Here is a 72,089-nt window from a genome sequence, read left to right as displayed (position 1 = left end):
AACTAGTGATTGTTTAGATGGGGAATCCAATGTTTGTTTAGTTACAAACTGGTGAAATTGAAAACAGACTATCATAAAACTAACAACATGGCGTTATATTACATGGCCCCAACTATACAAAATTTAGAATAAATATTAGCACATCAAGTAATTCTATCCAACAATAGGTCCAGGGAAAGCAAATGTTTCAGTAAGTTATCTTTCTCCTAGAATACTTACACAGTCACATTACTTTAGAACTGAAAGCTGCTATATCAGCAATCCATCTCTACTAAAAGTTGATAATCGTCCTTACCTGACTTTCTCGTACAGAGGGGCAGAATATCGTGCCCATTACCCGTCCCTATTGTCACCGCCCGGTGTCACTAGTTTTTAGCTCAGCGATGTACTAACGAGAATACTCGCAAGGCCGTGTGGTTTGTTGGAGTTAGATAATGTGATTGGGTAATTATTCTCGGAGAAAACTAATTTACCATAAACTTTACATTCTCGTTCAATTGCATTCCCCCAATCACATTACATTAGGAGACTAGGTAATAAGGAGCGAATGCTGAGCATTCTACCTGTACCTCGTGTATTTTTGTAGGGAATGATGGATGGATTGTATTCACTTAAATGTTACACATAATAAGGGACCAGAACATATGGCCTCTTAAGGTTTTGTTATATTCCAGTTGCAGATTCACATGCGAACCTTATTATTCTAGTAATTTAATACAATAGTCAGGATAAAATAATTTACTATAAAATATTCAACCCTACGTACGCACAATGGTAACTTACATCACTATATTTTATGCATGACCATATACCATGTATTACATGGCTTTAGATGTTATAGATTTATCTGGGTGTATTGGGGCAGCCGTTTGATTATTTCAGAGATGTGTGACTGCGTTTGGAGACGATGTCAATTTCTCAGCTGTGGAGCAGTTTGAATCTGCGTGAGCAAATATCATGGGTAATTGTATCCGTTGCCATACCTGACTCACCCTTAATAATCAAATTTTTGTATACATTCAAAATTTATTTACCTTACGTGGTGATAGATCTACGCTAAATCATATTTGTTTAATTTCTATTTATTTTTGTTGATTATTAGTTGTAAGTTACATGCTGTGATTCGTTCCAGTTAGAAACAAATATATTTACCATATATCAGTTGTTTAACTTGGCGCGCATCGTGTTAAATCCATTGTTGAAATTTATGCGCACGAGTTTTGTATCAGTTTATTAATTTCTATTACAATATAAATAAACATCTTGCTCGTGTAATCGGTCTTATTGTCTTTGCTAAATATATCCCAACTCGGATGATCCTGCTTGAAACAAATCAAACAAAAATTCACATTTTGGTCTCCCGCTCGTCGTATGCCTGCTTCTAAGCTAGCGACGTGGTTTCCTCTTGTAATCGTTAGCTTAATATTTTCTTCTTTGTGTTGAATAAATATGTTCCAATGCGGCAGAAAATTCATAATCAGATTTCGCACTGGTTAGTTTGTATAAGCAACATCTCTTTGGAAGGCTATTTTCAATTCCTCGTGGACATTTGTCACATAGCCCCATATATTCATCTACAATTATTTGTTCTAGTTTGTAATCAAAGTATTACTGATCTCCATTACTTCCTCCATTTTTATTTTGCCAGGTGCGGATTACGTTTGAGTACGCGATCTTTTTGCTCAAGTTTATTTTGAAGATACTGCAATAAGTCGCTGTCTGTGATTTGTGTTTGTGTGTTTCTTTTTCCTCCAGTTTAAAAATTAGACTTGTTTAGTCATCCTAAAACTCTCAGTTGATACATATATGTGCACACATATACTTCTAATATTTGAACGATATTTGAAAATCTACAATATTTATATGTACTTTTGATATTTCGCTTGAAACAGTTTCAAAAAATTGTTTTAGATTGTTAAAGTCTCTGAGAATCTTTCACTTATGTGAGTGTGGATTATTGGCAAACACTTTACCACATCAATAGAACCATGATTTTGATCTCTCATTCCTAATGCGAAGATGAATTGAAGTTGGATGCTTAGAAAGTCTGATAATTTCAATTACCTTTGAGAATATCGCACACAATCGTTTTTATAAAAATACAATTTTTATCAAAATGTTTGAACACAATCGAATCTTATCAGACACATTTGTTTTGTATCGCCCTTCTAAGTCAGTTGTATAAGTATTTGTTTTCGCAAAGACTTGCAGATATGAATAAGTATATTTTTACACAAAAATATTTGCAAAGATTGCATAAATAATTATCAAGGGCTTGGATTGATACCTGTACTATTACGACTCAAGTTCTTAATATTTTTGGAGAAGGAACTAAAACCAAATATGCAAGTAAAATCAATATGTTATGTATTTGTATACAATGCAAATTAAAACTAAATAAATGTACAGTAATGTGAATCAAATCTAAAGTAATCATAATTGTGTCATCACAAGTCTAAAAGCATAGCATGTTCCGAATTATTTCCAATAGTATCATAATGATAATATCCAGAATGTATTTGAATGTATTCACACAATTTCCAATGTGATAATTTTACTTCAAAGTCGATAAATACTTTGTACTTCCAATGAACAATTTAGATAAACAATTCCTCTGGAATCACAACACATCTGGAAGGATTCCTGCAGGTTGGTCCTAAAGCAAGAAACAATCGTTTACCAAGTCCCTACTAATGAATATTTACATCCGTCCTAAATGTATGTTGTTTCAGTGGAAAATTCCAGTTCAGTTGTAAAAAGGTCAAAGGAACACTCTAAGCTAAATATTTATGTCAACATAGTATTTACAACTTATAATCATGGACAAATCTTAGCTACGTAAACATGTAGTTTACAAATGATCACTATCATCAAGTACAATATACACGCATGTACACAAGATAAGCACACAAAATATATATATATATATATACATAACAGTAATAAGTAATGTTAGTATATCAGTCATCAGTGAGACGGTTAGAGAATTAGTATTACAGGATGCTATGAACCAAAAAATGAATTTGCTATAAAAAAAGAAGAACCGGGTTTAAGAAAGAATAGTAATAAATGATAAATTAAATATATAATTCACACACATTTCACAGAAATATACTGGAAAAAGCATTAGCAGATAGTAATGTACATTCGTCAACTTTAAGACGAATTGTGACAGACTGTATCAAGAAGGACTTACTGGTACAATCCGTTTCCCTTCTCGTGTAAATTATTGTTACACTGTGTCATCAATATTTGTGTATTTACGAGTTTATTCTCTTAAAAAAAGTACCGGAAAAGATTAGAAAACAACAAGCTTTGTATAAGTCAACAACTGATTTTCTTTCCCTAGAATACAAAGTGAAAATCAGAAATAATTACGTTATTGCGAATGAAATCCCTCAAAAATCCAAGAATTGCAAAAACAAGTAGTAATTACTTAAAGTCCTGAAGACAATTTAGTAGAAGTTCATACTACCACCAAGCTGAAGGCGATATCGTGTTTGTGGTAACTTGTAGAGTGTTGATGTGTCAACAGTCTTTTGTTGAATCACAGCAATATAATTTTCCAGGTTTGAATTCTCTATAGATTCATGTGAATGTCTCTATCCAAGAATTTTATCAGAATACTTTTGTATTTCCGGAGAAGTAATCACTTGAAGAAATGTATTTCCAGCTCAAGATTGAAATATTGGTCACAAAATATAATAGAACTTTAAATTGTTAGATCTTAAAGCACAACTGAAATAATCCTCTCAGTTACAATAGTATATAGTTATCTACTTGACCTCATGTCACAATTGGCCTTTTCTATAAAAAAAATATTACCACAGGGATAAACTTCTAGGATGATTCTGATATTTGCGAAATAAAACTATTAGTTAATTTTAGAAACCAGAATCTCGACTATTTAAGATAAAATAAGAAAATTCCAAAACCTGGACCTAGACCCAAATAAACATAATTGCTTCTGTTACTAATAATTCTGATTCTAAACCCATCCACACAGAGAATAATTTAACTCTGCATCAGTTGTTTACACAGAGTAAAATAAGAAGTAAATTCAGGTCAATCAGAAGTACTCAACTTTGGACATGGTCAAGTCCAACATACAATGTTACATTACAATAGTATGTAATTAAATGCATATCATATTAATAAAAACTACCAAACAATGTAAGTTAACAAAACAAAATACAGTAGATATTGACAGATTGTTAAAATGTATTGTTTGAAGAAAACAAGTATTCACTGTTGCGAACGTTCTAAAATAGAACGGTAATCTGAAGGATCCAGAGTCCCTCTTGTGTTACCTCCTCCCAGAATACGTGAAGACTTCGGTGAAAAACGAAGAAAACGTACCAAGATAGATAATTTTCTCCCTTGAACAAGACACCTACAATACTATCGTACATGAACATATTCACTTGTGAGATAATGTATCCATCGGATCGAATGGTAATGTAAACACAGACATAGGTCAAAATTAACCACAATTTACAACACATTTTAGATTTGGAAAATTAAATTCTTCTCGCAATCAAAATTATCTAAACTATCAAAGAGGAACAATACAAGAAATATTGATGTCCCTAGCGTATTTAAAAAAAAATTATCTCTCACATATATTTCACAAAATTCAAGTCCAAATACAAACCAAACCTTTCACAATCACACAGATCAGACTTTCAAAACCACTGAGGGCATACTTATAGCTGTCATCAGAAAACGCACTGTGAGTTACTTTTAATGACATAGTTGGCTATTTTACTGTAGTTATTATTTATGCCAATTTCAGAGAGCAATTGACAATAATACGAATCGCACTATACAAAGTAAATTCAGCATTGTATATGCGCGTGTAAATGTAACATCGCAACATGCACTAGATGAAGAATCAAATTCATCGTTAATATTAATCTAACCAAAGTCACACAGCGGAAACAACTGCAATACAATTTAAGTGAAAGCCTCATTCATTTGTGATCAGCAAGATTATCCAAAAGTTACAACCATAATTTTTTTTATTCCTTTACATGCATATAAATATGGTACTAAACCTAACAATTTTGAATATGACAGACATTCTGTAATCAATCATTTACGTCAGGAATGCATTACACCTTCAGGTCTGTTATATAGTAGTCATAAATGAACACAGGCCTCGCCACTACAATGCAACATGTATGGATTCCATAAACAACAAATACAATAGTTTTAATTGCTGCGCATATATTCCTGATCTCCTTCCCAAAATTGAGATTCAATATGCAGGTGTATATCTGATGTATCAAACGGTACATGGAAACATAATTCAGCCAATGAAATATATTAAAGAACTGAGCCGATGGAATATACCACTGACTAATAGGAGCGAAACTTGCAGCTAACTTTCACACCCTCGTGAACTTATTTTGTATATAAGTGCTTTCAAAAAATGATGTCAGAAATTATATGAATTCTTGATCATTTGTAGGAACATTATTCGAAAGAAGAGCATGGACTAATTGCAGCTGATAAGAATGCCAGCATAATAGATAGCTCTAAAGTAACAGTAGGAAGATGTGTTTTGGACCGTCGTTGAATTCTTATGGCTGATACAGAACACATCCTTCAATCCTGCAAAACTTAGGTTTATACTACAATAAATCACGTGTATGTGCACACCCTAGGATTGGAATCAATGACAATGAAACACATGAGAAAGAACAGTTTGCAGTCATGGAGTACTAGACGAGGGTGATCTCTATTAATCATGTCACTAACAAATAAACATACATTCTCACACTATTGAGGTAATCGTCTTTGTTATTGTGCCGTGACTAATTATTTTTTTATATTCATATGCTATTTTGTTTAGTTTTAAGGATATTTATCGACTGATACTGTCTGTAAATCCATTGCCCCTCGGTTCCTTATTCATGCTTGGAGTTGTCGGTGATTTTAATGTTCTGCTAACACATAATCTAACTCGGCTATGCTAATCATTCCACAAATTGCACTGACGACAACACATGCACATTTGCATTTTATAAACAGAGCAGATCTTCTGGTAATCTCATATTGCAGTTGCATTTCCGCATTAATTATACTTTCGCGTCTCTAACATTGAGGGCCCATCCTAATTCAAATAATACAGTAATGGCGTCTGACAATTGCTCAACAAGCTGACCCTATCATCATTCATCACGCTCAAATGCAAAAAGCACACGTGCATCTAACCAATTACATTTTGTTACTGATACAACCGCCATACATTCATATAAACTATTTGCTTCAGGAATATTTAAATCTTCAGAGATTGTGCGCCCTTGTGGCCTAATACAAAACCCACTGAGATCTATATTGATTACTCTATTGAATGGTGGCACAAAACGATCATTTTCAACCAAGAAATATTACACGGACAAATGCGTCCTTGGTGGATAACGGTTGAGCTCTCTTTTGTTGCAAATGAGTACTTGTTAGTGAGACCTAAACTGGAAATATAACCGGGCAGGTTTATCGGTGAATTCGTCTTCGTCTTTTTGGACGATTCACTGAGCATTTTTGTTAATTTGGTGGTGCAGTCAAAGACATGTGTTTTGTATGTGAAACAACAAGATCTTGTATTACATGTAATCCTCGGACTGAGATTATATTAAATATCATAGCTATCTATAAAGTAAAGTTGCAACGTCAATGTTTGAACATGACGATCTACAATTGGCCCGTCTTAAACCACAATATATGTCAACCAATTAGTAAGACGTGAGAGATACGTTAGCGACGCGGGATTAATTGATATTAAATCGACTAGACACTGATATTTCAAGCGGCATATAACCCTCAAGAGCAATACCCGAGGTTTTTAGAAACTACTAAATGCATCAAAGGTTAAACTGATGAGAACCATTGAGGTAGTCTTGATAATGTCAAGAGCTATACTACATCCCATGAGTTAAAATCGATCGTCATCTGAAATGTCGTCTGGCCAACGTATAATTGTTCTTATTGACGACGATTTGATGTCAACCGTATTTGATGCAAATTCAGTTGAAATGGCATAACTGAGGGTGGGTTCATTTCCACGTAATTAGGTTTAATTCGTTTAGAAAGAGGCACTTCATAAGCTGGCTTCGTTAATGATGATTGAGCTAACATTATGAGTTGTATTTACAACAGCATGTATAATAACAAAATGAAATATATGTCAGACGAAGATCGTTTGAAGGCCATGTTTATCAGCAAGCAGTGCTCAGAAGAAGAATATATATATATATATATATATATATATATATATATATATATATATATATATATATATATATACATATATATATATATATATATATATATATATATATATATATATATATATATATATATATATATATATATATATATATATATATATATATATATATATATATATATATATATATATATATATCCAACGTCTTTATTGAGTTCATAAATCAGTGCGCGAAAAGTTTTACTGTAGCTGATACCACTGGTGTTCAATCACTGACAAATTTATGTGTTCTCATTTACCACTTCTGGTGCAATAGTACCAGCGCGAACTGATCGCACACGTTTTACTAATCGATCAACATTTCATTAGGGTTAACACAGAAGAACAAGACCTTTTATTTCTTTGGTTGTTCTTGAAAAGTTTCGAGAAATCTTCCCGTGGGGATGTAAGCGATACTGGTCTTTGTCGCATTTGTTGTTATCTTAGAAATTCTTATTGCTGTTGTTGTTCTTGTTGTCTTAGAAGTTCTCGTAGTTATTGTTGCCTTGTTGTCTTTGAAATTCTTCTTGTGGTTATCGTCTTGGAAATTCTAATTTATGTTGCCTGGATCTTACTGGTTGAGGTTTGAATATTGTTGTAATTTTCAAGCCACAAATGTTCAATTATTTGAGTCCTTCCCATTCTAATTGCATTAAACGTTCTTATAAACTGATTCCTCCACTCACTGACGCATTTTGTTTTCCAGTAACTCTCTCAATTCTATTCGAGGCTAATGCGTGTCCATGTGTTTATATGACTTTGGTGATAATTTTTCCATATACATATTTCCGTTTATCGCGCTTGTTAAAAGCAATATTCCTATAGTTGCGAAGATCGGCTGGCGATCTGTTTCATTAAAGTTTTGAATCGCTGTTTACATATGTGACTGGTAATCGGGTGGCATGTTTGATATCATTTGAATTGCTTCTGCCGTCTTTATCAAGTACATGAGTGCCTTTTGCGGTCATACCGACGCTTTTTCCAATTTATTAGACGTCTTTCTTTACTTCAGCATTTACCGTTGACGAATATTAAATAGTCTCTGTAGGTGCTCTTGTTGGTGTGATGTCTAAAGTAGATATTGTCAGCTGATACAAAGAAGCTGAGAAATTAACATGAAAATTTGCAGCAAGTGCAGCTGATGTTCATGAACGTGGATATGTATGAGGAACTTTAACATGGGCACGATTATCCGCAGTCGAACAAGTAAAGAATCCGTTGGATCTCTTGCTGCTCTGTTAATAAAACGGCTATACGGATATCACTATGCACCATAATTGTGAACGCAATCTCGTAGTGAAGCAATCTAGAAGGGCGATCTCCCGAATAATTAATACGACTTCCAGCTGTCACTTAGGCACTAAATAACGAAATCAAACGTACAATTGGATGAAAAGCAGCTAATGCGATTCGACTAAAGACTTTAATCGTGCATATAAAATGATTTCGCAATCATCGAAGTTAGAACCACTCTGTGTTATATGCACCAAGGGAATTAAAAGGCTGACAATGTCGCGGTACTGACATAACATGGTCCTTTGCTATATTTAGAATTTTAGGTAGGATTGGCTTTCCAAGTCAAACAAGACATTACCTTTGGCATCTTTGATTCAAAGAGCAATCCATCCAAAGGAGTAAAAGCATCTTAGCAATGCTTTTGTGCGAAATTAATTGTAAATCTTTCCAGCGAATACAGGAGTAGCAACAAGGTCTTTTGTATCAATCGTAGGGCGATTTGTTGAAGACGTCCTCAGTGCGCAAAGCATATTATCGTCAATGACATCATATCCAAGAGCGCGTAAGTGGTAATTCTATCGGGAAATCTCCATCGTTTGGCATCAAACGGTGACAACGTTACTTTGGTGCATCAGTAGACACCCATGAGATGTTTCTTTGGCCTAGTCATAGTTGCTGTATTTGCAACTTTAAATTGCTCTGGAAAACATTCCACATGCATGACATGCGTGAAATTGTTTTGCACAAACAACACGTGGAACTCCTTACGTCTTTTATTTTGCTCCAACCACAATTAAGTAAATTTTATATCGAAGTCCCACATATTTTTCGATTGGTTTAGTCGAACATTAGTCATTGAATTTTCCAGTAGCCTTTTTATTGGCGTTGCTAAGCGACGGCGGTTCTTTTGGATAATCGTTGTTGTTAAGTTCGTTCTAAAAGTGCTTAATGCGAAATATATGCATTGATAAAGTATAGGTATCGGCATAAGGCATGCTAACACGATTGTGGTGAAACGATTTTATTTTATCGTTATAAATTTAGTGTTTGAGTGGCTTTGACAAGTCAAGTATTGGCAAACCTACGTAGATAAATATTATCAAATTGAGATTTACTTATTCATTGTGTATGACAAAAAATCCATCCACCATCAAATAGCTTTCTTGGTTCAAATGCCTGGTCCGACATAAGCCGTCGAAGCTAATCTTGTTCACTATCATGAATAACGTCGATTATTATTCACTAAATTTAATCAAATGCGGAATTATTCATGGTCTTCAAGGAACCATTTTCCAATGTCTTTGGTGGCTTTGTTTTCAGATCCTTGTTCATTTGAATGTATGGGACCATAAAAAGTGATTTAGCAAATAAATGATGACTTGATAATTTCCACAAAATAGATCACCTTCGTATATTTTGCGCAATCTAGATACAGAACATCATACCACATAGTTAACAAAAGCACAAAATCTAACGGCATGGCACAAGTTTGACGAGGACTCAACCCATGACTATCGAAACGCACTGATTTGTAACTTACACTAATACCTTGTCTGTTTATTTGCAAAAGTCAAGTCTTTAGATTTCGAACATTTTTTGATTCATTATCAGCAGCCGATTTGTATGTAGATTACTTCACCCACGCTTACATATGAAAGATCATGCTTCTCTCGACAAAACTTTCATATTAATATAGATCAAGCAGATTCTTATCTTAAACAATATTTGTGGCAATGTTAGATGATGAGTTCTCCAATAGGATCTGTCAAATGCAATTCAGATCTTAGAAAAGTCAAAAGTGCATGCTTATAAATTACTGTTGCCATGTGGATATTTATATCCATATTGCTGCAGAGCAATATGTTTCTTATCTTGAACAATATTCAAATAAATAATTACGGAACCAAGAACTTCTAGATATTGAAATCAGTATTCCAATGCTATTCAAGTCTTTAAAAGGTCAAAAATTCTTAGATATGATTTGCTGCGAAGTGAGCACTTCATAAGCGGTTACGGTGTCTACTATGGTGGTCCATCACTCAAAGCGGCTATACAAACCTTTATTTAATTCCGTACTGAAATATGAATGTTTACCAGACACGAGGAGAAAACGTGTCTCAGTGCCGATTTATATAGGTAACAGGAAAAGTAAAGTTGGTTGTAATCCCTATTACCAGTAACGTGCAAGTTATTTGCAAGATGTTATGTGTTTTTTTTTTTTTTTAAAATTATTTTCTTAAAGGAAATAAATTTCAATTAAACTTTTCCCAACAGCAAGGTTTTCAAGGAACGGTTAATATATCTCACAGCTGCTTTATATTTTCAACACATTATCCACTGCAGGTCCGACAATAGTAAATATCCGTATTTGGTCAGATCGATACCTACACGGCCGTTGATACTGTTTGGCATGATGTAATTCTCTTCAAGTTCTTCATTATTCGAATCAAAGTAACTATCTGAAAGTTAATATATCGTGCAAACTCTTCGGAAAATCGAACTGTGTTGTTTGCAATAATTGCAAAATGCTCACAAAAAACACTAAAAAGTTATTGTATTGTTATAAAGGAGAAATAACTTTGGAAATACAAACAATCAGAATATCGATTTGGCTACCTACTTGACTATATGTCACGTCGTTCAATTAGCCGTACCCTCAAAACCTTTAGCAAAACATGCATAAATATTGTTCAGGCCTTGCAAATCAAAACCGAATACCCTATGTCAGTCTGTATAAGATATTTGTAAACACAACATTGATGAATAGCTTCGAAATTTACCATCAACTTCAAAATACCCTATGAACTCAACAAACTGTTGCATGTTATTCCAAAGCAAATTTAGTGATCCAAGAAACCAACTCTCTCGGATATGTGCGAGTTTATGTCGGGATTGACACGAATCTCCGCCGAGATTGATTGGCGTAAACTCCATTTTCTCGGAAAGCTGTATAGCCTCCCGAAAAATCGTTATATTTCCAAGCCGATATTTTGTATGCGTCTTTATTTATTTGACGGTACATATTCATTACAAACTAGCAGAGGTTGATTAGCGAAAATGTATAGTGGTTATGATTTCTCATGATTTCGACTTCTTTGTGCAGAAATTAATCCCACTATTCTTTACTCCACGAACAAACATTAACAGTGTTAAATCATTCAAGTTCATTCCATCTCGTTTGGTTCTACGCCAAATCAATGTCTTTATATATATGTGTGTGGTCATTTTGGTGAACCTCTCCACATTGTGCTTAGCCACAGTAGAAATGAGTTCGAGCTTTGCTAATACTCTGGCCTTGTAATTAGATCATGTATATGTTCTGTGTTCAAATACATATTTGTAATCGGATGCTATATGTTCAAAATGTGCATTTCCATATATCTTCTTCATATTTACCTCTTTATTCTCTAATTGGCGCTTTCCCATATTACTGTTTAATCGGCTATATACATATATATGTAACTCTTGGTGCACGATATAGTTTAAAGTTTGTAATTTTTATTCATTGCTGTAAATCGTAGTGATTATCTATAGATGGATTTCTTATGCGAATAGGGTTTGTCTAGTTATTTATGAACATAAAAATGCATCGAATCTATGAATAGAAGTTTGCGTATGTGTCAACAGTTACTAATAACAAACTTATTAGTAAATATTCAACCTTCTTCCCAATGGTCAGAATGGACAGGTTGTGTCTTAGAAGGATTAAGTTAATTCATATTGGACGCGTTAGGTCGCATAAATATGTATTTTGAAATATAGTGTGCAGTACGATTTGTGACAAGGGGTACTTTGCGATATATACACTCTTGAATGTGTATGTAAGGACAGAACTGAGCAATCAGATTTCTTTCCTTAAGTGGAATCATTCTCATTTCTAGTGTTATTGTTGTATCATTAAGTATGCTAGTTTATGTTGTATTTTGTTTTTTTTTAAGAGCAGAGACGTTCATTTCGATTATTCAGTGGAAATAACAGTGTACATTGGAATATACTATTATTCTGGAAATGTTGCGAATTAAACAAAGAAGTTCTGAATAATCCAACAAAATATTTTCCTTCTTAAATATTGTCTAACTACAACATAAAATCAGTCTTCTGACTTGACCTTATAACAAAAACACAATTAATAAGAATAGGAAAAATGTCAATTCTTCGCTACTTCGATACGGATGAAATGTATAACAGTCAAAATATTAAGTCTGTTACATGACTGTAGAAAAAATCACATGATTTAACATATCGAATGGAAATTAAGATAATTCTTCTAACATACCACCTGACAGATCTTCCTGAATCCCCAAACTTTTCAACATCTTTACTAATACATTTATTATTAATAACTGTAAACAAGTATGTAAGCATTTAAGTATAGATCCTATGCAACTTATTTTCTCAATACCTTTAAATAACTCCTATGCACGTACACCAAAAATCAAGCTACAGTTATATATACATCTATACGTAGTTAAGTGGGGCACTTTAGCTTTAGTGGGAATTAGCATTACAGAGAGGGTCCCGGCACTTTGGCGTCAATGGGAATTTAACATGGATGGGGCACTCTGGCGTCAAGGGGAATTTAACATAGAAAATTCAACTAAGCATATTGGGCCTGTTTAGCGTCATTGGGAATTAGCATTACAATACCACGCTGGGCCACAATAGCGTCAAAATATATAGCGTCAATGGAAATTAACATTACAAGACCTCCTGGGCCATAATAGCATCAACACTTTTAAGTACGCCATGCGCCACTATAGCGTCAAGGGAAAAAAAACATGGGACTATTGGGTTTGTACAGTGACAAGAGAAAGTAGGATCTGTATAGCGTCTGACGTCCCGGTATGGAGATTGGTAACAATGTTCCAACCGTGTGAGGTGACGTCACAGTACTGAGCAAAGGTGATGTGCTGTGATGTGATTTTGATTTTTAACTTAGCTTCAACAATTTTTCAGCCATATCGCTACGATGTCTGCAATGTGGCAGTTTATAGTGATGTCTAGCACTGGGGCATCATGTAGCATGATGTCCCACCCAGTCACGTTATCCTGACACCGGGCCGACCAGTCCTAACACTAACCTCTTAATGCTGAGCGCCAAGCGAGGCAGCTGTTAGTACCATTTTTGTAAGTCTTTGGTATGACTCGGCCGGGGATGGAACCCACGACCTCCCGCATCCGAGGCGGACGCTCTACCCACTAGGCCACCGGAGCGGTCTCTGAGCAAAGGAGTAGGACTTAAATTTACATACCACATACAATAGACAACATATAACATATAAAATACCAAAATAAAATTTTGAGGCAAGAAACCAAATCTTATCGAGGAATATTAGTGGCCCTGAAAAGAGCCTTTGGGTTTTTCTTCTATTTTCTCAACTTCTTCATCCATTTTCTCACTTTCTCAATTATTCGTTTCTTCTTCTTCATCTCCGTCACTGTCATCCAATCAGGATGTTCCATGGGTCTAAATTTATCATGCATCTTGATCCAGTTGTTATTCAATCTTTCAAATGCTTCTTTTTTCTTTCTGTTCTCTTGTTCTTTCCTCTCCTTTGCCCAATGTGTCTTTAATCTTTTTCACCACTGTTTCCAACACCTTTGTTATATTTTCTTCTGCTTTCATGAGCTGGTACTTCACAAAAGACCACTCAGTCTAATACAAAGTGTCTTCTAGAAAGCACTTGACTTTGATTACATGATCAAGTGCTTCCTTCACGCTACCTACTCTCACATACTGAGGTTGAATGAATGTTCTTAATTTCTTTACTTCCTCCTCTATCATGCCTTCTCCCAGGTCTTTGGCTACTTTTAGGCTGGTCACAAAGTTCAGGATGCCTCGGCACCTCCCTTTATAATTAGCATTTTCACCATATAGGTCGCATCCATTATCCAAAAATAACTTTCTCTCAAATTCTTGAACAAATCTGAGGCTGCTGCCATCTTTGTTTGCTATTCAAGACTGAATGGCGCGAAAGACGAACGCTTTCACTTTATATTTGTCAAGGAAAACATCCCTACTCTCACTTCACATAGTATGTACTGTCCACACACGCGAAAAGGCAAAACAAAACCAAATTATACTATCCAAAAATGCGAAGAATCAAATCAAAACCAAAATATACTATCCACACAAGGAAAGGTGACATAACTAATTAAAAATATAATATCCACACATGCAAAGAAGCAAATAATAAACAGTTATACCATCCACACAGAAGGAACGTTAAACAACCACACACTCTACTATCCACACAAACGTAAGAGAGCGCTTACAAACCACAATAATCTACTATCCACACAAACGTACGAGAGCTCATACAAAGACACAAATACACACAAACACAACCACGCACACACAATGATATTGGTAAAGGAGTGAGTGTTCATATTCACACTACTCCACATTCACACCAATTGGCAAATTGAATAGTGTCTCTTTTCTAAAGCTTTCGTTAGCCCAGAAAAAGGGCTGTTTGTTGGAACTCCAGATGTACCTAGCTAATGGCGAAATCTCCCCGGCCTGGCACCACATCTCCTACTCCAATCATTCTCCCAATTCACCAGTGTGGTTGTGAGCGCTGAGGGAGTATGACTGGCTTCACTATCCCAGTCTTCACTTTGAGAGATAGTGAAAACGTCCGTCTCTCTTTTCCTATGCCACACGCGTGGATGCTGTGGCCTCCTTATTCCTTCCTCTTCCCAGTTTTCATTCTGGAGACCCACTGGTCTTTTCACTGGTGGAAGAGGCTGTGGCTGTGGTTGACGCTGTTGTGATGCTGTTACTGTCTGCAGAGGCGTCCACACCTCAAGTTTTACTTCCTACACAGGCCTCATAATTACGTGAGGCAGGATATATGTTTTCTTTTCATCCTTTTCTTTCTTTTTTCTCTCCTCTTCTTCTTTTTCTCGTCTAACCTCTTCGGCTATGGCCTCCATAGCCAGCTCATCCAGGAGTCGCCTGGTATATTCCCGATACATCTAGAGTTCAATTAATTTGCTAATCCTGCTCATCTTCATTTCGTTGACTCGTTGGCAATGGGTAACCAGACTATATATGAATCAAGCACGTACGTGACGGAAAACATCCCCTGTCACCAAAACTAGCACTACCCATATCATCACCCCAAAGACACATGGATTGCGTGGACTTTAAACAGACTTACTCACCTTTTTACTGAGAAACATAAATTACAAATTTGATAAGCTGCGGAAACGAAGTGCTTATAATCACACTTTCTAACAAAGATAAAGAAATAATGTACTTATAGACGCACTTTTATTTTTTATACTTAATAACATACCATTGGCAATTGAATTATTATCTCTTTTCTAAAATATTGGGTAGCCCTGAAAAGGGCTGTTTTTTGTGGAAGAGGAGCTATGGCAACCTTTTATCATCTAAGATTGCGGCCTCGTCTGGCGGCAGATTCCCACAGGATAGGATCTGCTTCTTCGAAAAGAGAAGGAGAACTCTTTAGTGTCGACACGGCAGTCGACAAAACCTCTGTCAGGCTGCTGCTGCTGCTGTTGCTGTTGCTGCTCACTCTGCTATATCTGCTGTTTCTGAAGTATGTACTGTACTTCTCCATCCATTCTTCTTTATCCTTGTTTATTTCCTCTCTGAAAAGCTCTTCTATCAGGTCTTCAGTTACTTTCAACGTTCTGACATTTTCTATCTCTTCAGGCTTCGGTATCAGGCTTTGCCTCACACGATGCAAATTCACGTAACCTTCATTCAGATTGGCTAATCTTGAGCACTTCTTCATAGGAGAATGAGTCAACAATGGATGGTCAGACTGTTGACTACCCGGCCTTATATTGTTCAGACGTGGACGTGATAGAGAACATCACTACACTGATTAGAGAAGTCAAAGAGCATGGTTCATGATACAAATAGCAAACAAACGACAGACATATTTTTTTTTCAAAACAAAACATTTTTAATTCAAATAACTAACAATCAACAATTAACAATTCTTTTAATTAACAATTCAATAAACAGCAAACATTTTTCTCTAATACTAATCTATCTTTTAACAAAGCTGACAACGTTGTGAACTGAAGTTAGACGTCCACTGTTGGAAGTCATTAGGCTATTGATATACACTACGTTTCCTAGCTAAAGACAAAATATAACCATAATGGTCACAATCTGCTTTCTCATCGTTTCTAGAGGAGTGACGATCAAAATAAGTCACTACATTTTATAAAGAATATCCAAGACTGCACTGATGAAGAAAATACACAAAATATTGTTCACACATCATGGAATCTGTACCTTGTAATTTCACGTTATTGAATCGTGTTATCTGAGCATTTCTTTTCATAAAGTCAATGATATTGTCTTCCAAAGGGGGTAATCCATTCGAGTCAAATACTCCACACAGCCATCACAGGGAAATTAGAGGGCTACCCAGTGGGTTCCTGGGAGACGACTGTCGTCCCTGTTGATGACATAAGCTTGATGGTCTTGAGGTTTGCGATGAGGTTGTTCATATTTAGCACACACGACACGATTCCAAGAAGCAGTGTACGAACTGTGGTTCAAAAGGCAACAAAGTTCCCAGGTATCCACTTTTGTGTTGTTTTTCTTCACAGGTAATGATAAGTGATCAATCCAATCCTAACTCTCTCTCTCTCTCTTTGAATTAATATAGAAAAAGGAATGTTCACGCAAGCCTTTGTACCACTGATGCAACACGGCTTGTTCCGAGACTTCACTCAGTAGTATACATTTATCGTGTTGAATTTGGCTGGGATGATGGTTTTGACATCCAAAGCAATTTTTCGTGATCAATTCCGTTATTTTTATCTGCTATATGTTTGGCAAAACAGGAGACTAAATGTTGCTCCTGTTCTGGCCATCTGGACTTTATCATTATGTCTTTTTCGTCGTTGTCTTGCGGTTCTACTTCCACGGTCTCCTTCCATTCCAAGTCCAAACATTATCCACTGTTCAAATAGGGATAACAGTCTTCTATTGCTTCTAATAGTGTGGAATGACTTCTCTCAAACTCTTGATTTCTCTGATATTATCGAACTCTGCATACATGATGACGTTCGGCGTGTGAGGTAGAGGTTAAGCAAACTAAAGTTCCACTCGAATCTGGCAGGATTTGTTAAGGGGAAATGTCCATCTTCGCTGCCTTGGCCTGGAGTGAAATCAAAAGCCCACATAGTGTAGCCTCATGGATAATCCTCATACGTGGTGCCGTGACTAGTGTTGGTTCCTAATTGTCTGGTTCCTTCGTACAGGGAAAAGTACGATCTCAAGTAATTCTTCTTGTCACCAAACTTGGGTTCGAAGGGTCTGGTGCACAAGGTCTTGCAATCTTGACTGACTTCAATCTTGGATACGTTGTAGTGATAAGAGTGTAAAGGATGCTAATTCCTGACTCCGTTGAAGCCCGTGTTGCTCACGATATCAAGAATTAAACGTTTGCGTAGCTGCCCGTGGAACAGATGATCTTCGATCATAGAATGCTTTTCAGCGGGAATGGTGATAGTTTTCACTTCCAAGCGTCGTATCGGATACTTCGCAGTCCTTTTCAATTCCACACGTCGTAGGCTTCTTCGATTTTGGTTTTGTAAGCGTCATCAGTTTCATCCATTAAAGTGAAAGATTTACTGTTGCGATTCAGTCTCAGGCTGACATCCACGCCGTTTAGAAAAGACTTTTCTTGTAACCACATATCCAAATGCAAACTAACCATCAGTTCTAAACTCTTGTTGTCTGTGATTTTATTTCGTCGTTCTATAAATCCTTATTGTGGTCTTTCTTTACATCCACTTCGGTGGTGTTAAATTAACTAGGTGTGTCAGGTTTCCATACCACACAAGCATCCAGATGAGTGCTCTTGGCTTCATTTCCGTACATCAAGAGATTTTTCAGGTAGGCACGATAAGGGTAAGTATCCATACTGTTACTGACTAGTTTGTTATTCAAGTACAAATCCACTGAGCTGAACAAGGAATGCACACAATTGTTGACGGGAGATACTGGCTCAGTGTCTATATGATTTCCAGCCGGATTCTGAACTTTGAATTTCAAGAACAAGTAACTGCTATTCAGATCGATGTAATTTTCGGGATGTCCTTTGATTGCAAACTCAATGGGAGTTCATCCTGAATCCTTGACAGAGGAAACGGGATGAAATTCGACCCATTGGAATTCATGCATTGTCATCAAGGTAGGTGGCATGGCAAACAGATGGAGTTCCGATTTGGGACAGGCGCAAGATTCTCGGCGAGTCATTTTTTGTTTCTATGATTTAGTAATCACAAACGTCTAAGTCTCGAGTAGTTCTTCTTTTCTTTGTTCTTCTAGCTTTAGGAGTGTGAAAATGTTTGAATGGGTGTTTTCTTCTTCGTCTCTTTCTACAGTGTCCTTGCTGTGGCGTTAGGGAATCAACAATGCCTGACTCAGTAGCGCCCAGGGCATTTATAGATGTTTCTCGTCGGACCAAAATGTCTTTGCCCATTTGCAGCAATACATTTTGCCTGCTCTCAACAATGCTTCTTTAGGGTTTTGTGTGTCGATGATGACATTTTGGAGAAATTCTTTGCCTTGTGTCAACACGACATCTTTCATGGAGTGCAATCCTCGTGTCACCATCGGTTTCAAAACAAGAGCCAACAAACGAAAGGCCGATTTCAACATATCTCCTAAACCATGTCCTCGCTGTCGAGCGACGCCTCGGTACACTGGATACCTAACTTATGAGTCGTTAGAGAATCGTTTTCGAAAATGGAGTTTCACCGTGACTTTCCCTTTGGTGAATGCACTATTTTGTCTCAGATCTCCTTTTATAGCAATGTTAACAGTGTCAAAATACGACTTACTGACGGGCAAATATTGAGGATGTACAGATTCGCGGTGAACGTGATAGGTGTTTCCACCATCCTCGTCAGCGTTCGTGACAGAATCCACTTTGAAAGGAATGACATGCAGTAACGGCACGGATGTGTGTCCCACCACGTTGTACTCCACTACATCGGAATACACAAAGATCAAATTCAGTCCATGGTTCAGTTCTACTGGGGAACAAAAAAACTTGGCAAAAGAATCATTGTCGGTAATGACGGCTAATTCGCCTTTTTATTGTTCTTTCTTCCTCATCTCCATGTCCCCACCGTAAATGTCAAACAATTCAGGACAAAATAAAATGGACAACACTTTGTTCCCCTCATGAAATTTCATCAGGAGACGACGAGATATTTTATGGTTTTCAAGGGTGACACTTTTCTGTTTTTTGTCCAAGGCTTTGCCAAATACTGCATTGAACCTGACAGCAATTATGTTCACCAGATGTTGAACACTACAATAATAGCCTCGTGGAAGTGTCAACAGATAGATGAACCGTCTAGTTGTGGGATTGTGTTTTTCATAAGGTTAACTGAAAGTGGGCTTTTAATTAAGTGTTGTTGTACGTGTTCGTCATGAACTTCGACAGCAAAAAAATTTTGATTTGGAAGGACATTGATGACTTGTGTCGGGTGAATGATTTCAACCAAAGGCGCTTCCCGATGGACTTCTTGATCTAATTGGATGGCCTGATGTAATTTGACCGTGTAACAACACAAATTGTTGTTGGGAAACACCTCCATGGAATTGTCACTGGATAAGGGTAAGTAAAATTGGTTGTTGTGGTTCATAATTCCAGAGTTCTGTGGCTGTCCGAGGGGTCACTGGAAGGGAGAGGAGTATCTCCACTCAAAATGTTATTGTTGTTGGAGTGGTGACCGACGCTGGACACAAGATTCCCGTTGTTCCCGTTCGAGGAGTATTTCAGGGAAAGATTGGGAAGAAGGTAACCGATGCAACTGCTAAATAAAATAGTCCACTACTGTTTGTCTCCTTGTTGCAACCTCAAATTGGCAATGGCCACACCGATGACAGAATACACCACAAAGATTTGTCAGAAAAAGACGATTTGCGGTTTATTCACACGTTCTCCACACCACACCCACACGTGTTGCTTTTGTAGCTCTTGCAGAGAAGAACTGGGTGAAGGAGTGGTCGCTGTAGTGGTAGCGGTATCTGAGGCTGTGTGGAAGGGCATGATGGTCATTTTATTTTATAGCCGATGACTTGCGAAGCGTCGATCCAAGAATCAAAACTGGGATGACATCCTTCCCAACGCGCTTTGACTTCTTTGATACGTCGTTTTCCCACTTTACGGGTTCTTTGTTCGAGAATGCTTTCGATGTCGTACACGTCTTCTTTTTTGGTCACACGTTGTAACTCGGGTAAGTACAACTTTCCTTTTAACACTTCCCCCTTTATGTCATTCAATTTATAGACGGCAGGATGACGGCCATGCACTCATCAAGTGACACGAAACATTTCCGTGGTCCAGTTGGGTATGTAACCTTTGTCGAAAGTGCTATGGGTTTTGCCAATGCGTACCCAATCTCCAACAGCCAACACTTCACCTTTCTTGGAGACAGCCATCGTCGGGGACGTACCAAACAGACGATCAGAAACGAGCACTTCGTTGTCGGGAGTAACTTCTTGGGGGACACGTCCAATGCTTCGATGGTAAGATTGATTGTATGCTTAAACCAGGTACGGTAAGATATCGATGTACTTGAGAGTGTGGTGATGTGTAAAATATTTCAACATGCGTTCTTTCACTAGAGTCGATGATTTATCACACCCCCTTTTATCTTTTTTTTTACTATCGCTTCGTCACAAAGGTGACAATGTGTTTCCCAAAATCGCCAAGTTATCCTCCCCTTTGTTGCTCCTCTTTTTCTTCTTACAACTGTGTTTTTTTCTTAGGGTAACGTCGATGCTTATCTAAGCGCGTTGTCGGATGAAGAGAATGTCCTTGTATCTTTCCTTTTTGGACAGGAGAATGACGATAGTGACGGTGTGCACTTCTTTGAGGTGACATATTTGGGCGTTCAGGAGCACAAAAACACTGATACACATGCTTTGACTCAGGTCTTTTTTATACTTAAACGCGTCGCCACTGATTGCCTTTGAGTCGTATCAACTTGATGACAGGCATCACGCGTTGTGGAGGGGTTCGCAAAGGAATAAATTGGGACAATTCTTGCTTGGACAAATCCAGTAAGCTCTGTAACATGCCCAATCTCTCTTGGACTTTGATTTTGGGAGCAGGTTCTTTGTGAGCAGTTGCCACTACAGCTAAAGAGGAGGAGGGTGTCGTCATTGAAAGTAAAGTTCTCGGAGACGTGGGTTTCCATGGTTTCAACTGAGGTAGAACGGGTGTCAATTGGGCTGGGTAGACATCACCAGCAACGGAGAAGTGGAAGAATCTGTGACTACCGTAGACGCCTTCACTGTCGTTACAGGTCGTGGTTTGTGAATGTAAGGTTGCGTCCTGGCCGAAGTGTTTCTATTGAGAATATAAGCTGTTTTCTGAGGGCTTTTCTTTTTCTGAGGACTTTTCTTTTTCTGGGGTTGTAACCTGGTCTTGACCTCGCTCATCTTTTTCTTCTTTGGGTTTCGTTTGGCTTTTATAGAAGTGGCTTTTTTCTTGGGGACAACTTAGGGAGCATTAGGATACTATTTTAAGAGGGAGCGAATGATAACACCTCCTAGAGAACCGCTCCCTCCTGGTTTCAAAATAATTTGCTTTTTGGTTTGAGTGTCGATGCGGGGATCGGCCAGTTGTCAAGGCTACTTTGTTTCTGTCAAAAAAGCGTTTGGTTTGATGAGGAATCTGAATGATGCCTTGCAGTAATTGACGTGCTGTCACCGTAAACCATCGTACGACTTCTTTGAGACTGGCTTCTAAGACACGAGCACGTCTTTGTGGAATTTTTAGCGACGATGCCATACAAGGCACGAATCAATTTGACGACAAGATGAGACTGAAGGAACGTCATGTAAACGCTGTGTGAGACAGACGAAAAGTGACCGAGGTTTTTATAGATTATTTTATTAAGTCGACGACGGAGACATGTACATGACAGGCCCTCCGTCTTGACACTAGTGGTGAAACAAATGGGTACGAAATCGCAAATAATTGGGATGGGTGGGTTTCAAATCCACGAGTAGATAGTCGTGTTGGGTTTAAGTGGCATCGTCGTACGCATGAGTCAGCCAAGGCGTTCCTAACTGTTTGGCTAAGACTTGCACTTTTGATTTATCTCTAGGGCTTTTAAAAAGACCAATTAATGAGCACTGTGACTGATATTGCAACAAGCTTTACTTTGTTGAAACAAATTTTTGAGTGATGTAAATGACACTGGTATTACAATGATGCCCTTTGCGCGTAAACCACAGTTTGATGTATTCTTCGTCTTCTCCTGACATGCCGTCGAAAATGGCCAGATGGGTTTGACTGGGGTCAAACACGATTAAATCGTCATCGTTAGGAATGCCTTCCACAAACACGATGGAATCGCCTTGACTTTCTCGCATGAGACTGTACTCCAATTGCCAATCATTGGAACACCACACGATTCGTTCAGGTGGACGTCCGATCAAATGATGTTTATGTTCGATCAAACCTTTGACAAGGCCTCCCAAATGGCACGATCCAAGTGTTCGTCGATGACTTTGAAAGTGGAGGAAGAGGGAGAAGTGAGAGAAGAGGAAGCCATAGTGCAAGGAATGTCCCTTGTGACACGAAGACAGACAAGACAAGATTTTTTTTTCAGGACACGTTTATTGATTTTTTAAAACTAAACACGAAAGGCAACAATACATAAAAGTCAAATGGTTCAGTACAACGATAAAATACACATCAAACGATCAAAGTGGAATATAAACAAGTCTCTGTACAACATGTTTTTGTACCTAAGGCAATGTGTAATGTTCTTACAGACTCTCTATTGGGTAATGTCACACAATTGCCCTCGCGGAATGGTCTTTCGGGAATGTCCAAGATTCCTGTCCTGAATGGAGTGGCTGTCCTCGGTGATGGGTTCTTCTAGCACTGTCAATAACGCAGGTTTAGGAGTGACTTTTTTCCTAGGACGTTTGAATGGAGGTTCACAACTCTTGAACATAATGGGCCACTTCTTGGGTCCAAGCCTCAAAACCCCAATTTTTTCAGGCATGTATATCTGTCCATTGAGGGTGTATCTTCGGTACCTAAAAGTCGAAAAATCTTTATTTCCAGTAGAGGACGACAAGTAGCCAGATGAAAACGCAAGACTTTGAGCAGAATGAGTTTCTCGTGGACATTTAAAGGAACCACTTTCATGTTTAATTTGGTGGTAAGTACCGTTCGTAAAGAGTCCACAAGGAATTGGCTGGTAAACGAAATCCCAGAAAACAAGTAATTAAGACATACACCACACGACGACCCCAATTCAGTGGACACTGTTCTCGTAATAAGATAAAGGTTGTGGCATGGTAGCCTGTTTTATACCCTCTTTTGTCGGAGGTAATAAGTGTACTTTCTACACAAAACTGATTGTACTCCAGTAGCATAACCACATTTTTTAGTCTCTAGTTCACACACTACACAACGCAGGGAAGTTTTCTCTAGAGACAAAATTCGATCACGTAAAAGATTTTGGTAATCCACTAACTCTTCCTCTGGTACTCTTTTTAGAATGGTCAACATGTAAGTAGTGGGATGATTAGACACCAAATTCTTATGATCATTGTCGAGGTGAACAAGGTCTGTTCACTGGAACAGTTTCTAATGAATTAGTCATCTTATAGCATTCAGGTACCGGTGGTTTAAAGATCGGTGACGTAAAGAATTAAATTATTCTTTGCGTTTCACTTATATTTTGACCAGTTCTCGGTAAATCCGTTCTCTCAACTCCACAGGCAAGCCCCGGATGTTCTTTTCTAAAGTATCCATGATCATGTCCTCCGTTGGAATCACTGGGGTCGTGGCCAATAGCCTCGTTTACATTTGTGGCTGAGGTAGTCTCCTGCCATAATCAGTCTTGTTATACTTTGGAAAAGGGCATAATTTAAAAATCAAGAAATGATTTTGAGTTTGCGTTTCAGTTGTATTTTGACCAATACTTGGTAAATGCGTTCTCTCAACTCCACAGTCAAACCCCGAATGTTATCTTGTAAAGTATCCATGATCATGTCAGTCAGTATTATTGTATTTACAATCTTCTCCTAGAGAGAAAGTAATGAACATTGTAAGTAATTTCTGACCACTGCCATTCAGGCTAACGAGCATGAATGTCAATGAAATCTTCTGATGTAAACGGCCTAAAGTGGAATGATAGGGTGAATGCACACTTAATCCCGACAAATCTAATCCGTTTGTTGACTTATTTCACTTTCCTCTTGCGAATTTCTTGACACAAAAGTTTTACAGTCACCGGATTGAGATTATGCTCTGACAAGTCCCTGCCAAACTTCCTTGTAGCTCTTCTCTTACAGTTCGTTGGGTAATGCTTGACTATTATTTTTAAATGGGGTTTAAATACTGGTATCGGTGATGTCCAACGTTTGACTCCTAGCCAGTCTGGTTTTTTAAACGAAATGGTATGTCACTTCAGTGACATACGCGTACCACGAAAGGTAGGTAGTGACAATTGGGAGACCATCAAGCATGTTCCACGTGCGCTGAATCTTGTTGTTCCCACTGGTGTAGTGACACTCCACAACTGAAGCACTTGACTTTATCCCCTTCGCCCAAGTAGAAAATCCGGCTCTGGCTAATTCTTCAGGGGTCGGTCCTCCCAGATATTTAGGCTATTTTCCTTTGAACGATTGAAAACGATTTTCAAAGTCACAGTATTCAGGCAAACGCACGGGGAACGAATATTCGCTTTTCACAGGTTCGTTTCGATTAGGGTAGGTTGACATGGACAAGAGTTTGCCCAGTGTTGGATGACATCCGTAGAGTGGTAGACGCATGGTCTCACGTGAAGGTGAAAATTGACAATGAAAACCAGTAAAGAGTCCACTATAACAAGTGGCGTTGCTTTCGCATCCATCAGGTTTGACACGCACAGCATCCCTTTCCACGGTAGGTGTAGTGGTAGTAGTAGCGATAGCAAAGTTCCCATGATGCTTTACTGCATCGCTTTCATCGCAAGGCACAGCATCGCGCTCCACTTGAGAATCACCGAACTTGAATTGTGCCTGTCTGAACTTGTTTTGTGTTTCTCTGAAAGTAGTCATCTTATTCGCTTGGTGTTGGTAGTCACAATGAACTATCGATCTAGGACATTGTCCCTTTTTATATTAGTCGCAATGAAGTCTCAAGCTTGTACATCGTTCCTTTTTTTTCAAGTTTTGGAAGTCTTCCTTTCTGTTCTTCCTGGACAACGGTACTACCTTCTCAAAGGTACCGTCATAAATGTACCACAGCGTGAAACGTGGAAAAGCCATGGAAAGGTAAGGACAGTACGGAAATCATCGAGTATGTTCCAGAATAGCTGACTTTTTATAGATACATTGATCCATTCGTAACTTCAGGCCACAACTGAAACACTGTACTTCGTATCCCAATCCAGTATCAGGTCCCAAATAGATAAATCCTGTTCCAGCTACAACATTCTAAGTAGGTAATCCTTCCCTATCAGTGGGCCATTTTTGAAACGTTTTCAATTGACGGGCACAATCACAATAATCAGGCAAGTAGACCGGAAAAATTGTATGGTTTGAACTAGAAGTTCTCGTTGGGTCTCTCACTCGATTCTTGCTGTGGCGAAGTCATCCTTCAAGCTAGTGACTATCCTCTCGGAAGCATTTTTTTTATACCGACATGTCCATACGGTATAGTGTAGTGATTGTGAAGACGCACTCGCTTCTGGTACACGATTTGATACAGCTTTTCCAACGGTTGACTGACGATTTGGTGAGTTGATAAACATACAATCGTGTTCGGTTAGTAGGTGGTAACTTTAAGGTTTCCATCCTCTCCAGACTGCAATACTTCTTTCAATACCCCAAAGTTTACCACTCGACTGGTGCGATAATTGAGAGTCAATCCTTTCACTTTACACTCGGTGTGCACTTCTCCTTGTGGGTCCCGGTATTCGTAGCGGTAATTTTTAGGACCACCGCTAGCAAAACTTAAAATATTGTCGCCGGGTGATTGCCTGTCCAGGCTCATAAACGGTCTCCTTCGATGTCAGGGTCAAAGTACAGGACACGATCACTTAATAGTTCTAAAGATTCGTACAATTTTAAGCGAGAATGCGATGACACATAAGCCGCAATTATGACATTTCCACATTCGTCGCCTTGTACAAAGTCCAGATCTTCTTCGTAATTGACTAGGATCAAATCCTCACGAACGACGTCCACGTATTTCATGTATTTGGTTTTGTCGTGAATTATCTGGAAGTGCCGGGAAGATTATGTCAAATATTCCGTCTTGGGTAAACACGGTCGTTGTGCCATTTTGCCCCACAAGCAATTTAACATCACTTTGGCAACCGATCGCCTGCCTTCGTTTTTCTCGATATGCCTTCCTGTTCCCAGTATTTCTCTTTGAATGTCTTTTGATCTTCGGGAGTGTGACACCAGGAAAGATAGCCACTAGCTTCTTGTTTCAGTTTCAAAAAAGTATCCACGTAGTCTGCGAAAATGCCTTTCTGGGTTTGGTCACCCTTCTGGTATTTTTATGTCTTGGGAAAGTGGAAAATTTCATACACTTTTAACAGTTGGTATCCCATGTCCAGAGCGTTGTACAATTCCACGCTGACCGACGTACACGTCATGGCGCGTTCTTCCTGGGTGTGATGACAAGGTTGGTCTTGGTTACACGTTTCGGCACAAGTACGGTACAAGGGAAACATCAGTTTTCCTTGGCATTGGTGAGGTAACACGGGATGGTACAAGTCCATGGGAGGCAAGTCTTTGCACTTGATTAACACTTCGTATTATCGAATGTTGTCCATGTCAATGTGTTCCATCAGCAATTGCGGGTGCTCTGCAGGAAAGCGACAATATTTGCACTCGTAAGGATACAGCGAAAACACGTCCAAGTATTTGATTTCTTCTCCTTTCTCCTCGTTGGCTTGGTACAGCAAACAAGTGGCATTTGTCCTTCCTCCACATAAACTGTCCCTCGGGTTCAGGAGGTCCATCAACTCGTAACTTTCTACGATGCGTTTAAATTCATGATCGGTTTTCAAAAGGTGATTGTACCCGTGTTCCCACATTTCCACCACTTGGTTTCCTTGCTGTTCTAACTTCAATCGCCGCTAACAAGTAGTCTCGTACAAGTCTTCCATGGTACGTTGTAAAAATTGATTTTTAGTGTTACGTTCGGGGTAGCAGAGGGGACATCCGTGAAATAAGCAACCGTTAAACTCGTACACGATCTTGGGGTTTTCCAAGTCCCACCAATCCACTGAATACGTTCCGATGACATTTCGCCTCCTCCGTTGCGGGCGTGCTGAATCCATGTGTCTTCCTTGTCGCTCTAGTAATGTAATCAGCATAGGGATTTGAACAAGTATTGACGTTTCACTAAGTTGGTTCTTTGAGGGCTGATGACAGCCAGGGTGTTTCTGGGCATGAATCGTTGACGGTACACTAAGGAACATGCTTTGGCAATAGTGCAGGCTTCTTTCGAAGGATCCACCCTTCCGTGTTCCATGAACAGTTCTCGAAAATTTCCTCATCAACGCCGTAAAATTTCCACGTCGGAACGACAATACTTTAGCATTTCCTCCTGAAAGTGGAAGGGGTCCGAAGCGTCAGCCTGGTAACAAGCATAGACAGCTTCTCATTGTTCGGTGCGCATGTTGTCGTGGTCGTAATTGTGAGCCTCAAGCAAATGGGATAGATTGGATTCAACATTGAAAAAGTGTGTAAAATAACCTATAGCCATTTCTGTTATTCCAAACGTTTAAGGCATTCGGCTCAGTAACTCATCAAATCTTTAAAATGAACTTGTCCTACTTGCATGGAAATGATTTTGGCCCCGTTCAAAGTCACTATCGGACGTTCGGTGCCTTGTTCCGTATAGTATCTCAAAAGAAATTGTCCATTTTATCCCAAGAAATTATGAGTCATTACTGTGGCATGGCGTTGACAATCTCCGTAACGTTCGATGTCCTCTTGGCTCCACATCTCGTCGGTGGGGTCTAAGATCCATTAAACGAAATCGGCTAGCGTGTTCGGTCCTCGAAATATTTTTTCAAGTCTTCCAGGAATCTTGCTGCAGTGAGGGCAATGACTAAAGATAGGTTCTTGGATGCACTTTTCGTACGCTTGATGAGTCACACAGAAATTAGGAATGTGAATATCGGTTCCTTGCATGCATTCGAAATCGAACATGATGAAATTAGCCTTTCTTCTGGTCATCTTCCTCTTGTTATGATTGGTATTTTTGAATGTAACATTCGTGTTTCAAGTCCACGATTTGGTGACAAATGTGACCTCTTTCCTGATCACACATGTGCCTTGGCTTCAGATAAGCCGACGGACTACTCACCCTCCTTTCGAGATAAAAATCAAGATACTTGCCATATCTGTAAGAAGAAAGAACATTGGTCATCACAGTGTCCAGACCATCAAAAAAGCAAGACAGGGGCATGAAGAGACAAAAGTCAAGAAGACTTGTATCAATGTCAAGAAAAAGGACATTGGTCTTCATATTGTCCTAAGAAACAACAGGAGCAAGAAGAAGAGAGGGGTTCAGAACATGAAGAAGAAGAGGTACCCTACCCCAAAGGAAGAACCCAGACACGTGCAGAAAGAGAAACATGAGAAGAAAAGAAGAGGAGAAAATGAGGAAGAAGTGAAGAAAAACGGTGTGAAAGTGAAGACATTTTAAAAACCGAAAGAGTGAACACAGACACAGAAGAAGGATATGAACTTTTAAAGTGTTGTGTTGTGAAATGGATTGTAAAATTTTTACCAGAATAAACCAGGCATAAAACGTAAGTGTCTCTTGGTTTTGATTTTTTAGAATAAGAACCTACACTCACGCACTCACACACGTACATTATGGGTAAAAAATGGTTTTTGAGTTTTAATTTTGGCAATTGAAATACTATCTCGTTTCGAGAGAAGTGCGTGGCCCTGAAAAGGACCTTTGGATATTTGTTTTTATTAAAAACAAACCTAGGAACGGGAAGCAGTCAGCCTTAGCTGCCTTAGACCTTTGCCACGGCCAAGGCCTATCTCTGGACAGCCTCCTGTCGATGATGATTTGGTAGAAATCACTAAGGGTGGTATCGCAGGCGTATTAACAAGCTTGTGTTGTTTAGCTCAGGAAGGTCTTTTTCTCTTGGGTCGTAATAAAGAAGTCTGATACATTTGTTCCGGACTCCTAAACTCTGCTAAAATGTCTAAGAGTACTGAAACCGTTTGGCTTTCACTATTCTCCTTCTCTCCTAGACCTGTTTCTTCTCTGCTTCGTCTTCCTGTCGTTTCCTTCTTGCCTCTTCTTCTTCTCGATGTTGTTGAAGGAGAAAAGCTTGTTTTGCTTCCTTCTGCTGCTGTAAAAATTTATCCAATTCTTCATTCTGTCTCTGTTTAAAATTATCCACGTGTGGTAAAAAAGGAGAAGGTGGCGAAGGCACTGGTACCGGAACAAATTCTTGAGAAGAAGAAAGAAAATCCGCTAAATCCCAATTAAAGTAGGCTTGTGTTGACTTGGGTAGCCGCTGCTATACCATTACTTGTCGTCTCCACTGCCGGTGCACGCCAAAACATCGTCTTCTTATGTTCCTCATGATTGAAAACTGTGTCGCATGGATTGACTGAGGACAGACGCTAGCGCATCTATATAAGAAATGTGACTTCACAGACTTCTCTCCTCGGATTAGTGAATTAACTCAATCCGTTTCGATCCTCTCTTCCTGTATAAATAAACCGTTCAGTTCATTCCCGTCACCTTTTCTCGTCACAAGATGTGGACCAACATAGAAATATGTACTCTCCTATCGACAATGCTGTTCCGTACGGACTTACCCATGTATGTGAAATCATCATGGATAATTATCAGGATTAGCGATACCAGCGTATTGAAAACAAGAACTTATGTGGAGAGACAAGGTTGTTTGAAAAGGGGTCTTATCTACGGACCAGAAGTGAGAAGAAGTTTGAGGAAGAGAAGAAGACCTATGCGATGCCCTTTATGTTAACGGAATAATGTTAACATAAACCCAAAGGCCCTTTTCAGGGCCACTCATATGCCTCGAAATTAATTGCTTTCTTGCATCAAATTTGTTGTGTCTTTTATATGTTGTATGTTGTCTGTTGTATGTGTTATATAAATATAAGTCCCCTTGACGCCAAACAACCCCAGGGTGATTTTTAATACCTTGACTCCAAACAGCCCTAGGGTGATCTGAAAAACCTTGAGGCTAGAGTTGCCCAAGGGGATCTGTAATTTATTTTCCCATTGACGCTATCAATTTTGAGGCCAAACAGTCCCCAGGGGCTTTGTAATTATAATTCCCATTGACGCTAAACATGCCCAATAAGCTTAGTTGAATTATCTATGTTAAATTCCCCTTGACGCCAGAGTCCCACATCCATGTTAAATTCCCCTTGCAAAAGTGCCGAGACCTTCTCTGTAATGCTAATTACCATTGACGCTAAAGTGCCCCACTTAACTTCTTATATATATATATATATATATATATATATATATATATATATATATATATATATATATATATATTGAAGAGAGATAGAGACAGACAGACAGAAAGGCAGACAGACCGAAAGACAGACATTATTCAAGGACTGAGTAAGGACAACCGAAGGATTGATTTTTTTCATGTTCTCCCTTGTTGAATTTTGTCATCAGTACATATTATTTTTTATTTTACATGAACTTCATCGTGCATTGTCAAATGACAGTAACGGTGTAGATATGGAAGGCATGTCGATGATGTAGTTATATATTCTGAAACACCTACTGAGTATCTCTCTTAACTAATCAACTTTGACATTTGATATACATATTTATTGAAAGTTAACTTGGGCAAAAAAATGATTTCCAAATATGATGCTAATGAGGTTATCCATGAAAGTGTAAGCATTGTGTGTTGTCGTGTGTGTGTGTGTGAGTGTGTGTGTGTGGGTGTGTGTACGGGGGAGACTTGAAAGTGGCTTCGTGTTAAAGAAGCATTGAGCTCGTGTTATGTTGTGTTTTGTTTTCATCTACATAGCGTTTGACGTCAAAATGTCCCACGAACATGCCTCTGTGATGTCATTGTCAATCGACAGCATAGTAAAAAATATTAACAATATACTGCTTTCAACTTTTTCTACACAAAACGCGTGTCTGTTTTACCCCATAAACCTGAAATTTGATATTATTGTAGTGCAAGTGAGATTCAGAGATTCCATGCAAAAGTACTGTAAATATATGTTGCAAGTCACAAAAGCTACTGTAAAAAGTGCTGCCGTATAGAAATTAAGAGCAAGCTGTTTTAAATCTAATGACACCATACATACAATGGAATATTTGCTGGAAGTACAAACATCTGTTCCACCGTGGAATGTATAGGCTATGTTATCAGATGTTTTTATACTGTTCATCCGTATCCAGTTATAATTGCGGTTGTATTATTTGGTGAATATGACTAAGTTCTCCGTAGGTGAGAACCTAACCATGTGAAACAGGAAGATCTACGTTTATGTATGTTTTGCACTGAGACAACGAAATCCAAGTAGATGGGTGATATCCTTTCTCCCGGTTTAAATCTGATAGATTTTTCTCTCCCCCACTTGTTTCCTTTCACATTCAAATAACCTTCATCATTGCAGTATAATTTAGCACATGCAATGCATTCAATATTCTTCAGGTAAAGGCATTTCTAGATAGACTATTCGATCTCAAATGTTTTATGAAAATGTCACTAGTGATCACAGCAGAGTCAGCTATATCCACAGTGAGTATGAACATAACCATCAAAAACCAACAATTTAATAGTTATAATTGTTGCATATTGTAACTTGTGCATCGAGAGAGTCTTGAGTAAAGTGATATTATTTTGTAAACAGACACATTATTACGAATAATGAGGGCAGTAGCGTTGCATATTCATCCGAATTTCACAAGTTATGCAAGTGAAAAAAAAAGAAAACAAGAACATTGATAGTACTGCTGTTATGTCACATTGAATCAATGAATATCATATTAAAATATATTAAGTATAGTTTGTGTCAAAGAGACAAAGAGAAATTTAACTTTAGTCAGCTCTAATATGGAAAGTTCAAGTCAGCTGGGGCGGATTGGGAATGTTTGGCATAGGTTGAAGAAGACAGGTTTCATATAGAACATTTCTGGATATACTAATTTTGCGGTAGTTGTTCAGAGAGTTGGAGGGGGTGAAAGGTGATTTCAAGGCCTGATCCATGTTTATTTCTGGTGAAAATGTTATTGTGCTGAGAAATACGTGGGGTCTGGATCTGATTTGTTTGGACAAAAAATGGTATAGTGAAAAATAAATAAAACATCAATTTTGGCATTTTCAATACCTCAGCTGTAGTTCCGGATACGTGGTCACCTCTCCTGTAAATATATCGTTAGGAATTTAACACTAAGATTTTCTAGGTCACAGATTTCACTAACATATTTGTTGGATGCCATTACGTTGTAAATATGCTCACCGGAAAGAACGTTGTATCATGAGTAAATCAGGGTAATTAATACGTTGAGATATGTTAACAAGCCCATCGACTGTCTGACTGTCATTGTTTTTCGTTAGTATCTAAACTAAATATATTCCCACGCTTAAGTTTATAGTCAAATCAATCAAGTTTGTTTTTGGCAGCCGTTTTGTTAACTAATGTACTAAGCTTTCTTGCCACAAATGGTTTCAGTAGAAACCATTCCTAATTTTTCGAAAGCACGCCAGGGTGAAGTGTGTTACAGGGACATGATAGAATGGACAGGCTGTGTCACAAATATCACTGAGACAAGTGTTCATATATATATATATATATATATATATATATATATATATATATATATATATATATATATATATATATATATATATACACAGAGAGAGAGAGAGATTGATAGATAGATATTAACGGGATTCCTATTTATAAAGATGGGGTAAGCGTACATCCTTTTTTTTTCATTTCTAGTGTTTCTAGTCGACATTTTTGCTTGTTTCCAGGTAAACTCGGTGCATTTTAAATTCAACACACAAGCTTGCGTGTTGTGTCTTATACTCCATCACCGTACACAAATTGCAACCTCTTGTTATACTACAGTGTTAGCGCTTAAAAGTGAACATTACATCTGTATATTGATGTAATGCAGTGCAGGGTGCGTAATCTGGTCCATTGTAATCCCAAATGTCCCATCAAACAAGTGTGTGATTGAGGGATGTCACCATAATTATGATTTGCTGTTTTGAACGGCAGGGACATACGTTCTAGTCAAGCCACTCCCTCAGGATCTTCGGTTTTGTTTTCTCTTTGTTTCATTCATTTATTGTTGCACAACTTTATTCCCTTTCAAACAATTATTTCAATTAGTTGTGTTATTCATCATTGTATTTGTTCATACATTATTCAATTAGTTATTTCTAAGAATATTCAATATTTATGACCATTGTGCCTTCCAATATTATGGGATGGTATTTGTTTCCATCATTCTGAAGAATGGAAAGGAAACGCATTGAGAAAATATTGCAAAGATTAGTTGCTTGCACTTCATATAGGTCTATACTTCGAATTTTAATATTGTTATGCAGATGATCTTCGAGAAATTTGACGTGTCCTAAGGTTTTGCGTTTGTTATTCACATTTTCATGGTCTTGAACAAACTGCAACAAACTCCTTTACCCACTTCCGCAAATCTGTTTCTATCAAGTTTCGCGTCTTTTCAATCCCTCTCATTATTATTTCATTTCTTTATATCAAAAGTTGTTGGGGTGTCAGAGACGATTGCATCTCATTTGTGTCTCAGTCATAGAGAAAAAAGGAGAGGTCCTATGTCACATAGTTAGGCGAGTTCTGGAACATTACTTGCTAATGTTAGCAAACTTTTGATATCTCCATCATCAGAAAAATAACGTTAGACATGTAACATATACCACGTTGGTTGTATCAATCACACTGTTTGCTCTAAGACCTTGAAGGATCAAGATGTTTCGTAATTTTTAGTTCATTCTCTTTTTGTTTTATTCTTGATGTTTTGCCTTGTTTCATTTTAACAGTTATTCGTTGCGCTCCTCCTAAATATATTGAAAAATGTGCTAATGATGCGTGGTTGATTGATATTAAAACAATTCAGACGGGCATAGCAGAAGACAACAATGGTTGCGTCCCTTGTAGAAGTTGTAAACTATGTTACTGTGAGGTCAATATGGATAGATACGATCAAACTTTAAGAATAAAAAAATAAAGTTTATTGGCCTTAAGCGATATTGAAATGGGATATCATTTTGTACAGCTTTTGATATGCATCGTAAAATATATTTAGCAAAATATATGTTTGTACATCCTTCTGAGAAGAAATGTGGGTGTGGTCTGCGAATCGGAAGTACATGTGCCTTAAAGACGTCCTGAAATTTTAAACTGCACACGCTTCAGTAACAATTTCAAACACTGTCGAATATTAATGATAAAAGTCAAGGTGCCAAAAAGCCAATTTTACAAAATAAATCATGCAATATTGCAATGTGAACAAAATAAAGCTGGAATAATTAATCTAATGAATTTAATCATTTAAAAAGGAAGAAACTTGAATGATAACCTTTTATGTTTGGATGGAATACCACATGAAAACAATCATTCAAAATGTGACTGATTACATAGAGAAGAAAAACAATGGTAAAATGCGGACAAATAATTAAAACAAAAACGAAACTCTACACAGTAAACAAAAACAAAAAAAGTGTACTTTATGGGCTATTGGCTTGAATATCTTTAAGAAGGACTAATTATATGTGCTTTGATTTATTACAATTTCATTTATTCAAAGTCATTATTGCAAATTATTGTACATTTATATAACTTGAATCATTAAGAGTGCAGAAACCCTCGAAAAATTATATGAATATTAGTTTCAGTTATTTTTAGATCCATGTGATTAAATACTTCTATAAATGCAACTTTCATGGGCTACGTATCCCTACCATACTTTTTACTAATTTAATCGTACATTTTGAATAAAGTAGTAACACATCACAGTTTCAAATTACTAAGATGAAAGATAGATCATCAAGAATATGTCATTACAGATTCGTACAATATACTGTTACACGCTCACGGGTATTTACTTGACCGAGCGGTTGTCAAACTCTGGCGCGATTCTCGCTAGAAGTCATAAGTTTACCTCGACTTTCCAAAGACTTCCATACCTCAGTTGTAAATTAGAAAGCCCGACGTGTCCATTCTATACCTAAATTTACCTCTAATTAATGCAAGACCACATATAAACAAAACTGCCAACTATCTATCAACCGTACATCTGCGTGTTTTGGCTTCATTATGTTTCCGTACCACCAACCGTCCACGCCTTAGAACATATATGAGTACTCCCTATCAATGGGAACTATTTTACCTCCGCCACCTCAGGCCAGTCAATGTATGCTTTCCAGGCACATTTCTCCGATATAACTGCACCATATTCGCCCACATGGCGACATAAACGGTGTCTGCCAAGTCCCTTTTTATTTATGCCCTTGTGTAATTTACCGGTTTAATACCGTAGGTACTGTCCTTGCAGTCACACTACCAATGTATACCACTAGATTTTAATATGTACTATTTTACTCCATGACATTCATTCGGTTTTGGTCGGAATTCGCTACTAGTGAACCATGACATCATGGAAACACACTAACACTTCACTCCGTGACGTTTGCTCCTATTAATTAGCTCATTAGTTCGGGCCAGGAATATTTCCACGTGCCGAATTCCAATAATCAAACAAGTAATTACACAAATCTAAGAATTGCTTAAAACTGGGCGCTATAACCAAGTGCACATACTCTAAATTTACTACAATACAAATAGTAAATTAGGGGATCTTGCTTGAATCTCCACAACCAGGTACTTAAGAAACTTATGGTATCTGATGATTTTAGCAATGTTAACATTAGGTTATACATTTATCATGTATTTGCAATATCAACTCTCATTGAAGATTTTATGGCATGGTATAGTGAACTTCCTCATAGATCCTTCCTCAAAAATATGAATTCATACACTGTATCGAAAGTTCAGATTTGTACAATATACAATCAAACATTAGAGGGTCTGAATAAACTCTGACTTTAATAGACTTAGTTTTCACGCTTGTGAAATAGAAACGTATGATGGGCGAATTGCATTCTACTTTTCACATAATGTCTGTAAAATCCATATATATTGGTTCAGTCATGTAAACAGTTGTATTTATGTTGTTCACGTTTATATGCAGAGCACGTTCATTTCCACATTTTCCTTCCTGGTATAAACTTCAGGCCAACATATATGCATATATACATACATAAATACATCTTACACACACTTCGCTGGGCTTATTGGTATATCATCAGATAACATTGCTGAAACATGAATGAAATTGATGACTAACTGATACGTAATGAAAATGAAAGTTTGCCCGACATAAAAAGCTAACGGATGAGATTGTGTTTCATTCTTTATCTCCCACAATGAAACGCTTTGCTTTCCTTACAATTAATATTTCCTGGTCTTGCTTGACTTATGTTTTTGCCTGCAGTAATGGTAAGTGTACCTACCTACCTACCTACCTACCTACCTTCATACATACATACATGCATACATACATGCATACATACATACATACATACATACATACATACATACATACATACATTTTCCTTGTAATGAGAAAAGTTGTAAAATTATCTTTGATGATGTTCGTCATAGCATTTAACCATTCAGTTGATGATTTTACCAATTGCATTATCAATTCAACTTTAAAATATGAAGAAATGAAATGTTGTATCTCTAATTGTTTTCGGTTTGATTCGATTATATTTCGATGTTGGTTTTGTATAATTAATTTATTTTATGTCCTCTCTATTTTATATTTGTCTTCAGAGACTGAACACCTTGCATGTATTGGAAGCAATACAACTTTGGAGTGGACTGTAGGAAAAAAAGGTTCCGAACTTAAGGAAATTCATGTTCGGATACGAAATCCGACTGGAAATGTAATTATTTCAACAGATCATGATCGGTGTATAAGTCAGGACACGTTATCAGAGAGTTGTGTATTTTCGGAAAAGAATGACAATTGGATGATTTTGTTAACTTTTATCAATATCACACCTAAACACAGTGGAAATTATACAGCATGGATCAAAAATAAGCTACACATTGAAAATAGGACCAAGGAGTTGATAGTGATAGGTAAGTATAAAGAGAAAACATTGATCATTTCAAGAACTGGGCAAAAGTAGAAAATTAATCTCATCAAGAGAAATGTATTGTAGTTAAAGCTGCATGCTACGCAAGAAAATTATCGCTAATAATTACTTTACTAAAACTTAGAAAGGGTTCTATCAAACGTAAGTCACGTTAACCCATCGGTTTATATTGGTAATAATGAAAAAAAGGATGAAGTCAATATAGGACTCTTTTAACATATAATAGTATACGTTAGAGTCTAAGCAGTCCGTTTTTCACCTGACACTAACCTTACAACTGAAATCATAGGTAACACAAGTGAATAAAGACATTTTAAAAACAGTCAATGGTTCAGTCATGCTCAGTCTTGACCAAATGAGAATTCGGAAGGAAAAAGAAACGCACATGAATTGATTAAGATAATCATAAAACTAACAGTCAGTATAAAATAACAACTAAAGCGAGTAATGCATGAAATTGACTCGAATATAAAATGCACCTATACTGACAATTGTGACATTTATCGCAAAATATTTTTAAAAAGGTAATGATTACCAAAACAGGTGAAGCCAACTGATATGATCAAAGATATTATCCAAAAGATACAGGTTAACCGAAATGCTTTTAAGACTAATCTGAAATAGTACAATGAAAGTGGTCTCTAATCAGCAGGAGTTGATTATATATTGATAGATTTTCCAGAATATTGAAAACAAAACGCATAATGATTCTTATATAATTGCTGTTAGAATAATGACAGAAGACTCATTGTGGTGTTTTAAACGCAAAATGTACAAGAGAAAGACCAGTATTGATATTATTAGCACTTCATGACGCTTCTACACACTAAGGTTTAGATGTTGCCTATTAAAATTAGCTTCTAAAAATGTGCAAAGAAAGAATTGCTGATCAATTTGAGGAGGATAACCCCTTGCAGATAAGTGTAAAGGTAAAGTACTACAAGATAAAGATACATTTTAATACGCGACTACGGGAAAGCTAATTATTATACGTCACTGGGACTTATTTTACCTTACTTTGGAATATTAATTAGTATATCTGAATGTGCTAGTAACGTTACAAACACAGTTTGTTAGTGACATGCGGCAGAAATTGGAAGCGTCGATATTGTGCTTTCCAAGTATACGTATTGGTGGGACTACTGCTGCTTGCCAGTATGCCATAAAGTTGCCAGAGTCCAACATGGTATTGCCAATGTTTCGTAGTGTATTGAGAGCTATTTAAGGTAAGAGTTTCAAAAGTAGATCGTGGATATTATCTGGTTCAGCCAAAGTTGTCTTGTGCTCCTTCAGGAAAATTGGTAACTCTCTGAGAGTACAATATTTATTTATTGGAAATATAGAGGAAACGTTAATTTCTGTTGTTTGACGGCGAACGTTTTAGACAATCTAATATGACAAAGAATATGTGAGAGCAATTGCTAACTTTGTAAATCAGGATGCGTCATGCTGAAACATATTCTTTTACACTTTCCAGATAGACCACAAATAAGGGAAACTGGGAAGCCGGTTCTCCACAAGTCCTTTGAAGTAATGTGTACCACATCCTATGTATCTGACTGTCAAACCTACTATTGGAAAATCAGCGGTGCAGCGCTGAATTATACAAGACTTATACATACAAATTCGGCGACACTGATATTCAAAAATTTAACTGTAATGGAGAACTTTAGCACGTTAGCATGTCAAGTAGGGATACAGAATGGTAGTAATGAGGGAAGCAGATGGTGTTCTGAATACAGCTTGACTTATACACTTCTGCCATATTGTAAGTACATTGAAAAAATTCGTTTATACTTTATAATCTATTCTCCAAACGTATTGCTTACGCAATGACTTAATTCAAACGATGGGTCAATACAAAAAATACAGAAGATCGGTGTTTTCTAGAAGCTAGCTAGAGTCCAGAGAGAGAGAGAGAGAGAGAGAGAGAGAGAGAGAGAGAGAAAGAGAGAGCGAGAGAGAGAGAGAGAGAGAGAGAGAGAGAGAGAGAGAGAGAGAGAGAGAGAGAGAGGCACAGAGAGAGAGAGAGAGACATAAAAACAGGTCGATCGAGCGATACATACATAATATATATAATATGTAAAGGGATAATTTCTGTAATGCAAAACTACTTATGGGCGTTGACTTTAAGGATACTTATACATAATCAACTAATCTCTCTATGGCATGTTCATCTGGCAATTATATGAACTTTGACGTATTGTATAGTGTAACAGGATTTGACCCGAATGGAGGTTTGGATTAAATGACAACACAATACAATGATGAAAGATGGAAGTTTATGAAATGAATTAATACCAGTATGTATATACGCTACAAATACAGTGTGATTCTTTCAAGCTCTAAACACATGACTCATTCAATTGCTTCGCACAAACATTCACAAATGGGAGAACAAAACTATGATTCATATATTCACATGTATGAAGGCAAGATTCATATAATCTCAAGTAATGAAAGTAAGATTCAAATAATCTCACGTAATGAAAGTAAGATTAAAATAATCTCGTGTAATAACAGTGAGAGTCAAATAATTTCTGGTAATTAAAGCGACTCAATTGTACTCAACTGAAACAACAGCTCGTATGATTCACAACCACGTATGATTCATAAATACTTGTAAAAACATGCAAATTCAAACATTTCGACCTGGTTTACGTGTCCATTAAACCACAGAGATATCCTGAATTCTTGGGTTGCCCACATTTGTATTGGCCACAGGCACCCGAATTGATCCACCATGCGCACAAGTTTACAAATCGGCGGTTCCGTCCTTGTATGGCCTTGACGGTCACACCAGCTTCCATCCCCATACAGACATACAGACCGCCAGACCGACAGCCTGATATTCCTGCACACACATACTCACAGACAGCTACAATAAAACCAAACTGGTCATAATAACAGGTACGGAATACAAATCTGTAGAAACATGCTACTAAATTAAACTCTTAATAGTAACTTGTAATAGTTAAAAAGTTCACAACGTTTCAAATCCTCGTAGTAGTAAAAGCAACATTTCACGCTATGATATTAAAACTGAATATGTTTCACATATCAAATAAATAAAAATGTAACACTTACCCCTATCGCTGTATAATAAAAATGGAGAACGTACACTCCTTGACAAGATCCAAAAGACCAATGTGTCAGTTAGAGAAGAAAACTTGTCTTAAATCTACAGGAGAATGAGTATCAATAAGGGTAATAAAAAAACAACAAAACACCGTGTTTGCCTTGCTTTTTGTGTCTCTCGCCGAAAGCGATCTACGACGAGATACATGCTAGTTCAGTCACTTAACTACAGAAACAATTGTCCACACTAGGTAACGTTGTATGTATATGCAACGAAAATGATATAATCGTTCTAAGGCGAAACAAAGTTAGTTCTTGCCGTATTCTGTGACATATAGACTTTATATTAAAATACTGTGTAAACCCAGAATTCATACTTCGAATTAATAAGTACCTTTTATCTAATTATACTCTCTTACCTCGGACAATTCTAAACAAACTTCACATTTTTTTAGGCGTCTTTAGAGATAGATTGCATTAGAAGCAAAGATTACTTAATCTCTCATTGCAGGCTGTTTACTGAAAGAGCACATAATTCACTTTCATTTGAAGCCAAATATGTTACTGATACCAGAAGATATTTGTGCATGTTTTGTTATCTACTACTGTGTTATGCAGGTTAATATAACCATGTTGCGCATATGAAATAACAACACATGACGGAAAATGTCACAATGATGTTGAAAAGGAGTCAAAGATTTCGGTTATCAATGCACATTAATGTATTTTAAAACACATTAGCTACACATGTACAAGTTTAGCTGAATGCTATATTTTACTTTTGTTATATGATCAATTACATCTTTCATAGTGTTTATTTTAAGTCTAATAAAAGGCAGCAATATTGCGAACTATGTCCTAAAATTAATTTCAAACTAAAATTACTGCAATTCATTCTCTTTCTGTAATAGTTTATCTTTCTTATTCTTTATATTTAGATGGACCTGTCAACATGTCCTTGACCCTTAATAAAAGTGATATTTATCTTCAAGAAAATCAAACAGTGAAAGTAAAGTGTTTGGCCAAATGTTACCCGGCTTGCACTTTTCGGTGGGAGAGTTATTATATTAATGTCGAGAACGAGGAACTTATAATCAACAGCTTCAGTGAAAGATTTACTGGAGCATACACATGTATTGCCACAAATCGTGAAACGGGTGAGACATCGAAATTCTATCCCATTTTCCTGCATCATGAGAAAGGTAATTACAATGGTCCTGTACTTTATAGTGATTGACAAAATTAATTTAATGTAGATACAGATGTAGCTGGCCCACCGATTGCGCAATGTGCGAAAGTCTTTCAAGCCGGTTCCGTGGATATCTCATCCCTTCGAAGTTACATTAGCACGCGTTCCAACATTGTACAAAAATCCACCAATTATACAAGATTTAACTCCAAGCAGAACTTATATATATATATATATATATATATATATATATATATATATATATATATATATATATATATATATATATATGGAAACTTTTCAGTGGTAACTCACATACAAACGTGTTGCAAATAATAACTGAGAGATAGGTTAGACACCCGGCTTTTATATCAATCAATCGCTCAAGTAACAAAAGCTGAATTAGGAGGATTATAATTCGAAATACCGTGTTGAGATATATTGGCGCAATATTTACTTTTCTATATTTTAATTTCCTGCTGTTGTCAATGTATATAGCTCGTGCAAATTAATCATTAATTCATTAATTATTGTGGCGACGTTTGTGGAGTATTGACTGGATATGTATATAATCAAAATTGCAAACCACTACCACTCTTAAGAAACTATTTAATATTTCCTTGAGAGCAGAGTCGATAATATTTTTTGATAAATTTCATTTTGTGCCCATACGTTATAAAATAAAGCGATTTTTTTGCGATTTGATGTTAAAAACAGTAACTGTACGAACAGCGGGTCATTCTAATGTGTAGCATAGATGTCGAAAACAAATGTGTTGCTAAGTGATTCTGCACTTGTTCCTGTGTAACTGCGCAAGTCACTTGCATATACAATTTTCGTATTTTGTTTCGAGAAAAAAAAAATATTATCACATTTAAGCAAACCTATGTTGGGAAGACAAACACACAATAAATAAATGCATATGTATTCATATGTAAATGACGCAATTAGATGTTCAGGCCATTACTACCTCCTTACATTTATTTTACACATTTGTTAAGATTTTGTACTTGAACTTGCTATTTTGAAATTCCAAGACCAGACATTTCACTATATTTTATCTACATTATTATTGACATTATATGTTTATTTTAAATGTACATGAATATGTATGTATGTATGTATGTATGTATGTGTGTGTATGTGTGTGTGTGTGTGTGTGTGTGTGTTAAAATCACAAGGAAATGAAAATATACCTCTGGTTTTTATTAGCTCCTTATAGCACCTACTTTGGTATCATAGAAAAGAAAGTTCTTTTATGCCATGTCTTATCACCGTGGCCAGAATCCCTTCTATCTGATTTTTTCTGCATGATAATTTTAGTTCACAATAGAATCTACAGACTACCTTTTATTTTCATCCCATTATAGTTAATACACTGCATAGCAAACTGACCATATTCATTCTACATTCAGAGTGATACTCTATTTGAAAGTAAGTGGTTACCTTTTCAGGCAGCAAGGTTCCAACTCTGACTCTGTTCAACACTGTCCCATGGGAATTAATTGGTGCAAATAGATTTGATATACAGTTGTTTTACTTTAGCTCTTAGTCCAAGTGTTGTAATGTCCGTCTTAAATACAGTCAATCAGTGATATGTATTATATGTGTTAGGGAACATGTTTGCTAGTAATAGTTGTGCAAAGATACATAAATTCCTGTTAATTATCAGAGCAACTGCCTTAGTTACATGGTTTTCAAGTAATATATCTTGTAGTTCTGAGTCAGTGATAGTTTACAGACGATGCAAATAAAGGTGTAATAAATACAATCAACAATTGTATGTGAATGGATCCCCTACACCTGTAAACGTGTACAATGTTTAACAGAATGGAACTTGCAGTTTAGTAAAAGTATTCGACAAAAAGGAAGGAAAAAACACTTATCTTCAAAACCATATTACTTGAATTTTTTCACGCAAGTACATCAAACATAACCATGTACACCTATAACTCTGTTTATTTTAATATGACTTTTGGAATTATTTTTAAGCTGCAAATATTTTCGCCTCACTAGTTGTGTACCCACTCCTCTCTCTCTCTCTCTCTCTCTCTCTCTCTCTCTCTCTCTCTCTCTCTCTTTCTCTCTCTCTCTCTCTGTCTCTCTCTCTCTCTCTCTCTCTCTCTCTCTCTCTCTCTCTCTCTCACTGACATATACTGAACCTCCAGTGTTTATAACAATAGGTAAAAGGAGTTCTCCAAAGCTATGATGTTGTAGCCATTTATTTTTCAAAACCCTTGTTAAGTGTATTACTCGTTCTGCATAAATAATGCTTATGTCTGTAACTAGTGGAAAAAACAACTGATTTAAGATATCTGATCACTTGTGCACATACATCATTGATCACCTCTCTACTAAAATGTATATATTGTGTACAATTCATATTAACCTATATAAGAAGAAATTAAATCTTAGTAACTTCATGTGAATTTGATTCAGCTATGTGTACATACTGGATGGTTTGGGTACCCTTTTAATATTAGCATTATTTCCGTCTTGTATATATTAAATGTTCCAGTTCACTTGCATTCTGGTTTAATTAACCACATATTTCAAATGGAAGAAAATTAAATGTGATATATGGTTTCGTAAATCACGTATTTATTGAGTAATGGATACAAATAGGTTCAAAATATCTTTGGTTTTGGAAGGAATGTACATGCCTACACATCTTTATTGATCCATAACCGTTACACCAACATCTGTCTTATGTATAATTTTATCATTGTATTGTTGCTTATGGGTATTCGCCCCTGAATCAGTGGTATATTTCCTCAATAAATGAAAATTTGCCGTATTCATAGTATGTGTTTATAACAAATATTTGCTTTAGTTTTATGAGGTTTATGAAGTTTCTAATTTCCAGTAAGGGAAACAAATCATTGCTTCCTATTATTTAAGTATTTACGAGTGTCGATATCTTCATATTTGCACCATCATTTAATTGAATATTGACAACACCCAATTCATTTTCGATGCGTGAATTTTCATCCTCTCCATACTTAATTATAATAGCTTGATTTCAGGTTTTGAGTTTGGTAGAACCCTCTTTAGCAATATCTATTTATATATGGCAAAACATTTTCGACTGATATTCAACCAATTAAAGATACCTTTTCATTTCTCAAGATATGCCAGTAAGTCTCTGATATACGGTTACAAATTAAATTCATGTAACACATTTGATTTAATCTTAAGTCACATTTTCGGTTACCTCTTAAAAAGGATTCATTGTCCCATTCAGTTTTTAAGACGTTATTGACAGAGTTCATTTCTTGTAGAAGCATATTTCCATCTTTATTATTGACAATTCATTTTAAAATCTTGCGCTTCATTTTAGTTTACCGCCCTACCCCACAACCTGGTAATTTTATATTTAAGTTTCCTACCACAGTTATGTTTGGGCTCATTATTGTTTGATATATTACCCGGCAAGGTAACATATGTAGAGCAGGAAACGGAGGAAACGCAGACGAAGGAGAAAGATAAAAGGATGGGTGCATATAAATTACATAAGAAGATCAATACATGCAATGCATATAAAACATCTTCATTCACGCGTATTTACGTATAAAAGGAAAAGGAAATGTGTCTGAAGATAATAGGTACCCATTCACAAGGGACATGCCAGTGTTGTTATTACATTGGGATATGGTTAGTCTTGGTTCAATATGTAAACATATCTGGTTCGCTAAATTATGCAATTGGGGTAGGAATACCAGCTCTCAGAAAATTAGATAATCCCATCCCTTAAAATATACTGATATAAATTAAACATTCAAGGGCAAACATAAACACCAGCAACAGTAAAAAAAGGACGCAAACAAAATAAAAGATAGGTATGAAGAAAGGACAAGAGATAACAACGACATGTAAAACGATTTATCATCTTCTCAAAGAACGGGATTTAATGTTATGCAGTCATTTCAAATATCAGATGGTCATATAAATGCCCAATAAAAAGGAATATAATTGTTCTTTAATAATTTATAAATATACGATTCCCATTACTTATACGATCTCATACATACATACATACATACATACATACTCAAAACATCTAATCATGCTAAAATGTAATTGATCAATTGCCGAAGACTTTGATAATATTTGATATTAAATGATTTTTCCATTTTTTTTTAATTAAATAAATATTAATTCATTACTGTTGCTTTTACAGTTTCTTCTACTCCGGGAGCGAATGAAGGTATATGTGTCCGACAGTGAAAATGAAAGATGTTTAAGCTTGACTTGTGTAAATAAAATCGCTGATATGTTTCTACGGGTCTCTAATTTATATAATCTGTTGTTGTACGAGAGTAACCTGATGGGGCCAAGCTATTGGCCCACCTTCAGGGATGTTTTAGTTAAGGAGGGGCGAAATTTAGGTAAAGGGAAGTACACTTAATTTTAACTCGAAAACTGTGTAATATATAGACGTCAAACAATTCAGCATATTTAAGATAGGAAATGTAAATGTTTTTTTCTATGTTTATGCACAGATAAATAAATTATATTAAAATATTTTTTGGAGGCAAATTTGTATTTTTGCTGTACAACATTAGGTAAAGTTATCCTTTTGTAGTGGTGCAAGTCTTGAAATAATTGTATGTGTTAAAATTATTATATAAACATGTAGTTCTGACACATTTAAGTCTATATACAGCATCCGATATAGGAATTATCCCTAGCGTATGTATACATATTGTATTGCTAGCTAACTTACAAGACCGTGCATAACTCAACTCTACTATCACAATGTATTATAATTTATTTACAGTTCGAAGTCTACATATCATTAGCATTGTTTTATTTCAAATACATAATTGTTTTTCATGTGTTCCTATTACAAAGGCACAATTGCAAAATATCCCGCATTCCAGGTCAACAATTGGGACTGTTTTGGATTGGACTAATCACTGCTGTGGTCTTCCTCCTGATCATTGGAGTTTGCATCTTAGCCATCCTTAGGCGACTATATGCATCCAGAGTAATCGGTATGATTTTTAAACTGATTTGTAATCATATCTGCTTAGGGCTAGACATATTTCAAGTTTTCCATCAAAATGTACTGCTGAAAAATATATTGTATGAGCAATATAATAAGAGTTTTATTTTAAAGCGCCAAAAACAAATACTAAAATAAAATCGGAAAAAGTGCATGAAATTAAATGCTACATTTTCGAGGTGGAAAAAGACTTCAGAGCAATAAACATTACTGTAATATATATATATATATATATATATATATATATATATATATATATATATATATATATATATATATATATATATATATATATATATATATATATATACATATATATATATATATATATATATAATTTCTTTAAGAAAGGTTCGAAATCCTAAATTTTGTTTTGTTGTGATTCTCAGTCTATCGAATACAATATTTTACACATTTATAATTGTTATGTATATTTAATTTGTATCGTGTGATTGACATTTGTGCATAGTCGAAGGTATAAGTATGTGTTTACACGACTAATGCTATGTAAGGTAAATATGTTTACTTTGTTTTGAGTTCTAGATACAAAAGAAAAAAACTTTCATTCCGATCCAAGAAGATTTCAGAAACGAATTTTGTGTATAATTTGATGGAAATATTCAATGAAATGATCTTCATCCACGTCTTCTTATTGTGACATATGTTTGTTTTTTTATGTTAGGATGTTTATATTAGGGTTGTTTATGTTAGATTTATTCATTCCTGCCTTAATATATGATTAGTGGAATCAATAGTTTTTAGTTGTGTTCAGTTTTGTTTGTTTGTTTATTTTTAACGGCGCACCAGTACTATTAAGCTATTTAGCGCCATACAAAAGGTCATATGTGCGATGATGAGAAAAAAAATGTTTTACATCAACCAGCGATATCAAACCTAAATAAAACGATAAAATAGGAACGGTAACATATTAGTCTTCCCGACCTACGGGGAATGTAAACGGAGTAGTTTAATGATGACAGATGAAAAGGTATTGAATGTAAAGGACGGTATATCCATTACATAACATTTCTCAACGCGATGGCTTAAAAGTTATAGTTTAGAATAAATATTTACTTCTTTTAAGAATTCTAAAATACAACTTACGTTTATTTATCAAAATGTTCCTTCATATCATGTACATTGTAGTACTGATCGCGCATAGGTTGCAGGTCGAAACATTCCGTCATAATGTGCTTAACAGTGAATCGTTCATTGCAAATAACGCCCTCTTATGGGACTTCACCTTTTATTATGTGGAAGTGGGTTATATAAGTATGACCAATTCGAATTCTTGTAATGACTACCTCCTCCCTACGGATGATTCTGTATGAAGGAGTCAATTATCCTAGGGTTGGATTGATTGCATGAAGTTTGTTATTCACTGTATCATTCCATGGTGCCTGCCACTTCTGACGTAAGGTCCATTTGATCCTAGGTTTAAAATCAGTATACGGTATTTTAAAATCAGATTGTTTTTGAGTTAGGGTCATTTTAGCAGCGCGATCTGCTTTTTTTTTACCTTTAATACCAATATGGATAGGTAACCAACAGAATATTATATTGTGGGATACACTCAGCTCGGTATTTTTAACGAGTATGTTTTTCAATAATGGGTCCTCCAGTGTTATATTGTTTAGTGACTGAAGTACTGATAGCGAGTCGGAGATGATGATGCAATTTAAAATACGTTTGTTTTCGATATATTGCAGAGCAAGGTCTATTGCTCGTATTTCGGCTGACAAAATTGATGTGCCATTTGGTAAGCGAACTTGCGTTAGGTGATTTCTAATAACAAAACCTACAACAGCCTTTTCCTCATCATTTGATCCGTCGGTATAAATTTGTGTTTATTTTTTTAATTCGTTGAGGAGTTCATGATAAGAGTTGTGGAATATGGATGGGTTTTCTCGCGGATTTTTCCATCGTGTAGCGTAAAAAGTACTTTTGGCTGTTTAAGTAGCCAGGGTGGAGTTTCGGGAATTTACGTTTTCTGAATTTTAGGAAGATCATTTTTTTGAACTGTCAAGACTGGATGATATTCTAATGCCAAAGGAAGGCATGGCGTTTGGTTTATTTTCGTATAAGGTTTTGTATTAGGGTTGAACAAAGCGGGTTTCCGAGGGCTTGATTTTAATCTGAGAGCATAATGTGCGGAAAGCATTTCTGTTCGATGTGATAAAGGTGGTTCGTTCGCTTCAGCGAGGAGGCTTTCACACGAGGATGTCTTAAATGCTCCCAGAGCGAGTCTTATTCTTTGATGACGAATTTAATCAACCATTCTCAAATATGACTTTCTGACTGAACCATAAACAACGCAATCATGGTCCTGTTTGGAGCAATTAAACGTTTTATATAAATTGAGGATGACATTTCTATCAGTACCCAAGTCAGGGTGCGCTACTACTTGAAGTATGTCTAGAGATTTTAAGCATTTAGCTGTCAAGTTCTTTAGGTGTGGAATAAAAGTCAGTTTTCTGTCGAAGATAATACCTAAATAATTTGTTTTCTCAACAACTGGAATAGGTGTTCCGTTCAGCGTGAATTTAGGTTCATAGTGGTGTATTACTAACGGACAAAAATGCATACATGCCGTTTTTGATTTCGAGAATTTGAAACAGTTAGTTCTGGCCCAATTTTGAATCTTGTTTATATTTTGCTGCTGATGTCTTTCGATTGTATGGATTTGCTTTGATCGATAACATATTAGAAAATCATCAAAGTATAACGTGCAATCCACACCAGGAGTCAAACACTTGGTGATGCTATTAATTTTGATGTTGAAAAGTGTCACAGATAAAATACTGCCCTGGTGCACACCCATCTCTTGCTCGTGCAAATCTGAGAGGGTGGAGCCCACTCGTACTTTGAATCCTCTGTCTGAGAGAAAGTTTGATATAAAAGCGGTCAGACCGCCTTTTAGACCCAGATCGTGCAAGTCATTTAATATTCCGTACTTCCATTTCATGTCGTAGGCCTTTTCTAAATCAAAGAAAACCGCTACTAAGTGTTTCTTCTTGATAAATTCATCGCGAATCAATGTTCCCAATCTGACCAAATGATCATTGGTGCTCCGGCCATATCGATAGCCACTTTGTAAAGGAGATATTAAATTGTTAGTTTCCAGGTATCATACAAGACGAGAATTGATCATTAGTTCCATTGTTTTGCTCACACAGCTTGTGAGTGCAATAGGTCGATAACTGTTACGATCTGTGTTATCTTTACCTGGTTTGGGAACTGGTATCACTGTTGCCTCATTCCAAATTTTAGGTACATTACAAGTAATCCATAAATCATTTAAGATTTTCAAAAGAGATTTTAATGATGATTCTGGAAGGTGTTTCAAAAACTGGCAATGTATTTCGTCAGGACCAGCGGATGTATCATGCGCCTTATATAAACCTCCATAAGCTCCAGTAGTGAGAACAGTTGGTTATAAGTTTCCTAGTTGTTGGATGTGAATTTTAGATGTGACCTTTCTTTTTGAATTTTTAATCTTAGGATGGCTTCTGAATAATTTGATGATGAAGAATTTTTAGAGAAACTGTCAGCACTAATATTTGCTATGTCACGTTTTGAACTAAAATTGTTATTATTCAGTTTCAGATGTTGAAGATATGTGTGGTTTCTCTTTCCGTTTATTTTGCGTATAGTTTCCCAAACTTTTGTAATTAAGTGACTAGAGTTTAAAGAAGAAAAATATGTATTCCATGATGCTTGTTTACTTTCTTTGATAGTTCGGCGAGCTTTGGCCCGGCCAATACGATGTATACTTAAAGGAGACTAGAAATCAAAAATTTCCTTCTACGTATGTAATTCTCTACAGATTTTAATTCGACTGTCATTTTTATAAATTAAATATCGTAAGCGGATAGTGATTTTATTGCATGGAAGATACAACGATTCCGTAAATTGCCGAGTTTTTCCGAGTTTTAATGAGACGACAGATCACGTGGTACCGTGACGCAATACTAGCCAGTCCTCGAATACAAACATAAACATTGGCGAGCGAGGCAGACGGAAGGAGACCACATTTGGGTTGCACATTCAAAACTTGAATCTGCAGTCTGATATAATAGTTTATGTACTGTACTGGTCAGTGTTAAAATAATTTTTTTAGGCACAGGCCCCGGGCTGGTGACTTAAATAAACTCAAGCCCTGACTGAAATTCCACAAGCCCGGACAGTTCATACCTGTCAACTCTCAAGCCGGGAGAAACACCTCCTGATTTTGGGGGTATTTCCTCATCTACATCCCGATCTCGTAATATGTCTAAATTTTTCGCAGCGAAGTCCCGATAATTACATCATGTCCGTCAATTTTCATTTGTCAGAAAAAGAAAAAAGCAACCTCAAACCGTTTATAAATAGATATAACGTATGCAATCCACAGTCTAAGCTGCCACACTGCAGATATCGTAGTGATATGACTGAAAAATTGTTAAAGCTACGTTAAAAATTCAAATCACACGCATACAGGTCTAAATCTGGCACTGGACGAAATAATTAATATCACACAACAGTTTTTTTTTTCTTTTTCTTTCTTCTTCAGTAAATAGAACGTGAAAATTAAACATTATTCAAGTAAATTTCAGATGTTTTAAAACAACAACAACAGTACTATAGTATAAGAAAATTAAAACAATACAATTGTCACCAATTAGCTTAAATGAATGATCACTGAGATTTTCTCTGCAAACAAAATCGCATCTCCATTTCCGCCAAAGAAACTGGGCCAGTTAACACCTGACATTCCTCTACCGTATATGTACAGTTTAATTACCATGATTAAGTTAAAAGGAATAAAACAAAATATACCACGCAGTATATGTGGCCCTAAAGAACTAATTCTGTATAAATATTTTGTTCAGCAAACAGTGTTACATGCATTAAGACTTAAACCTGAAGTCCATGGCATCGTAATTAACAACAAAATAGGCATCGTTTATTTTGGCAATCAATTGCTGGTGCTTACACACACACACACACACACACACACACTGTCGAATATGGTTTATTTGAAGTATGTCCGAAGGGCAGTCCTTTTCACAAGATCAATGCAAGGATGGAGTAGGTTCATTAGTCACACCGGCTTTATTGTTTGCGTACTTAAATCAAAACTTTAGCTATTTTGCAATTTAGCCAGAGCTGACCAGAATATGCAAAATAGGCTTGTCCTGGGGGAATAATAAGGCGTATCACATGCAGAAAAGGTACGTCTCATGGGCGCTCGCACATTGGGGCAAGGGTTTGGGTCAATAGTCCCCCCAAGTTTCTATTGTCAGCCATTTAATGTGAAAATTTACCTCTTTTCTTTTAATCGCTGTTATTTAAACTGCCCAAGGAATAGTTTTATATCAGTTCCAATCATTACAGATTACCGTTTATACATACTACATGTATACAATGATTTTTTAAAAAAATTGTCATTTTTATAAGATTACTGAAAATTGTGCCTTCTCAAAACACGACAGGTTTAGAATATTATTTTTGGCAAAGCCTCCATTTGATTAAAATCCAATCTAAATTTCACCTTGGATAGTAGTGATTTGATTTAGATTGTGCCGTGCTAAGGCATGTATGTCAACATCTTGAAAATACATTTACTAATTTCACCAGCGCGATCAAAGTTTCCTCAGGCAAACAATTTTTGTTTCCACAAGCATGACGGGCACCTCATTTTGAACACAGGATGGGCCGGAACTAAAACCAGAGGGGCTCAGGGTGTCGGGCTATCAGATTTATTTTTAGCACTGCTGGTGTAGATAAAAGATCTGTGAATTGATTGTTGCATTTTGTGGTCACTTACTCGGCCTTCTGCCTATTTTCGTAACTCGCACGTTCAACACTTTTCACAGGATTTAAAATATTCAACGTTATGTCTGGAACAGCGCCAACTTTTTATCTATGCCTAGCATTTGCGTATCCTTAAGCTGCCATTTTTTCAGAATCCCTCTCGTAACAGTTCTTTGAGAAATGTAACTAGCACATAGTGCTGTATGGTGTTGCTTTGAAATCGACTCGTTTGTAATAATGTATCCATTCTTTCATTATGCTTTTATCTTTCGGAAAAGAAAAAGAAATTGTCCACTGGCTTTTCTTAATGTTTTATTACACCCTTAAGCAACGCAAAACGGTATTGTCTTTTACTCTGGCAACTCCCACTTGGGCTGCTGGAGTCGCTACTATGACGTCACATCCCGAAAGTAACCGAATAGACGCGGAAATGTTGCATACAAGGTCACGGAAATTCAGCTCCTAGAAGATAGGCCAATATTTTAATATTGGCATTTCGGTCGCAAATGATTCTTCAGAATAAGATTTACTTCTATATTACCTTTATTATTATTCAATATTTCCATTGGTTTCTGGTCTCCTTTAAATTCTCAGACGTCGGACGATTGTTGAATTTTCTCAATGCTTGTCGGCTTTGTCTAACGGCTTCCTAACATTCCTTAGGGGACCAAGATTTTTTTTTTTTTTACATTTTGTTGAGGACATGATAATGGATTCTTCTGCAATCTCTATTACAATAGAAGTAAAATCCTGAATAGGGTAATTAACGTTGTATCCTCATTTAGCCTAGTTTGACAGAGTGTTACAAACTTAACCCATTCGACCATCTTAATATTCCATTCTGGAATTGTGTCCACAGTTGTAGAGTTAATAGTTTCAAGGGAGATTGGAAAGTGATCACTGATGTGAAGTTCATCAGCGACCTTCCATTCATAATCTAAAAGCAGCGAAGGAGAACAAATTGTCAAATCGATGCATGTGTATGTACCCGTTCTTGGGTGTAAATACGTCGGTGATTGGTTGTTATATAGACACAAAGTTTCCTACTTTGTGGCCTCGGTCACTTATTTGGTTTGATCTCCTTAAAATGTTATGGGCATTAAAATCCCCGAGTAATACAAATGGTGAGGGAAGTTGCTGAATGAGTCTGTCTAAATCGTTTGATACTACGTTGGTGTTTGGTGGTAAGCAAATATAACAAAGGGTAACCACTCGATGTAGAGTGACGCTTACAGCAATGGCTTGCAGATTTGTGTGTATGTGTGATTTGGATTTTTAACGTAGCTGTAATAATTGTTCCGTCATATCGCTACGATGTCTGCAGTGTGGCAGTTTATGGTGATGTCTAGCACTGGGCATCATGCCGCAGACATATAGCATGATGTCCCAACCAGTCACATTATCCTGACACCAGGCCGACCAGTCCTAACACTAATCTCTTAATGCCGAGAGCTAAGAGAGGCAGCTGTTAGTACCATTTTTTAAAGTCTTTTGTATGACTCGGCCCGGGATCGTACCCACGACCTCCCGCATCTGATGCAGACGCTCTAACCACAAGGCCACGCATATCTGTGTGTATAGGAATGACGCTATGAGCGGATCTATTGTTCACAACAACAGAAACTCCTCCTGAGGCCCTGCCAACATTTTGGTAGTAGGTGTTAAACAGGCAGTAGTTTTTAAGTGTGATGTTATCAGTATCTTTCAAGAAAGTTTCCTGAAGGCATAGTACTGCAGGATTATGTTTGTTTACAAGCAGAACACTATCATGGTAGTTGGCTTTAAGTCCTCGACAGTTTCATTGTACGATATTGTTCTTCATGATATATTTAAATAGAAGATTGTGGAGCTAGGTCAGACCTTTAGCGAAGGCAATATGTGAGGTTATTTCTCTGTAGGAATTACGGGAGTGAATGTTTTGTTAGTACGTCTAGAGATACCTTGAGAGCCACCCTGAGGAAATGGAGCAGTTTCTTCTGCAACCATATCCTAAAATTATCCAAACCTGTTGTGCAGCTTTATAATGTCATCAGACCAGTTTTGTTGCCTATTTGTTTGAGATTTCATTCTACTGTTTGGTGATTTTGTCCGTGTAGTGTTGTTAAATGTTGCTTGGGTTATGTTGAATATTTCAGAAGTTTGTAACGCGGAATGTTTGGGCTGGAAAGAGTATTCAGGAGGTATGTTTGGGCTTGTGCTTCTTTCGTTGTTTTTGTGTTGTTTTTAACTACAATTGAGAAGGTCGGCCGGGGAGCGAAGTTCGAATTGTACACGCTTCCTGGCCTCTGGATAGGGGATGTTGGAGGTGAATTTGATCCTCTGTATTTCCTTTTCCTATTTCCAGGTGTCACAATCCTTTGAATTAACATGGTGTTCCTTTCCACAGTTGACGCAATGCGGAGTGGCTCTGCACTCGGATTCCCGATGGAAAGGGTCTCCGCATCGGCCACTTACTTGGGTCTAGAGCACTTGTCTTCATGTTGGCCGTATTGTCGACTTTTGAAGCATCGAAGGGGATTTATATCTACCTTTACCTGTAAAGATCCAACCATGACTACTTTAGGTACTGTAGGTTTGTTAAAGGTGTGTATAATGGTGTTGGTGTCCTCCAGATTATTATTTCGTTTGATACGAATTCTACAGACTGCAGTGATGCCATCATTTTTCACCCCTTCTATGATTTCATTGTCGCTGCCTCCAGCTAAGTCACGGCAACAAAAATACGCCTTTTGACGCATTAAGTACTGTGAGTGCGAAACAGGTTACTGGAATGTCATAATGGTCTTAATTTTTGGATGTTCTCTGTATGTGCTTTACGTTCGCACTCAACAAGCAGACCAACTGCTTTAAGCTTTTATTAAAGCTTTTGGGTATTCCGACTAATCTAAGTACAGTCTTTTCAACTATAAATGGCAATAGTGCGGATAGTGGTTTGGTTTTTTCTTTGGACTGGATGACCATGAAACGTGGAATAGATTCCACGCCACATGGCTCATCGTCAGAGTCCGAAACGGTTTTTGTTCTCTTGTGTTGACCTGTTGTTTTGATTTTCCATTTTTATTTCAATTTTATTTCGTCACACGTGCACCCCACCCGCCACGGAGTCCAACAAGGGGACACTTTTCAAGTGCAAGGGATACAAAGGTGGTATACTAAGTAGGTAAGATTATCTCCCGATTGACCCGTTCAGCCACCGCCTACTAGGAAGTCTTCTTTGTGTAGGAGAAAGGAAAAATAAATGAGTAGAAAGTAGGGGCAACGGTGGAATCAAGAGAAATACATGGAGAAAACCTGAGAAAGTGATCAAGTAAATTAAGACCTCCTAGGGCCTGGCGTGACCAGACGATTTGCCGAGACCGGGCTCTCCCGACCACTAGTCTAGATGAAGTAGAGGCCAAATAAGTGTATTGCATCGGAAAGCGTCTGATCAACTACTAGGATCCTTTCCTCCTCCGACACGGGTCGCAACAGACGGCAAACAGGTTGCCTATACTTAGGCACCTCTTACAACACGTAGTGAGGACACATCGGGCCAGTTCTAAAACCCAGGACCCGCAAAGGGAAGGTCTCTTTGTTACTAGGTTTAAAATAAGTATATTGCATTTTAAAATCAGATGGCTCTTGGAATAGGGCCATTTTAGCAACGAGATCTGCATTTTCATTACCTTTAATACCATCATTGCTGTGTGACCAACAGTATAAGATATTGTGCGAGGTACTCAGCTTACTATGTTCATCGAGAAGATTGGTCAACAATGGGTTCTCCATTTTCCTATTGTGCAGTGACTGAGCCACTGATAGGGAATCAGAGATGATGATGCTGTTCAAAATGCGTTTATTTTCGATATATTACAGACTAGGTCTATTGCTCTGATTTCGGCTGAATAAATTGATTTGCTATTTGGTAAGCGAACTTGTGTTGTGTGTTTCACACTATCGAATGATGCAGCAGCCTTTTCCTTATCCTTTGATCCGTCGGTATAAATTATTGTGTAGTTTTTAAATTCAGTGATGAGTTCATGATAAGAATTATGAAAGATGGAAGGGTTTGCCTCAGATAGTTTGTTATCGTGTAGCGTAAAACGTACTTTTGGTTGTTTAAGTAGCCAGAGAGGTGTTTCTGAGATTGACATTTTCTGAATTTTAGAAAGTTCACTTTTTGTACTGTCAAAGCTGGATGATATTATAATGCCAAAGGAAGGTACGGCGTTTAGTTTATTGTCGTACAAGGTTTTGTATTTGGGTTGAAAAACAGCCAAAAATGCATGGATCAGTGGGTTTGATTTTAAATTGCTAGCATACTGTGCGGAAAGCATTTGTCTGCGATGTGATAAAGGTGGTTCGTTCGCTTCAGCGAGGAGGCTTTCAAACGGGGATGTTTTAAATGCTCCCAGAACGAGTCATATCCCTTATTGAGGAATTGGATTTAGCATTGTCAAATATGACGTTCTGTCTGAACCATAAACAACGCAACAACCATAGTTCATTTTGGAGAGAATAAATGCTCTAAATAAATTGAGCATGACTTTTCTATTAGTACCCAGTCAGTGTGCGCTACTACTTAAAGTAGGTCTAGATATTTTAAGCATTTTGCTTTCAAGTTCTTTAGGTGTGGAATAAAAATATGTCATGGTGTCGTCGTAACTGATAGAAATGCAAACATACGGTTTTTGATTTCGAGAATTTGAAAGATTTAGTACTGGCCCAATTTTGAATCTTGTTTATATCTTGCTGTAGTTGTCTTTCGATTCTTTTATGCATGTGCTATAATCGATAACTTATTAGAAAAGTATCAACGTACAGCAAGCAATCCACGCCAGGAGATAAATACTTGGTGATGCTACTAATTTTGATGTTGAAAAGCATCACATAACATACTGGGGTACACCCATCTCTTGCTCGTACAGATCTGAACGTGTAGAGCCCTCTCGTACCTTGAATTATCTGTCTGAGAGAAAGTATCATATGAAAGAGGCCTGACGGCCTTTTAGCCCTAAATCATGCAGGTCATCTAATATTCCGTACTTCCATTTCGTGTAATATGCCTTTTTTAAATCAAAGAAAACCGCTACTAAGTGTTCCTTCTTGATAAATGCATCGCGAATGAATGTTTCTAGTCTAAACAGACGATCACTGGTGCTCCGGCCATATCGAAAGCCACTTTGGAAAGGAGATATTAAATTGTTAGTTTCCAGGTACCATACATAATTGATCATTCGTTCCGTTGTTTTGCACATATATTTGTGAGTGCTGTAGGTCGATAGATGTTAGGATCTGTGCTATCTTTACCTGGTTTAGGAACTCATATTAATGTTGCTTCTCTCAAAGTTTTAGGTACATTACCCGTAATACATAATTCATTGAAGATTCCCAGAAGACTGTTAATGAGGGTTAGTTAAGGTCTTTCAAAAACTGGTAATGTATTTCGTCAGGCCCAGTGGATGTATTGTGGGCCTTATTCAGAGATTCCATCAGCTCAAACAGTGTAAACGGTTGATTTTAGCTTTCTGAGTTATTCGATACGAATTTCAACCGTATTTTCTTTTTGAGTTTTGAATCTCCTGACGGCTTCTGAAAAATTAGACGAGGATGAATTTTTACAGAAACTATCAGCTAGTATATGAAATATGCCAAATTTGTAATTGAAAGTCTTGTAGTTTAGTTTGCGATGTCGAAGAGAATTGTGTTTTCCATTTTCCACTTATTTTGCGGATCGTGTCCCAGAATTTCTACAGAAACTATCACCAAATATATTAAATATGCCAAGTTTGGATTTGAAAGTCTTGTTGTTTAGTTTGCGATGTCGAAGGGAAATGTGTTTTCCCTTTTCCATTTATTCTGCGGATCGTGTACCAAAATTTCTTTATGGAGGAACGATAATTTGAAACATTTTTTGTCCATGATGCTATTTTACTTTCTTTAATCGGTACTTAGTTAAAGTTTCGGTCGTTGGACGATTATTAAATTATTTCAGTGGTTCTCTGCGTTATCTAATGGCCTCTTTACAACATTTTGTGCATCACGGTTTTTGAGTTCGTTTACAGTTTGGTGAGGACTTAGGAATGGATTCTTCTGCAATGTTGGTTAAAGCAGAAGTAAAATATTGAAAAGGGGTATTGGCGTTTAACACGGTATCCCTGTCTAGCTTTGCTGTGCAAAGCGTTTCATATTTGGCCCAGTCGGCCTTCTTTAACTTCCATTGTGGAATTGTTTCATCAATTGTAGCGTCGGTGTTCTTAAGAGAGATTGTAAAATGATCACTGCTGTGAAGGTCATCAGCGACCTTCCATTCATAGTCCAAAAACAGCGATAGGGAACAAATTGTCAAAGCGATACTCGTGTACCCGTTCCAGGGTCTAAATATGTCGGTGATTTGTTGTTATATAAACACAAATCGTGTCTAGAAATGAATTCTTATACTTTGTGGCTCGGTCACTTCTGTCGCTTGACCCGCATGCAATGTCATAGGCATTTAAATCCCCGAGTAAAACAAATAGTGCGGGAAGTTCTTGAACAAGTTCGTCTAAATTGTTTGGTACTACGTTGGTGTTTGGTGGTATGTAAATAGAACAAAAGATAATCACTCGATGTAGAGTGACGCTTACAGCAATATCTTGCAGATTGTGTTTAATGGGATGACGCCTTCTAGGAAGTCTTCTAAGACTTTGGAAAGGGAAAGATAAAGGAATAGACTGTAGGGGCAGCCTTGGTATCAAGAGAGATACAAGAAGAAAGATAAAGAAGGTGCCCGAATAAATGAAAGACTTCCTAGGGCTCGGCGTGACCAGCCAATTTGTAGAGGCTGGGCCCATGCAAACCACCCGTCTAAGAGAAGTAGAGGCCAGAGTAGTGTATTTCATCGGAAAGCCTCTGCTCAACTACCAGGATCCTTTCCTCCCCGACACGAGACGCAACCCACGGCAAACAGGTTGTCTCTACTTAGGCGCCTCTTAAGGCACACAGTGTGGACACATCGGGCCAATTCTACAACCCCGGATCCGCAAGGGGACTAACGGTTACGAACATTTCACACAAATAATTGTTTAACTGATCAGAATGGCATCTTCATTACTGTATTTCTCACGTTTGTTGTGAATATTGCGAATATGACGCTCATTTTTATCTTGTTTGAAAGGTTCGTAAGTAACATAGTAAACTGGTCTACATAGTTAACTTTATCATCTCTACTTTCAAAAGGACGAATCAGCTTGTGTAGTTCATCCACTAACTAATCTAATAAAACAATAGCAAAAGCCTCTGCTATATAAGCATAAAGTAGTTCGTAATACACTAGATTATTTTGACTATTTTTAGATACATGTGTAATATGAAACCGTGCAGTATATAAAAATACCGCACGATTCTGACAAAATAAAGTAAATGGAAAAATATAAGCATATACTAATATATGCTTAATTATATATTTTGTAATCGAGTGATTCGGAAACGACTGATATTTCTTATATTGTTTGTGATAAAGTATGGACGGCATAAAATAGTCTCCAGAGAAGGTATCAAAGTATAATATATTCATGTATATTACAGCAATGACAAAAGATGTTTCCAAAAGCAGCCAAATTAGAGAAAGCGTGCCTATGCAAACTTTGTCATCGTCATCTACCAAGGAAAAATATTTAAACAGCGATGATTCAGAGAACAAAAATCAAGGCAATGTTTGTTGCAGACTTTTACAACGGCTAGGGAAAGTAAAAAGAGACAAACGAGTTGTTAATAATGAACTCATTGAGGACACGTACAACGTTATTGATGAGGTAACATTTCACGATTAGCATCTATTTATAGAGCAATCGATCTATCTATCTGTTTCATGGTAGAATAAATCATGCAATTTTTTTAATTTAAACATGACATCAACAATGCGTTGTTCTGTGTGTTGCCCATTTGGTGACATACCTGCGTAACCTTGTTATCAAAATGTGCCTTTATTTATATAACTTTACTAGAAAACCTAACTATCTTGGTTCAATAATTTTACTTCATAAATGTTGTTACTGCTGATGACATTTTTTAAATAATGCAGTACCGAGAAGACAGGAAAACTGCCAAAAGTGGATAGAGAATCACGGTCCTTTACAAACAGTATTTCATATGATAGCAAGGCGAACTTAAGGACTGCAAGTGAATACAATAATAATGGCGACTTCCATTTATTGAAACAAAATAAGTCATCAAAACAAGATATCAAAGATAAACCATTGTGTAAATTTAGGTTTGGTTTCGTTAGCACTTTCACTTATTAACTATTCTCGGTTCGTTTTCCAAATATGTTTGTGATATATATATATATACATTTTCTAATCGAATAAATGTGTGTTGTCGAGACATTGTACAACTCTGAGGTTTGAAAAGTAAGTTTCCTTCATCCGTTTGTCCGTCTGGGAGTCGCCACCTTTGAGATATGAAATACAATTGGATTCTGCTAATACATTGAATGAATAAATCATGTTCAAAATATACAAATGTGATAGGCAAACATCTTCCAGTTAAGATAACATTTACGTAACTTTCCATGAATCCAAAATAATACTGACATTGAGTTTCCATTTTTGGTATATAATTGTGGTACATTTTAGTTTAGAAACGGTTGACTGAATTAATTTGCAGGTGCATTATTTACATCGAGCACAATATATAACTTAACAGATTAAAGACTAAATATGCATTGGGTCATTTAGCTTGAAAGTCAGAGATATAAAGGTATTTTAATGCTTATTCTTTAATCTTTAAATCCCACAAAGCCATAGCTTTGGCTAATGTGTAATTACCCCACAGAGTGAACGAATGTTGACAATTATTACTCTCCTAAATTTTAAGCAGGCATTTCTTCCCCATTATAAGTGCGAGAAAGAGGCGTATTAAGGAAACATATGACTCACTTATATTGGATTTTTAGACGTTTTTATAAGCAGTGGTTTTCAATAAGCTACAGAAGATCTTGTCAAAACGATAATAATGTGTAGAGAATATACCTGCACATAACAAGTGCTAGATCATATGGATTTTGGTGATGGCCGAGTTGTCATTCTGGTTGTTAGCAAGAGCTGTATAAATAAATGATCTGGTTAAAATGAAGTAGAACAAACCTAGGAGAAATTAGAGAAAGTTCAGGAGTATGTAATGATTGAACTATAGCATATGTACTGAACTGATAAGATTCATAATTGAAAAGGATGCTGATAAACACAATGCTCCAATACTATACAATATTTGCATAGCCTTGTAGGCCTTCGTACCCTTTGCAAAGAATGTGTTTCAACATTGTTTGGAATAGTAATTTATTCGATGAATTCTGAGTATATATTCAAACCCATGAATATGTGACAGAAATGTTATACTTCCTTAAATGGAATTGTTCTGCTTATCTACGCTACTGCCTATCATAAAATATATCGGGCATGGAAAAACGGCACAATGATTTTATTTGGATAACATTGTAGATGATATTTGTTACCACAGTAGCTCGCACTTGCTTTTAGTTGGTATCAGAATCCGGTAACTAAATTAATTAGAGATCCCTATTCGCCGTCGACACAAATTAGGGCAGAAATGAGCATTAATTAATATTAAGCTAATGATTCCTACACCTTCATCCATTATATGTATCAATTGTTTGAAACATAAATAGATAACAATAGTGACGAGAAGAACTACACATATTTCGAGGATTCATTGCATTAACGCAGTCACTGTTTGTAAATGATGTATTCTTTTTACGATATATCATTCTAGTCTCGCAGAGGAAATGTATATACAACATATCTTTTTTTAATTTAAACTATATGGCAAAAACTCGTTGCCCTTTAAAATGTCAAGTAATATTTCTTAAACAATATGTAACAAGGTTTCCCCTGCGTTTTGCTTGACTTGTTTAATCGTAGTTAATGAGTGAATTATGATTATATGTAAAGGATTTATCGGTACTTATTCACGATCCTACGATTATGTGTCCAATAAAAGCCCTTATATAATAAACTTACAATGGATAGTCTTTGAAAAGAGATTACATATCAGTCTTCTCTCCTTCTTTCTCTCTCTCTTCTTTACGATCTCTCTCCATTTTCCATGACATCATCTCAAAGTAACCATGATAAATTATTACTTGTCGAAATGTATGTCTAAGTCAGTTTGCAAAGCTTAAAAGAATTGTTGATATTTGACCCATTGGAATTGAATTTCGAACCAGCAATACGTGCAATGCTTCATATGTTACTTCAAGCTTGGATGATTTCCAAAATGCTCAAGCAATAGATGAAAAGGGGGAACGAAAGACAATATTCCGATTTCATAATAGAAAAAGCGCTTTTTTCATTATAAAAAGCACTCCATCAATACACTTATACCGCAGTTGATTTTCACATAGATCTAAAACAATAGCAAGCACAACACGAACCTGAGGCTGAATCAATAATTGTAATGCAAACTGTAGTATCGGTCAATGTAACACCTATTTATTTTTAGCGCTTGATTTAAGGAAATATATTGGATCAGACTACTTCATAGAAACGGATTTTCAATCAGCACAATGTTCCCTCAGAAAGCACTAAAAATATGTTTACTGACGTTTTTCGCCATATTTGATGTTAAACTTACAGTTTGATTTACTTAAGTTACTCTTTAGTCCACACAATAAATTCTCAAGATTATAGCTTGATTAGCAACGTTTTATTCGTCATATTTCTACACTATCATTTAATTCCGGAAGAAAGAGACATTCCTGGTGTATTTTAAAATAATAAAATCATTGAAATATAATTCTACATTTCAGGCTGCCATGTCTACCTCTGATCACGCACAAGACAACGTAAGTGCGGAAGATACGCATGAAGTCAGCATAAGTGCTGTAAACAGTCAACACCATTTTGACGTTTCTGTAGAATTGTGTCAAATTCAGACGGCCAGCATAGACACGGATCAAACGTATATAACTCCAATAAGCGATCTTCCAAGTCCTATTGAACTATGTCAGGATGAAGAATCTAACATGCCGCTTACGGAGCCGAACGATGGGCATGCAACATATCAGAACTCTTTAACCTCAATAAATAGTCTTGCACATCCTATTGGAACATATCAAGCTGACGTAACAAACTTGCAAGAAAAATATCAAACCAAAATAACCTCAGCTGGTGATCTTGACCGTCCTACGGAAGAAACCGACGTACATCCGGCTGAGGAGAACAACGTTCATGTAACGTACGAAAATATATAACCTCAATTGATATGGCACTATCTTTGTGTCGTTATCGTTTACCTTCAACTGAAAGTAAATCGGACTTTCACTTTCTGGGTTACATTTTTTTTTATACAGAATAAAATTTTGCTTTCTCTTTTGCCTGGTTTCCTTTGTGTTTTCAAGTCAAAATGTTCTTACGTTTTGTAACTATATCCATCCACAAAGAGATGAATATTATCCAGCTTGTACGATCCTTGGCAAGAAAACTCTGAACATTATTCGACGCGGTTGATAATTTACCTTCAAATCATGACCCATCTGAGATTATGTTTATCACATAGTTTTAACAAAATTAAAGCAGGTGAGAAAGAAAAATAATTTACATTCACTTTCACTCAGCTGCTACTTCTTTCATTTGTTGAATGCAAAATATAGAATACGTTCCGCTGTGCTACGACTAATCAAATTTATTAGTGTCTTTACAAATTATAGTTTACGTTCACCTGTCCTCCCGAAAACCTATAATATTTGCCTCAAACAAAAATAATCTTTCAAAATAGAATTTATATGTACTATGAAATCCCATTATTTTAGTCTGGTCATGGAAATGTTTAACAGAAAATTGTGTCATTATAATTTGCACCTATAAGGATATACATTTTTGGATATGTGAAGGGATATTTTATGGATGCAGATATTCGAGATATACATTAATGTGTATGTGACATGGTAATCGCATTATTCTATTTGGAACAGTACACAGGGACAAATCCTGAATTGCATCACATGATAAGAGCTGTTGTGGCTAGATCAAGCCTTTTTATTTAGGAGACCGGTTTATGTTCACATTGTCCTGTAAACAGAGGTCAGTTTATTTACACCTAAAAGTTAATATTCAAACAACCCGTGTATGTGGTGTGGATTTTTAAATATTTTAGGTTGACCAATTTCCTTATTTATTCTGTTACTGTTGTAGTTGTTGTTTGGGTTTAAACGCCATTTTTTATCGCATGATATTCTACAAATGGCCTAACGAGCCATTTTTTGTAAATAGGCCATATTCAGATAGACGTGATATTTTCTACACAATTCCTTTTGAGCAGTCCATTCTAATAATGGATACCAAAACATTACTAGTAATGCTAATAACAAAACGTTCCAGTAGGTGGGGTAATTAACTTTTCTCACGCACGCATGCATTCATTAATGAGAATAATGCGCACAAATTACATTGGCTTATATGGACCAATCAGAGTGCATAAAGCGATATTAAACATGTTGTAGTATCACAAATATGCAGCTGTATGTACGATATATAAAGTGTACCGATTATACGATGTATATATATATATATATATATATATATATATATATATATATATATATATATATATATATATATATATATATATATATATACATATATATCTACATATATATTGCCGCAAAGTTTGTATTAGCTTGTCTCTAAACTGTTCAAAGAAACCAAAGTGAAGAAGTGCATTTATTGATGAAACGTCAGATAAAACCTGGATGAACACATGTTTGCTACCATTATTTCTGTACACATTTGACATCTTCAGACAAGAAACTCCCTGGAAAGAGATGGATTATATACAACCCCAATCAGAGATAAAGCTCATCGAGTAAAGAAATAGACGTCATTGTATTTGACGGGACTGACACGCATGTAACAAACGAAAGCAATGTAACCACTACAAATGTCTTAGTATGGACCCGACTGAAAATGATTGGACCTACATAACCACGACGATTGTATAATAATCAACGTGTATGACTAATTTCATAGCAATCAATATCCCATTTCTTTCGTTCATAACTCACGTGTATATTGTAATGGATGAAACGAAGTGTATTTTCAAAATTTGAACAAACTGGCTGAAAAGTACACGTAAAAAATTATATTAGTCAATATTTTGAAACTTTCAGTCATTTTTTTAATAACATTAACATTATTCTCAAGTTCATCAAATGATGACATGACATAATATTCATTAAAATGTATCTGTGCATTTGAATACAGTATGATGAATACAACTGTCATAAGCTATATAAACTTAAAAAATTGTGTGTTGTGTTATATAGATGAAATATCACAGGCAAAATCTGAATGTCTTCATTGACAAAATATTTTCTGTATTTAGGTTATTATCGCCTACATATCTCAACACATTATTTGCAAGAGTGCCACAAAACAGGCAGTAAAAAAAAATCACCATCTTCAAAATGGATTTTCAGTATCACTATTTTTAAACCTTCAGTAGTTGTAAACCTCAAATAACAACCTAGCATGCTGAACTGTCGAATGTTACCTTACTCAGTAGTGCATAAAACAGCCAACTGCGTTGAAAATTGAATTAGCAAGCTACCGTACTTGTGTCTTACATGGTACGCTTCAATGAATCCATAAATGACACAACACCTACAAAATTCTCGTATTACATCGAAATCATTTCCTCTCATTATATATCATATCCTTTCTTAAATGACTGAAAAGCTTCTCTCGTTTTCTCAGCCAACACCTAACAAGCTAATACATTACCTTCTCTCTCTCAGACTGAATTTAATCAAAATATGTGTTAGACAACAGTTAGTGTCATCATTAATACAATTGATGCTAAACTACTATGATAATGATTCATTGAAGTATAACAGAAGATGTCATTTCTGGTTCCCTCAGATTGTTTTTAAACTACAATGATAATGATTCAGCTATGGGTTGGAGAATCGAAACTATGTTAAACATTAAGAAAAACCCTCAGAAACTGAAACAATCTTTTAAATATAAAACAATAGCTGTTACCGGCATTATTACTTCCCTTTGTAGTTCGTAAAGTTCATAATACATTATATAAATGCATGTTGTATCCTTTTGTTTATCTTAGAGCAAGCATATTAGCGGAAGGATGTCACGATAAACCATTGTTAACATCTTTAGCGCAGATTGTGTAGGATTATTTAGCCTTCGTTCACGCCTAAATCTGCTGTGATAATACAATTTCATAGACATCTAAATCTAAATAAATACATACTCTGGAGTAGATGACGCCGTCGGTTAAGTAATAATAGCAGCAGCAACAATAGTAGTACTGTCACTCAGGGTATATTAATTCGATAAAAGTGTACCCCAAAATAGAGTCGTTGTTTTAAATTCATCCATGAGTACTGTAATGTTATTGCGTGAAATCTGACAGTGTGAATCATAGAACCGCTACATTGTATACTCTGCAAATTTCGAATACCAAGTCACCCTGCTTTCAACACAAGACTTACTGGGACCAGTAACCAGTGTAAGTCAATTAGTATGTTTGACACTTGTGGTATCGATTCTGAAAGAACCATGACATTGATGTACACATTGAACTTAACTGAAACCTTTACTGTGTTGTCTGATCACAACATTTCGATCTATACGAAGAGAAATGGACTACAAAAATCAGGAGTCATTGTTTGAATAATTTTTGGGGAAAATGCATCGGTCCTTGAAACGTCTCAGTGAGTACGGGTCTTCAGTATGGAGAAGCTTGCCCAAGCATATGGTTTAGTTAAGTGGTGTGTGTTAATAGATTTATAACCAGACATACTAAGCCATCCAAACTCTTTCGGGACATCATATCTCTAGAAACAGAGTTTATGTATATATGATGTGCATGTACAAATTTCTATATGTATGATGACAAGAGGTTTGTGGCTAAAAGCATAAACAGATCACCTTACGGTTATTTTACTACACTTAATTTAGAATGAAATGTCTCATCAAAGGTTTGTTCCTTTTGTTTGTTTCAAAAGTATCTAAAAATATATCCTTTTATTTTCTCTAGTATTAAAATAATCTCTCCAAACTTCGTCATTATTGTTGACATGACCTTGCTGTTAAAGACAGACATTAATTAACAGTATTTTCTTGACAACGGTCATTACATGTAGTCTGAATATTTCGAGAACTGTAATTCCAATGAATGAATTAAATAAAAATTCATCTTAATGAATGATATCCAAGACTGGTGATTACTAATAAGAATCCCTAATTATATATAATACTTTTTTATATTAATGAATAAACGCATTAGATAGTATCGCACATTAATTCTTGAAGAATGCGATCTCTTAAATAACATCACCTAATTTACGCTGAATTGTCATAAATTAGGACGGCTTGGCTTTTTAGATCTCCGGAGCAACATTGCAAATTTATCTTGAAACTTTATTAATGAATCTACGCACTTAATGCAGGACTCATTTTTAAAGTACGATCTTAAGGATCATTGGTGAAAATTAGTACATAAATTTGTTATAACCTTAATAACTCTTATTAACAGTAATCATAAAGGATAATACACATAATATAGGTATGTATATGAATAACTGTATAGCTGATACGAGTTACCATATGAACTCACTGTGCTTGTTGATATTATCCGAACCTGATAACCAAACTCACATGACAGATCCAGGCTCTCTATCTACTCACAATAGGGTATAAAATGAACACTTAATATGTTTAAGCTTAAGCAATGAAACAAATAATGCTACGTGTACATCCTATATAGTTATAAATTGATAAAAAGATATATAAATTACACTATTGATTAGCAGAATTACTAAAATTCAGTGCAACTCAATGCATTACGTAGCCAGTGCTCGCAAAGGAAGTATGTTTGTTTCCATAACAGTATATCATTCAGAGTAAATGCATAAATGAAGTCCATATTTTTAGCTAAAATTATTTGCCACATTCAAACTCGTCTCACGTATCACGGTACATCCACGATGTTTGCCCTAGTCATTCGGTAACCTGGAACTCAGTAAAAACCCTAGATCGAGAAAACGCCTTGTTTGAACCAAGGGTTAAAAAATCGATCTTCATTCGTGCTCATCGTGTGATGTTAAGAGTCAGTAGAGATTAAATCAGTCTGCTGATGAAATCATTAGCGTGATGACGAAAGCGTCGGGTTAGCTTTCTATATATTGTTTATGTATGATATTGAAACGTTAAAAATCTTTGTCAAACATGAACGTCAGGTTAAATTAACCAACTTGCCAAAACATATTAAACCTCTATAAATATCGTCAGTGATCTTGACCTACGTGTTGAATTATATCTTTCGAGGAAGCCGACTTACATGCCACATAAGAAAATGACTTCCATGTAACATACGAAAATATATAACTCCGATCAAGGATCTTGCCCATCTTATTAAAGTATGTCATGAAGGTAATAGCGGCCCGGATTCGAATCCTACAATCGGACCAGTCTGCGCTTGTTATCATGGTGTGTCCAATGGCAAGGCACTTGACTACGATTGCCTCGGTACTATATATCCTACTAGTGCTGATGTGCCGTAAGACACCAAACTGAAACTTTACAAGTGAAATGAGTCTGTATATGTCATATTTGCCATAAATGACAATCGTAACATGCTGAGATGAGATAAAATATTTTACCAGTACTCGAAATAGGTAGCTGTCAGAGATGTTCACAGTCTGGACTCTCAGATGTGAGTCCATTTGACTACCATAATTCATAACGCACCTTTCTCATTTCAGCACATGTTTCTAGTATTGTGTTACTGTGATATTGCAATGCAGAGACGCTTTGCACTAAATTTCTGCTTCTATTTTGATATTTTCATAGCATAACATAATGATGTATGTGCCTAGTTTAAGTATTTATTGTACAGATTATTCACTGAGTATTATTAAATTATAGTCTTTCTTCGTTCATGTGGCGTAGAATGCTTTCGCTAAAATAGTCATTCTGCGGAACATAATCACGTGTCCATTATATTTCAATACTACATTAATAACCTATACATGTTAATATCGACATAAATTTGCAACATATGTATGTAAATAATATTCTAAATATAATATGGCATGATCTATTTTAAGCAAAACGTGTTATGTTTGTATCATAGATACAATGTGTCGAACATTTTCAAACACTGTAAATGTATTTTTCCAGAGATTACATCTATCAACGTTGAGTGAGAAATCACTTTACAGCACTGGTTTTTAGTTCTACTGATTTGTTTACTTTCAGCATGGTGTTATGTTATATAAGATGCAATCGACCAGTTATATCCGCTATTACAGGTGTTTCAAATTGACGTTCTGATAGTTTCGCTACCTATATTATCGTGAGTTTGCGGGTTTGATGGTCCCCCCCCCCCCACTTTTTCTCCTTTAATTTTGGCAAGTGCAAAATCACAAAGCAGTAAAACCACAGAGGATAGTTTATGCTGCATTGAAGACAGGAACCACACCATTATGCTCCTAGAACTAGAATGGCAGAATGTTTTAAGCGTTGCAAAATCATGCTGATCCAACCTATAAACTATATATTTTAGATCTGTCGTATCTCAATCTCCAGAGGTTAATTTGGAAGCCAAGATCTACTTGCTTTAACCATATACAAGTACTACATTACATTTGAATCTGAGTCTGTCAAATTCAAAACCCTTCTTCATAAATAATATTTAAAAAATGCATCATCATTATCATTGGCATCATCGTCGATTGGCGAGATGTTTAAGAACAACTTCAATGTGATAAATTTAAAGCGGAATTTACGTTTCCGGAATCGCAATTGAAATTGAAATCTTTATTGTATATTCACAAGCCGCACGGAGAGGTTTTACAGAGTCAACAGGGTTTTGGATTATGACAGATGCGTATGTGGACCAAACGGTGCGTTTTAGTGATCAGACATATATATGCGCATTTTAGCAGACAAATAGGTTGCCCGTACAAGGGGATGCGCACACATGTTCAACAAATATATTGGCAATTTCTTGACATGGCATTGGCTTCAAGCATAAAGAATTCCAATGGGGCAATGCCATCAAATTCTACAACTGATTCATTGTGTACCCGCAATAGGTAGCCGGGTGTTCATTTCAATATGCAGCCGTGATAATTATTACTTAGCATAATGTTCAATGTTAACAGCTTTGTTCCTGGTTGGTATAACGTAAATAGCACATCAATATTCTAGAGTCGGGGGTCGGAAACGCGATCGATTTGATTACCACTCGATCTATATATACCCCTTAGATTTTATTCTTTTTTAAGGAATCAGCTTCTATTTTAGTGTTTTCTTTTCCAGACCTATTACTATTTGTTAGCAGAGACACATTGAGTGAGTTTGATGTTGCGCTTATTGGAATATAATTCGATTCGAATGTAAAACGAGATTCTGTCATTGGCTGGATATCATACACCAAGAAGAACAAAATATATAAAAATATAAATAAGGTAGGGGAGTTATGGTGTATATTTCAATCAGTTGTTTTTCTTGCGCGTGTGTTTGTGTGTGTGTGTGTGTGACTTTCAAATGTATCCTCTTGCTGTCACATTCCCTCTGGATATGTGATACTCGGGCTTTGCCCTGCCACATTGGAAAGCCTACAGCCCATCCACCTGAAGCTCATGGTGTGAACTTAGATGAACTGAGACAACGAAATTCAGGATCGCATTGTCGCGAGATTTTTATGTTGCGTGTTATTATTAGAACATGTGACTATTGGTACATTCCTTTACTACTACTACTACTGATACAGTCACATGTACTGATATTCTATACATCATTCCTTTACATGAAAGCTTCCTAAATTACATCCGCATGTGTTTTCTTGAGCCCTTGTTAATTTTCCAGAGATCGTCTGTTGGTGCATGTACCGTGATAGGCAGGAGAACAAGGCAAGTAAAGTCTAGGAATCCTTTCCAATCTCAGTTCTGAGGCAAAAAAATTAAATACATAATCAGTCATTAATAGGTGACCTTTACTTAAAGTCTCCAAGCTGAACCAATCTTCACTCAGACAAGCTGTTTTAATATTGCCTTTATAACTGATAATTTCATTGCCTTTACCAACCATTCTAACGTTTCTTTGTGAGCATTTTCTCTTTATATTCATTATTTTCATTCAGTGTTTTCTTTTTTATCAAGCCTTATACAAGCTCCATTGCAATCAAATCGTTATCAATTTTTCAGGGAGTGTGTTTTCGTAATCTTCGTTTTCTCTCCCCTTGAAGTTCACCTCGTA

The 72,089-nt window shown here is 36.4% G+C and overlaps 1 protein-coding gene across 1 annotated transcript; it reads left to right on the top strand.

The window, feature by feature from the left end:
* Nucleotides 1-36,974: 36,974 nt before the first annotated feature.
* LOC149793521 (uncharacterized) lies at nucleotides 36,975-64,175 on the top strand. Its single transcript, XM_089967500.1, has 8 exons — nucleotides 36,975-37,088; nucleotides 37,428-37,739; nucleotides 39,234-39,524; nucleotides 41,773-42,036; nucleotides 46,204-46,230; nucleotides 46,907-47,020; nucleotides 60,373-60,599; nucleotides 63,614-64,175. The coding sequence occupies exons 1-8, from the start codon at nucleotides 37,016-37,018 to the stop codon at nucleotides 64,055-64,057; spliced, it is 1,752 nt and encodes a 583-aa protein (XP_089823626.1). The 5' UTR covers nucleotides 36,975-37,015; the 3' UTR covers nucleotides 64,058-64,175.
* Nucleotides 64,176-72,089: the final 7,914 nt, after the last annotated feature.

The sequence above is a fragment of the Sinohyriopsis cumingii genome, chromosome 8 (assembly GCF_028554795.1).
Source record: "Sinohyriopsis cumingii isolate HCF-2022 chromosome 8, ASM2855479v2, whole genome shotgun sequence".
In the NCBI taxonomy this organism is placed as follows: domain Eukaryota; kingdom Metazoa; phylum Mollusca; class Bivalvia; order Unionida; family Unionidae; genus Sinohyriopsis; species Sinohyriopsis cumingii.
This window is presented reverse-complemented; position numbering and strand designations above follow the sequence as displayed.

Bases quoted from the DNA above. Each gene is read 5' to 3' on its own strand.
- LOC149793521 (XM_089967500.1), top strand. From the start codon at position 37,016: ATGAAACGCTTTGCTTTCCTTACAATTAATATTTCCTGGTCTTGCTTG. The intron at 37,740-39,233 runs GTAAGTATAAAG...TACACTTTCCAG, and splicing joins CAAGGAGTTGATAGTGATAG to ATAGACCACAAATAAGGGAA. The intron at 47,021-60,372 runs GTATGATTTTTA...TGTATATTACAG, and splicing joins ATATGCATCCAGAGTAATCG to CAATGACAAAAGATGTTTCC.